Source organism: Camellia sinensis, chromosome 3 (genome assembly GCF_055761805.1).
Source record: "Camellia sinensis isolate YWXY chromosome 3, ASM5576180v1, whole genome shotgun sequence".
NCBI classification, from domain to species: Eukaryota; Viridiplantae; Streptophyta; class Magnoliopsida; order Ericales; family Theaceae; genus Camellia; species Camellia sinensis.
Genome location: NC_138963.1, coordinates 210,200,831 through 210,272,919, shown reverse-complemented (window position 1 = coordinate 210,272,919; position 72,089 = coordinate 210,200,831). Strand labels below are relative to the sequence as shown.

At 41.0% G+C, this 72,089-nt stretch overlaps 2 protein-coding genes across 3 annotated transcripts; both read right to left on the bottom strand.

Annotated features, from left to right (window-relative positions):
* Positions 1-14,673: 14,673 nt before the first annotated feature.
* LOC145823080 (uncharacterized) lies at positions 14,674-18,079 on the bottom strand. Of its 2 annotated transcripts, XR_014365184.1 has the most exons (4): positions 17,655-18,079; positions 17,383-17,499; positions 15,862-16,005; positions 14,674-14,819 (listed from the first exon to the last, which is right to left on the bottom strand). XR_014365184.1 is itself a non-coding variant. In XM_082922120.1 (3 exons), exons 1-3 carry the CDS (start codon positions 17,802-17,804, stop codon positions 17,244-17,246), a joined length of 294 nt encoding a protein of 97 aa, XP_082778246.1. In that variant the 5' UTR covers positions 17,805-18,079; the 3' UTR covers positions 16,766-17,243. The 2 variants fall into 2 exon arrangements, 1 of the variants encoding a protein (XP_082778246.1); XM_082922120.1 differs by lacking the exons at positions 14,674-14,819; positions 15,862-16,005 and adding an exon at positions 16,766-17,270.
* Positions 18,080-19,079: 1,000 nt separating this feature from the next.
* Positions 19,080-26,779, bottom strand: LOC114310633 (putative 2-carboxy-D-arabinitol-1-phosphatase). The gene is made up of 6 exons (XM_082918802.1): positions 24,874-26,779; positions 21,799-21,904; positions 21,444-21,660; positions 21,221-21,339; positions 20,744-20,842; positions 19,080-19,157 (listed from the first exon to the last, which is right to left on the bottom strand). The coding sequence occupies exons 1-6, from the start codon at positions 24,999-25,001 to the stop codon at positions 19,080-19,082; spliced, it is 747 nt and encodes a 248-aa protein (XP_082774928.1). The 5' UTR covers positions 25,002-26,779.
* Positions 26,780-72,089: the final 45,310 nt, after the last annotated feature.

Below are 72,089 nucleotides of genomic sequence, written 5' to 3'. Positions count from 1 at the left end.
ACAATATCTTACCGGGGCGCGAGAAGCCAGACACGTCAGTTTATCGTGTTCCTGATGGAACGGGTCAGACTGATCCACGCTTTCCAGACCAATGCCCGCTATACCAAGCCCACCAGAAGACCTGCACAAGAGTCCAACGGGGAACGGGGAGTCCCCCAGCGAACCCTCCGACGAGCAAGTTAGAAAGAGAGGTAGAATGTAGAGATAGATTAGAGATAGAAAGCTTAACATTTTTCTTGTCTTCGACGTCTGCTTATATCCTCTGGTAATCATTTCGTTGTCGTTTCCGACCTGTCGCCATGGCCGAAAGTCTATGCTCTAACTTGCCTTGTTCATGGTGAGGTCGTTCTGTCTCGACGGGGAGGGCTTATCGCAGTAAATGCTGTAAGGGCCTTTATTAATGGCTGATGTGCAGTGCAATAACTTTGCAGGATCTTTGTCTGCTCATGTAGCTTGTCTTTCTCTTGCCACGTGTTTAGGTGTTATTGGTTCTTAATGCCACGTTGAGCTCCAGCTACGTTTGGCCTTAATATTTGAGTTATGTATTAGGCCTTAAACGGTGGGCTATATCCTCTATGGGCTTACCCGTGTCAGTAGTCCCCCATTCCCAAGTGCAACTTTAGTCCAACGTAGGGAATAATGAAGAAAATGATGGTTGTGAGAGATTGTCGAGGCAAAGGCCGACCGAGAGATGGGGCCGACCGTGAGGAAGGCCGAGCATGAAGGGTGACCGAGTGGAGGGATCGACCATGAGGGGGGCCGACCACGAAGGGTGACCGAGTGGTGGAACCGACCATGAGGAGGGCCGACCGGGAAGGGTGACCGAGTGGTGGAACCGACCATGAGGAGGGTCGACCGCGAAGGGTGATCGAGTGGTGGAATCAACCATGAAGAGGGCCGACCGCAAAGGGTGACCGAGTGGTGGAACCGACCATGAGGAGGGCCGACTGTAAAGGGTGACCGAGTGGTGGAACCGGCCATGAAGAGGGCCGACCGCGAAGGGTGACCGAGTGGTGGAACCGACCATGAGGAGGGCCGACCGCAAAGGGTGACTGAGGAGTGGGGCCGACCATGAGGGGGAGTGGTTGTGCGCGGGGCTTGAGGGGCGGTGGGGTACGTGGTGAAGTGAAGTGGAATAGACAGGGAGGGGAAAGGGACAGTGGATCGTGGTCGTACACTTGGCGGAATCCCGTGATGGGAAAGGTTAGGCGTTGAGCAAAAAATGAAGCGATAGGTCAATATAGGGTGTTGAAAATTTTGCCAGTTTGAAAATTTTCAAAAATCCGCCAAAACTGTCTTTTCACAAAAGATGATTTTTATGACTCCTACAAATGTATTGATCATTAATATATTTGAATTTTTTTTGGAGTTATGTCTGATAGTGACATGAATGGTTCAGATCCTTTTAGGAGTTGTGGGGGTTGTATTTTCTGGGGCTCTCTATCGTTGTTGAAAATTTATTAATGGAATTCAAAATTTAAAAAATTATTTTTCATTCTTTTATATTTTGTATGATTAGTTTCTGTATTTAGGAGGAGTCAAGTCAGGCCCATTTAAATCAATTAGGTCTAATAAAAAAGTTCAAGATTGATGGGCCCGAATTTATCGCCATCAAATGGGCCAGATCACTCTAAGCCTCAAAAGAGTTCAGATCCACGAACTTAAAGACTTACTCGAGCCGGAACTCGAAAGGATATTGAGCAAGCCTAGAGATCCGAGACACTCGGGCTTCGAATAGATTCGATCACAATCTAGAAGCTGCTCCATTGGAGAGTCCCATAACATTTGTGGACTTGGAGCATTTCGGGATCAGCCCACCAGAATCATGAGTGAGGTTGGAGCCCGAACAAAGGGCTTGAGTTTTGAGGACGAGGAGTAAAGATGAATTCACTCATCGGTTAATTTAGCCTATATCCAGGTCGAGGTAGCACGACCCTGGGGGGTCCATGAGACTCAACAATATTTAGTGGCGGGGGTCCTCTAGTACTACCTCATCCTTTTGGGATGATTGGGGTTGATTGGTAAGGTGTGACTAAAAAGAAGGGTTCGCCGAGAGGTTGATCTCCTCTTCGGGGTTTTCCTTATCCTATGAGAGGTCACATCCTCGAACAAGATAGTCATCCTACATCATGAAGTGCCTATAAATAACACCTACCCATAGCTTCACAAGGGATGAATTTTGGAGAGACATTGTTTAGCCATGGTATTCACCACCCAAAAGCTCAGGCATTACTTCTTAGCACATCAGATTCAGGTTGTTACCAGAAGTGATCTAATTCGATACCTCCTCGGCAAGCCTGCTCTATCCGGGAAGGTGGCAAGAAGGTAGTTAGCACTGGGTGAATTTGAGATCACATGTGTAGTTCCCAAGGCAATCAAAAGCCAAGCCTTAGCCGATCTCCTTGCCCAATTTCCAAGTGGCGACTATGAACTAGTGAATGAAGAATTAAGAGAAGAAGTGCATGCAGCTATGGTTTCCGAGGAAAGCTTTTGGACATTGAGCTTTGACGGAGCAACAGCTTGAGGGAAAGATGGAACCGGGATAGTCTTTACAAGCAAAAGTGAGGAAAAGTTGTATTTGTCTTATAAACTGGACTTCCATTGTTCGAATAATGAAGCTGAGTATGAGGCTCTTATTTTAGGCTTGATAGCAGCTAAGAAACATAGTATCAAGAAGATTTGGATTCAGGGGGACTCGAAGTTGATAATGAAGCGAGTTTTAGGATAGTTCGTCTTAAAAGAGCTTGTCTTGGCTATATATTGGACGACGGTCTAAAGGCTTCTTGACAAATTTCAAAAGGTCGAAATGGAACATATGCCTTGCTCCGACAAGTTTTCAGATGCACTCATAACACTAGGGACAAGAGTTGACATTCTAGAGAAGGAGGCGACAATTGTTATCAAGCAAAGAGCAGAGCTTTCAATAATACCCGAGAACAAAGACCTTCCGAAGGATTAGAGAGGAGAAGTCGTTGAACAACTCAAAAGCAAAGTCGGAAAATTGACTATGGCCAAGCTTGCTTAATTCCTAATCATCCAAGGTGAACTTTACTTTAAAGGAAATACTGGATTTCTAGCCTAGTGTGTTGGCCAACAAGAAGTAAGCTCCTGACTACAACAAATTCATGAAAAGTCTTACGGGGACGGGGATATTAGTCTGTATAGAAGGATTCAAAGACAGGGCTACTATTGGCCCGAGATGGAGAAGGCTTCGAACCAACTGCAGAAAGAATGCCCCAAATGTTAGTCATACATTCGAGGGAATGAGAGTTGCTTCGAAATTGATACCCCCGACTGGAGACAAGTTTACATTGACTAACTTAAGGAAAGGACATTACCTGAGAACTCGAGGGACATTGCACATCTCAAGAGGAGAGTGAGGCGGTACTTTCTTGATCATAACAAGCTTTACAGAAGAAGCATTGAGGGGACTCCCCTGAGATGTCTTCCCAAGGAGGAGTCGAATCTAGTCCTCGGAAGAGCCCATGAAATTGAACATCAATAAGGGGCTCGACTGTTCGAGCAACTGATACACCTCGGGTATTATTGGCCGACCATAGAGTTAGATGCCTCTCATTACATGAAGAGGTGCCAAACTTGTCAAAAACACGGAAACTTGATCCACGTGCCAGCCATAGATTTGCACAGCATCTGAACACCATGGCCATTTCATACATGGGCTTTCGACCTTAGAGGGTTTATCACTTCACTATCTAGAGGGTTTAAATAGATCCTTGCAGCTACGGAGATACGCACAAAATGGGTCGAGACAATCTTGTTGAAGAATGCTACTGGGCCTGCAGTCGCAAACTTTATCAAGGAAAATATCATCTGCAGGTTCGGAGTGCCAAACATCATCCTTTCAGACAATGGCACACCTTTCATAAACAAACATGTGAAGAGCCTCCTAGAGACTTACCAAGTGAAGCATCACAAATCCACGCCCTATTACCCAAAAGGGAATGGACAAGCGGAGGCCATGAATAAGACCTTGATAAGGATTTTGAGTAAGGTGATGGATGAATTCGGTGGGACTTGGTCAGAACAGTTGATAGTAGCCCTATGGGAATATCGCACCTTAAAGAGAAAGCCAACTCAAGTAACTCCTTACTCCCTTGTGTATAGATCCAAGACAGTGTTACTTATAGAGTTTGAGACACCATCTGCTCGGATAGCTCTTACCTTGGGAATGGTACTTGAGTCTCGAACCACCAGACTGGAGGCATTAGAAGAAAAGCAAGACAGAACTGCAAAAGTCATGGAAATGTATCATGAGTCCATCGCCCAAGCCTATAATCAGACTGTGGTACCGAGAAAGTTCGAATAAGGTGATCTAGTATGGAAGATCATAGACTCAATCATGCGAGGACGACCTTTGCCCAAGTTTTCGCCGAAATGGGAAGGGCCTTACAGGGTGATCCAAGCAAGTTCAAGTGGGTACTACAAGCTCGTAAGAGTTGAAGATGGCTTCTGAATAGGCCCACTCAATGCAAAGTTTATCAAGCGTTACTACCCATAGATTTACTCATCTATGTTGAAACTCATTTTCATTTTCTTACTTTATTTAAAAGTTGTATTTCCCTTATGTTATGAAAAAACTGATTTCATTTATAATGTATATGTCTATTTCGTTACTTGTGATGAAAATTTTATACTTTTGTCAAGAAGGTTAAAGAAGTAATGAGAATATTTCAGTTTTTATGAACATGTGCATGTGATTGTTCTTTCCATTGTATCATTCTAGATAAATATTTTAACAAATAAAATGAGAAAACAATGAGAAAATCTCCACACACAAACAAGCCTTTGTCATTTCATTGCATTGTCCTAGATAAAACATTTTTGTTGAAAAGGGCAAGAAAGTAATGCAAAAACAACAACTCAATCTCTTCTGAAAACACCCTCAAAGAAGTTGCCTGTCATATATATATCTTGAGGACAAGCAGCAAATGTGCCTCTAAAGCCTCTAAGGCCCGAGCATAGCTCGACTCAAGTTCACGAAGAGTTGCCTTTGTCTCATTTATAGAGGTCCGATAAGAGGCAAACACATATAAAACTTCTACCTTTCGACTGGTGTTCGAGGCTATATCCAAGTGCTTCCAAAGCCAAGATAGATCCACTTGGTGACGTTCCATGTCAGAGATCCCTGATATGCTGTCTCAACTACTTTCCGTTAAGGTCACACAGCCGTTGCCTATCCAAACTATATAGGATATTGGCAAAAGACTCGAGAAGAGCAGTCGGAATGAGTGGACATTGGCAAGCAAATGAAGTAAAGGTCTTAGGATAACTTGAATAATGGTACTTTGCCAGAAGCCGAAGGGGGAACTGAGGCTGGAAAGGTATTAGTTTCAGGGACCTCTCCAATTTGTATTGAGTTAAATAAACCACCCGGAGGGGTAACTTCCGAGAGAAGTCTTGAGCTTGAGAATACAGTCTGATGAGGGGAAAGACCAAAAACATGACTATCAAAGTGGAAATCATTGAGATTTAGATCCAAAACATTAGAAGGCACTTGCAATGAAGAGCCCTTGGCAATCGTCTCAAAGCAGGTGTGTCCCCTTGAGAAGGAAAGCCATGAGGAGTCACAAAGAGAGTCGGAGCAGTGTCCGAGGCAGATGAAAGCAAGACTCTGATAGCAGCTAACACTGAAGAAAAGAGAAAGAGGTCTTATTAGGTGCAGGGAGCATTAAAGTCGTTTGAGCAAAACGTTCACACAAATAGAAGTACATGACAAACTTTAGAAAGCAAGATTACGTGAAGGAGAATCATTACGCAAGGTTAGGGCAATTAAATGGCTTCTAGCATCAACAAAGTCACTTTGCTGTATGGGGGGCACCTGATCGATCTCAACATCTAATGAAGCCAGAACAGTAACATTCATTCCCGAGGAAGGAAGGAATGCCGAAGGATGTGAATCACTATAAGTGCCAGAGCGAGTCTCAAAGACTTCTAACATATCCACCTCCACACTACTCCGAGAGGCGTACCTCATTTCTACGCTGCCTTTGGACGTGTGTCCCTTGGCACTACTAAAAGCATACATTATCTCTAGATGGCCTCCAGAAGCATGCCCTTCAGAAGCACACCTCATCTCTGCATCACCTCCAGAAGTATGTCTCGCGGCATTAGTCCCTTCAACATTCTCAACACCAGAGATGTGTTTCTCAATAATCTCAATATCAGAGTAGTGATCCCCGATAACCTCATAGCCAAGATAACGCTCCTTCCCTACAACTGAGCAAGTAAGGGAATATCTAACAGATGGGGAGGCATCGTCAATCACAATAGGCCGGTGATGACGCATATGCGAGACAAGGTCATTAAAGTGATCGAAAAGCTCAACCTCATAATCATCTTTGAATCTTCACAAGCCATGCAGACAAAGGAAGAGTGTCATCCAGGTTTGAGTTTGGCTTGGTAGAGGCAACATGGCCAATGTCTGCAGTATCGAGAACATCAGCAACCGCGGGATCAAAAGATAGAGTAAGGTCCTATACAATAAGGAAAGTAAAGAGTGTTCATTTAAAAAGATATGGTCGCGAGAGGAAAAATATCTACGAATTAGAGGAAGAACTAAGATGTCTATCTAGTACTTGATGGAGCCTTTTAGAAAGGCAAGGAGTAGAAGGACTGGCATCGGAAGCCTGCTTACGGGCCATCTTCTTGAGGCGAGTCATCCGAGAACCATAAGCCTTATTTAGAGGGACTGGCTCTGGGATAGCAATTGCCAAGCTAGAAGTAAATGTCTGAGCTGGAGGGTCAGTCGAAGCGAATGAAACGAAGAAACTCTCATACATATAATCAAATTTTCAACTCTTAGGCAGCCGAAGAGAGGAGTTTTTCGTATAAATCAACAGAGGCAGATATATAGTCGGTTTACTCTAGACAAACATAATAAATGCATCAATGTTCTTCCGTCAATATCTCCTAAAAAAAGGGGTGAAACCCCCTACCCAGCTCAAACCCAGCATTGTCAAAGAGCCAGATACAGGAAGCAGGGCATATACAAGTCCACGAGTAAAGCACCCATAGCTTTCTGAAAAGGACAACAAAGGAGGTGTCGACCCCAGGGCGCACTAGTCAAATTCGAATTGGCATGCTACTCTGCCAGGTCTATAGACGGTGCTATCAAGGCCTTCCTCATGCCATACTGATAATGAATTGGGACAAACGATTATTAACATATCAACAAGATGTACAGAAATGCCCTTTAGCAAGAGAAAGAAAATTGGTCGGAAGGAACCATGATAGATAAGTGGCGTTGCTACACCCACTAGTGGGTATACATAGGGGCATGCCACAAAGCGCCAAGGATCATCCACCAAAGTATTGAAGGATAGTATGGAAATAGCACGTGACCAGTGTGTCATCAATGGCTGGCAAGTCTTCGCATTCTCAAATGTGTGAGACTCGTCATTACCAAGTGTAGACACCCCATTTTTGACCGACCTTAAGACTCAGACGTCACCGATGGAGCGCTCGGTGATGTTGCATAATGTGCTCATTCAGAAGTTTCAGAGTCGCGGCCGTGAGCCCTACCTCCGGACTTCCGAACCCTTTTCTGTGCCTTGTCTCGGTTTGCGAGCTAGACTCGGTTTTCTCTGTTTCTTTTCCTGAGGGGAGGGAGAGGTCCCGTAGACCATCTCTCAATGTTCGCAGGCTACATTTGGTGGCCGTAGGCCATTTTTCCCATTTCGGAGTCCGGTTCCCGATTTTCGGAGCCGTCAGGCCGTGTGCCTCGGTTCGGGACCGCTTAACCATCTCCTGTTGCTCTGATTTTTGGCATACATCTTATTTCATCCCTTTTGAGGGACACTGGGGTCTGAGAAACCCACTTCGAGGCCGAATGCCACTTTCGGTGCTTAACAGCCCATTTTCGGGACCCCGAACTGCGTGTTTTGGCCCCGGAACGTTCGTTTTGCAACGGTTTTCGTTCATTTTTGGCAGGCACCTCTGTTTTATCACGAGGAAGGTCACTGAAGGGTGGGAGGCCAGCAATTGTTGCAGCAGCCAGTTATCTCTCCTCCAGAGCCTCCCGGCGCCCGTTTTTCCAACTTCCGGGCTAATGTTGAACACCCTAGGGGTAGTGTTGCCAACTTTCAACCACATATCTGTGATCTACACATCTGGGAGGCCCCTAAAAGTTGGTGGCCAGCCATTAAGGTCACCTGACCCTTTTGACCCCCTCTTTCCGGGCTAATGTTGAACCCCTTTGACCTTTTTTCTTGAACTTTCAACCACATATCTGTGATGTACACACCTGAGAGGCCCCTAAAAGTTCATGGCCGGCCAGTAATTCAACTTGACCCTTTTGACCCCCCTCTTTCCGAGCCAATGTTGAACCCCTTGGACCCACTTTCTTGGACTTTTAACCACATGGTTGTGTTGTACACACATAGGGGTACCTCTCCAGTAGTTGGCCAGCCAGAAAATCACATTGACCCTTTTGACCCCTAGCCGGCCGGCTAGGGGGTGTGGCCGGCCGGCCACCTCCAGCAAAAGTAATGGGTCGGCCTGCTTTCTTGCACTGTGCACTTTACAGCTGTGGGGCAATATCCCCTAGATATTATCTGTATCCGGGGGATATTTTGTGGGGGAGTTTTACTCTCCTTTTCCCCCACCTTTACACCCCCTTTTGGACCCTTATAACCAGCTGGTGGCCTTCTTTGTTAGAGTTAGAAAAACTCTCCTTCAAGCTTCCATAGCCAACTCCATCTTCTTCCTTCTCAATTCTTGAAAAAACCCTAAGTCCCTAACCATCATTCATTCTACACCACCAAGCTCTACCACCACCATCTCATTTCCAGCAACAAGGAAGGATTCTTGAAGTCTAAAGAAGCTGCAAATCCATCCAAGAAGCAACAAAAGTTTGAATCTTCAAGGGTAAGTAACACTTTTACCCTTTTGACCCTTTTTCTTGATCTATTTCTAAGCCTCACTTCCTTTTGGTTTCAAGCTCCGGCACTAACTGAAAAGGGCCATCTTTTGAGCTCATCTTCACTTTTCATTAAGGGCTCAACCCTGTTTGAGCCCTCCATAATATACTTGCTTCATTGATCATCTTGTATGTCATGATTTTGCATGCTATTTTTGGCCCATGAGAAATCTTTTTTTGAGCATGTTATAAACTGATATAAGGCTTATTTTGATCCCCTCTTCAACATTGGAGAAGGGCTCAACATTGTTTGGTGCTTCCATGTGTCACATGTAGTTATATCCCCTATCTGGCCCCATTTTTGCATAAATTGGCAGCCCCCTTTGCTTCTGTTTTTGGCCCTTGGTCCGAACTAAAAGTGGCCTTATTTTGGCCTATACTTCATGTTTCATTCACACGTTTTTTCTGTTTGGTGATTATTTTATATACTTCATGTTATAGCACCTTTTGAGCCTTGTCTTGCATCACATTTTTGGCATATTTGTATACTGATTTGAGGTCTGCCATATACTGTAAATGTTCATATTTTTGGTCCATCTTCAGTGTTGTAGAAGGAAATTTTTCAGTTTGGGTTTTTCTTATACCACTTGCTTCATTACCCCTCTTTTGGCCCCTATTCTTGCATGCTATTTTTCCCCTACCTATACTTGCTGTTTGGCCATGTTTATAACTGTGAAAGTGCATCTTTTGGGACTGTCTAGCTTCTTTCTTTGCATTGCATGTCCATATTGTGCATGTTTGGCATAGCTATAGGTCATTTCGGGTGCCTAATGTTGCATTTCGGGACATTTCCTTGCATTTCATGTCATTTCGCTTCATTTCGGGACTGTTTTCCCCCATATTTTAGTGCTGAAATTCCATTAGTATGCTTGCATATCATTTTTGCCATATTTCATCACATTTTGTCATTGCCTTGGTTTGCGTGCCCGTGTGCACGCATTTCGAGGCACCTCATTTTTATCCGCCGGCATCCTATGTGAGTGTGGCTGAGGCTCATTCATGTTGGTATAAGCCCATTTGTCATTTCCATGTCATTTGCATTGCGTACGCATCGCCTCGGTTTGCGTGCCCGTGTGCACGCATTTCGAGGCACCTCATTTTCTGCCATCGACATCTTATGTGAGTGTGGCTGAGGCTCACTCATGTTGGTATAAATCCATATTGCATTCTGTATGTCATTTGCATCACATTCCTCTACCGCCTCGGTTTGCGTGCCCGTGTACACGCATTTCGAGGCACCTCATTTTCATCACATTCTGTCATTGCCTCGGTTTGCGTGCCCGTGTGCACGCGTTTCGAGGCACCTCATTTTCATCTCATTCTGTCATTGCCTCGGTTTGCGTGCCCGTGTGCACGCATTTCGAAGCACTTCATTTTCATTGTGTATGCCATCGCCTCGGTTTGCGTGCCCGTGTGTACGCATTTCGAGGCACCTCATTTTCATTGCATTCATGCATTTTCTCGGTTTGCGTGCCCGTGTGCACGCACTTTGAGGCATCTCATTTTCATAGCATTGAGTGTGTTAGGATTGCGTCTTAGTTGCATTTCATGCATATCATGCATATTGCATCGTGTCCGGAATAGGAGTTAGTCCGGGCACGGGAAACGAGGTACATTTCGTACTCCGAGTAACGGAATGTGTCTCAATTCCCCAGTCACCGACACTCCGGATTATCCATGATGGAGTTAGGTTTTAGCTGTAGTTTCATGTGCATTCATCCTATATTGAGTTGTGCATTTCGACTCCTCTGCCATCATGCCTCGGTATGCGTGATTGGTGGTACGAGGATCGAGACATGCATATATCTGTGCAAATACATTGCTATGCCTATTTCCTGCTCTCTGTTGCAGCAAAACGAAGAATCAGCAACCTTTTGGGGCTTGGCACGCATTTCAAGACAGGTGTAAACAGAGGCTAATTGGGGCATTCCGGTGGATTTCCGCGCAAGACGACCCGGACATGCATCATCCATCAGAAGCAAGGCAGTCCCTGGCTTGCATGCCAGTTTTACAGTTTTCTTAGTTAATTCGTTAATTAATTAGGATCTTGTAATATTTTGGACTGTAATATTCTTTTATTTGGGACTGTAATATTTGGACTGTATTATTTATTCGGACCCTCTGCGCGAGGGCATAACTGTAATAAGTATGCGTGCGTGTGTTGTATGTCTTCCAACCCCACGTCTTTCTCCCTTTTATTTATCCGCTTTTGATGGTTAGATTAGGGCATGTTTAAATTAGCATACAGTATGACAGCATGTTTGCATTCATTCATCTGTATCGCATGCACCGGGCTCGGCGCATCATACTAACTGCATTGTACTTTCGATTCTAAATTGAATACATGATAGTTGTAGCATTTCATATACCATCTTAGGACAGCCGAGCCTGCTATAGTTGCATTTTGCATGTGTTGCATTAGGCATTTCTGTATACTTAGGATCATGCACGATTTCTAATATAGTTTCTATTTTGGCTTGGAGTACTCGGTAAGTTTTATGCTTTAGCATCCTTGCATGCGTGTGAGTGACTGCCATGATAGCATGCTTACCATGAGGCTATGTGCTTATCTGATATAACTGCCTGAATGCCTGTGGGTGAAGGTTGGGTTACTTAAATTGGAATAAATCATCAAATGTTTTAAAGCTTACCTGCGGGTAGCAAACCATTCTAAAAAACAAACATGAAATGTTTCGTTCCAATTCAGGCGACCCGGTCTATATTTGTATGATGTGAGCATCACCTAGTAACCTAGGCTAATAACCGGAATAAGAACATACAATGTTTTCAAAAATTGATATCATGGTTAGTAGAGGCCGGTCTATGACCGGGCGAGCGGGGGTGCTCACGAAGTGACCTTCCCCAATCGTACCCAAGTTCCCGAGCCGAGGCAACTTTGGTGATGACGGACACGTGGCCTTTTGGCACCGAGTCAGGGTTTCCTAAATTTCCCAAAATAAAATATTTAGGTGGCGACTCTGTATCTGGCAAAGCAGTCCATATTTGGCACTACTTTTTCAAAAAAATCAGTTTCTCAAAACGATTTGCCAGATTTGGACTCTTTGGTTCAGATTAGGAACCGTGACATTTAAAGAGTCCGAGCTGTAGTGACCCCAAATGAACAGAACGGGAGCTAACCCTCCCGGGGCGTTCGGGGGACGTCTACACCAAGCACAGTGATACCCTCTTTATCCACTATCTCCTGAAGAACTTCTGCCTCGAATATAGTTGGAGTAGGAGCAAACTTTGGGAATCTCTAAAAAAAGAAGTAGAGCAGGAACTGACTGTCGACGAAAGAGATAAGCGCATACGGACCCATAGAACGTAACCTGTCTTGATGTAGCAAATCCAATCGATAATACAAGTTCCCAAGAAATAGTGGGGCTAAGGGGATTCGATCCCTTTTGAAGAATCTAACTGCCAGTGGGAAGACAAAATGATTGAGAGAATCTGGAGGTGTGCTCGAAAGAATGAAGAATGAGAGGAAGTAAGCCAGAAATCCCAGAAAATATAGTCTGGAACTATGCATCGGGCCGACCTCGTACTCCTGAGAACTAGGGTCTATATCTCTAGCCAGGGGCTATAGATCTCTAAAGAAGTGGAGGATCCATACGGTGTAGAAGACACGGTCCATCCTCACGGGTTTGGTCCTCCTCGCTGAACCATTAAATACAGAGCTCCACTGACCACAAGCTTAAAGATTTTGTTTTAGAGATTGGATTAGAGAATCATCCTCAGGGCGTATCTGCTCAGGGAAAAAGGCCTCAAGGCTAGTCATTTCTAGGTGCAGCAACATGAACACATCCTTGAGAGTGGGCCCCATCTCATGCTGGCCAAGTGTGAAAGTGTGTGTCTCGGTGCTTTATTGGAGAGCCATGGCTTCAAGGCTAGCATTGTTGCGGTGAATGGATAAAGATTGAGATATCTTCACTGGAATCAATAGTCGGGCCTTCTGAAGCCTCTGACAGAAACCTCTGTTCGAGAGGACACGATCGACCCATTTCTGCCAACCAAAGAGACAGTTGGAGAAAGCCTTCAACTAGGGATAGCAAAAAGGAAAATCCTCTTGCTCAACCCTAAAGTGTAGCACCAAAGAAGGGGAAATGAGGGCCCCATGTCTCAAATCAGTATCCTTAGAAAGACACAATGGAGTCCCCATCGGGGATGGAAGAGAAGCGATAGAGGTAGCCGCTCGCTAGAACGGGTCTTTTTGGCCAAAATAAGGAGATTTCCTCTACTCAGACGCTGGAGACACATCCCTCCCTTTCATAAGAGGCAGCTCTGATGACCCCGGGACGACAGATTTCTTGCGAGAAGACATATAGCTAAAATAATAGGCATAACAAAGAGGAGTCGACTGTATCAAATTCAGAATATCGAAATTGAAGCGCAACACAAATTAATAAGAATTCAAATAGAATTTCGGCATCAACATTTTATTTCCTCGAGTGTCCACAAGGTCAACACGCGGCAATATATGGAATTATTCCTTATTACATCAGTTTATTCTTCTAAGTGAAGTATTCACTAAATTTGAATATTGGGAATTCATATAAAGCTCAATATCGGGTTTCATTATCCTCGGAGCCACAACAATCAATTGTTCAGTAGCAAGGTTTATATACAATATGAGGGACTCATTTCCTCAAACTTCATTAGCACACTACAAGAATTAACACTTTTGGCAACAAAAAAATTGGTCGCTAAAAGTCAATTTTTGGTCGGCAAAAGTTATCCGCGACCAATTTTTTTGGTCGCTACTTTGGTCGCCAATTGAGGGTCGGCAAAAGTAATTCGCGACCAAAATTGTGGTTGGTCGGCAAAAGTTGAATTTCGCGACTAAATTTTTAGTCGCTAAATGTTTAATTACCACGACTAATTTATTTTGTCGCCAAAACACTTTGGTCGCAAAAAGTGATATTTTCGCGACCAAAAAGTTTGGTCGCCAATTATCACATTCAACGACCAAAAAGTTTGGTCGCCAATTGTGACATTCCGCGACCAAAAAGTTTAGTCGCCAATCGTGACATTCCGCGACCAAAAAATTTGGTCGCCAATCGTGACATTCCGCGACCAAAAAATTTGGTTGCCAATTGTAACATTCTGCAACCAAAATTTGTTTGGTCGCCAATTGTGACATTTCGCGACCAAAAAATTTGGTCGCCAATTGTGACATTCTGCGACCAATATTTTTTTGGTCGCCAATTGTGACATTTCGCGACTAATCAATTGGTCGCCAATTGTGACATTCTGCGACCAAAATTTGTTTTGGTCGCCAATTGGGACATTTCGCGACCAAAAATTATGGTCGCCAATTGTGACATTCTGCGACCAAAATTTTTTTGGTCGTCAATTGTGACATTTCGCGACTAATCAATTGGTCGCCAAAACTATAAAAACCAAACCAAATTTTGGTCGTCAATACCCAACAAAATAAACCTGTAATTTATAATAATTCATCCAATTTATTCAATATAATTTGTAAAAAGAAGAAATCATTCAAACCAACAAATAAATTGAATCATCAACATTCAACAAAATACATATATCAACCATTTCTGAACCTGTTTAATTAAAGTCAGCAACTATTATAAGTTTACATCCGCAAATAATTCGAAACTACATATTTCATTTAGCATAAAAATTAAACACATAACAAGTACTTATTATTATGTTTTAAATTTCTATCCATGTACATCAACCCAAAAATATAACTAGTAGTCTACCAAATATTTTCTATGCACACACATCCAAAAATATAACTACTAGTCTACCCTAATATTTTCCATATACATCTATACAAAAATATATAATCCTTCCAAAAATACAAAAAGTGCCAATTTGTCCTGTACAATTTAGCTTTGTACACGAGTTCATCCATCTGTACCAAAGAAAAAGAGAAATAATGTCAGTTAAAATTGGACAAATAATGAAAAATGTCCATGAAAAGCAAAGGTCACATTAGCAAATTAAAATGACTACCATTATCAAATTGTAAATAAAACAATAACATTCTTATGTCTATAGAATAAATTGGATGAGCCACAATTCCCCGTTTAACCAATTTGTGACTATTGGATAGTTTTATTTCTAATCGTTTTTATTTAGAGATAAGTATTAGAAAAAGCAAATACTAATATATTACTTTATATTTATCATGCATGTATTGATCAGTGATATAAAAAAATGTTTAAATCAAAAAATAACATATAGCAGCTCTCTAATAAATTTGATATATCGATGATTAATAGTTTGTATTTATAGTTGACTGTCACCTATAAATACAAACTATGAATTGGTGTTGATAGTCACCACCATATATAGCACACCACCGAAAGCATCCAGACAGATCTGATGCAGACCACCAAAATTGCTCCAGATCAGTCCACCTTCATGACTGATGCAATACTTCACCATGCAGACCACCAAAGGAAGAGAAAAGAAGGAAAAAAAAGAAATAGAGGAGCTAATTCAGAGCAGTTTTGGACCCCAAACGCCCCGGTTTTGCCTACTTTGTCACACTTTTATGTCCTACATAACTAATAATGCGTCCTATCGAAGCGTTGCTTGCTTTCACAAGTTTGTTTGATCTAGGCCGAGGTGACCGCTACGATCTCGGGTTGTTTCCAGGCTGTTTCCAACTTTTTGCCCCAACCGGCTCGTTTTTGCCTTATCTATCACATTTTGGTTTCCATGGAACAGTCACAAATTCTTATTTAACTAGTCATACTTGGATCAGTGGAACATTACAATGTTTAAAGTTTCTATACTGGTCAACATAAACTAAACTGTAAATTCCATCTTTTATATAGTTAAACAAAAATTAGTTTAAAGACAATAATTTCTCTATGATATTCTCATCAAACGTTTATTTGCCTTTACTTTGAACATAAATATAATCAAATATGGTTTAACACACTTACCAATTACCATGACTATCTATTGTCAAGAATTTGGTAGATTGCGATTTTCCAAAACTTGCGCCAACATGCTCTGAAGTCCAAAAAGCTGCCGCTGCATCTCCTCACGTTGTCTTGTATTCTCTGCCTCTTTCATTTGTAAAAAAGCTATAAAAAAAATTAAATTAAAATTAAAAAAAAAAGATACTAAATATCACTACTGAATGGATAGCAGAGAGAGAGTGGTTGAGAGATGACTATCAGTTTCACTACTTGCCTACAAAATTAACATACTAAATATGCACTAGTTCATTTTGATGATAGGAAAAGATTATAAAAAATAAATAATTAAAAAAAAAGAAAAAGAAGAAGAAGAGGAAGAAAGAAGAAAATGCATTAGTTACGTAGCTTTGCATACACTATGCATTTAATCATAGATGTATATATGCACATAGGTACACATAATACATGCTCGGTATATTGTTTTCTCTTGATCTGTTGTTCATGTTATAACAGGCTGGAAGACATTCTTGATCATAATTTTCTCAAACATGAATGTCTAATTTTCTCAAAAAAATGTGCCCACCTGAACATAATAACCCACTCACGAATAGGTTAGTCAAAAAGTCAACCTGGTTTACTCCTTCCAATAGCCTCAACTCCATCTCATTATGTACAGGAAACAGAACTACTCACTTATGTCCCAAACTATCTTGGCAAAAACTAATGTGTAGTCTAGATTTTTTTTCTGTATTTTGGTATATAACTAGTCAATAGTCTTTCTTCACCAAGAGTGATCGATGGGGCCCTACCACCTTGCAACCAAGTTTCTATTTTGTCTTGGGTACTTGATGTTCTTGCTATTTTAAGGCAATTAGGTACGTTTATCATCGACTAGAGAAACAATTTCTTTACACATGACTGCAAATTTGGTACAACTGAGTTATGGTTGATGGGGAGGCCCCTACCAGAGTGTAATGCTGTTCGAGCTAAGTCTGCCAAATGAAAATGGAGTCAGATTTTGTACTAGACAGTTCATCCTCAGAGAGTATGTCTTGGTTTGATGACTAAGAAAATGATACATGAATATTTACCCCCCTTTCTTTTTACCTCTTACATACGAACCATATGTATAAATATAGGACCTATCATATCTATAAAATAATAAGATCCACCATTATTTTTCAACAGATCATGCTAATGACAAATTAATGTGTAGTCTAGATTTTTGCAGTGTTTGTGGCGGGCTTCATCCCGTTCTTTTGAAGATCCTTCTCAATGTCAATCATATCACGTGGTAGTTCAATTCCCCGGAATAGCAGTTTCAGGTCGTCATCAACCTTGATTGGCACTCGAGGGTCATTTGGATAGGCTATGTCCTCTTGCGAGTCGAAGTTCGACAACAGCTAGATTTGACCAGTAGCTTTCAAAGCCTATGAAGAAAATACAAATTTTGCTCTAAAACTCCAAGAAAAACGAAAATTAAAGGTTATAATGCAAAGTCCATGCAAGTATTTGGCTATTATTTTAGGCGGTAACACAAACCTGTAGATCCTCCATGACAGTTGGGTATGCATCCTTGAGATCAATAACAGCAATGCCCTCTGGAAATTTACGTATTAGGATGAGTAGTTGATTCTTGTCCTTCAGAGCATGTTTGGACTGTAATCAAATAAAGACCAAGTAAATTCTCAGCACAAAGACAACTTTTTTTCGAAGCTTTTTGGGCAGGCACCTGTAACAATCTATGAACTCTTGGGGAAGACAGAGAAGTTCAATTGTCTGCCAGGGTTCCAGGTGAAAAGATTAGGATTTACCTTGTAAGCGAAGCACCTCCCATCATAGTTCACTTTTGGGTTATTCCTCAAACTGTCAAAGACAGCCTTGTTGGAATTAATGTCAACATAACATGCTTCATTTATTTGCTCTGGTGTAAAGGCTTGCCTTGTCTGCAGAACAAGAAACATAAATAATTAAGGTGTAATTAATCCCTTTCAAGTGAGCCTACAAAAAATGAGAGGACAAATCAACCAATGACTTCCCACATGCCCCTGCCTCGCGCACTGGCATCCTGCAGGGGTAGGTGGGTTGTGCAGCAAGTATCAGCAGCAGGAATAAGTTCAAGGCTCACAGCATAAGAAGTATTGGAGGAACTATAAAACTTCTACAACCTCTATATTTTTTTGCTAAGTCTATAACATAACCTCTATATTTGAACACTGTAGATCTACCCAAAGAAATCTCACATTACCCAACCCCCAGCTGGATGAAAAATCTCGAGAGATAAATAATGCTAAAACAAAACACTTCACCACTGTATAAAACATAACACTTCAAGAATAGATCCAAAAGCTTATAGAAGTTAGTTATAAATATCATTATCATACCCCTCTCCTTTGCTTGGGAGAACACAACCATCTAGAAAAATGATATTGCCTGATGAACTTCCCCTCCTCTGATGACCTTGCACAGCCGTGCTGTCAACGTTTCTTCCACTGACATCTGAGCCAGGTTTTCCAGACAAATTATTTTAACATTATCTTCAAAACAAGAGGCAGAATTTTGTGAAACTTGGTGTTCATGGTTTGAACCAGCAATGCTTGCATCATCATCGGATTTCTCAAATTTAGTTCTGGAAAATAAAAACAAAATTGTAGTTTCGTTTATACAGACTGACGACCTTGCCCATGCAAAGGTCATAAGAAACAAATATATTAAATGAACATTAAAATTTGTCTTAGCACCAGCACCACTCTTTCATATCATAGAACTCCTAATAAGCAAATTATGTGTAAATAGATCGCAAAACATATAACAGCAGGACAATATGAGAGGAAAAGATATGATTGAACGATCTACAACAAGAAAACATACAACGCATTAGTCAGAGTTACGTCGGCTGATAGAGAAGATGGTTTATTCTGCATCAGATCATTATCTTCCTGTGAAGTACCATATCGTTAGGAACCGCAGAAAGACTCAGGTTTCACTAAAGAAAACCATGCAAAGAGTATTAACATACTATATCTGAAACTTGTGAACAGTAGCTCACTGAAGACAACTGATGCTGTAATTCCTTTTCATGGTCAAGCCTAGAAGAACTAACTGAGCTTCCACCCAGATCTTTTTCGGATATAATGTCCTCATCCTGGATCTAGCAAAATAAATGTTGATTAGTAAACCTAAATTTACAATAGCTCAATGGATTCAGAAAGGAAAAGCTGCACAGAAGAAATAGCTAGTTACTTTACCAAGGAAGCTTGAGCCTTCACGTCTTCAAGATTGAAGTTCCAACCACTAATCCCTCGTTTGTATTCATTCTACACATGATTCACAAAAATTAATATAAGAAACGGCAAGGTATAACATAGAAAGATCCTACCCTTAAACTTAAACAATCCTGCATACAGAATATTCTGTGAACAAAAACTAGAACAGTATTGACAGGAATCCCACCACAGGCAGAAACAATATAACAGAAAGAGAGATCTATCAAATCAGCAAGCTGTTAACAACCTGCCATGTTTGGGAAGTGTTATGTTGGCCACGCTTTATTTTACTAATCAAAAGTTCTTGACAATAGCATTGCGGGTTCAAATTCCATAACCACGCATTTTGGAATCAAGGCTTCAAATTAATTCTAACCCCAATCAATAATTACTGTATTTAATGTCCTACTCACTGCCTGAGTCAGAGCATGCTCGCACAATCATGATAGAATCCTGCAAGAGGACATCTTATGACAAATTGTCCTTAACAAAGAGAAATAGTCATGCCAACCAGGGCATGACCACTGACCCATTTAAAAAATGACGCATGAGAGAAAGAAAAAAAGGGTAAAACAAAAAATGCAGAGTTGACAAGTGGCATATTTTCTATCATGTCTCTAAATGTTACTCACTTTTTGCATCATTGAGATTTTGTGATACCCCCTGACACAATGAAGTGAAAGAGTGGGGATCATGTAATCCAGGAATGTTAAATATACAAATAAGTAGTGACAGTTACAAATCGAAAGCCCACGTGTTTTAGAAGAACACATCAGCCGAACATATGGTGATTTTCACAGTAGAAGAAAGAAACACAACATGAATTGGATATCCAAAAATTTGTTAGATGTTAAAGGAATCACTAGACTGCATAATTATCATAACAGCCAGTGCCATTTAACAAATGTAAAACGATTATGACAGACAGTTCACATTCACCTATTAGACTAAAATAATAGTAAGGTGCACATGTACTAATTAGCTCTGAGAGGAAATGGAAAACAAAAGAATCTAAACATACTATCAACCACCAAAGACCAAAAATTTTATACCAAACAACCAATGTTGAACACAATCTACCCAAAACTGTTAAGTTCACCTCCATCTAGAATTGCAAGGATATTGCACACACTATTATTCAATTTAAAGGTAAAATCATTCCCTACAGGCAAATTAAAAACCTATAACTATTAACAGAGGATCACTGAAAAAATATGAGGTTAGCACTTCAATCATAGTTCAAGAGGTCACTAAACCGAAAATTCAATAGAGACAAACCCAAATACAGAGTTTGAGCATAAAGTATGAAAGGAGCGTATTCCCATGCCAGACAACTCCTTTGAACGGTTGAAGAACACTTCAACATGTTTTGCAGGGAAATTTTTTTATATTTTGACTTGGTGTTAATTTCAAAAGATGACCACAAGACTTCCATAGACAAATCTAACATATATTTGACAAGGCACTCAAGATCTATGAATGCCAGAATCAAGAAAACTACAGACCACAAATTCCACCATGTGCAAACGAAAAAGAAAGAAACTCACATTCATAATTTTGCTTACACAACCACAAAATAAATTAATATGAATGTCATACACAAAACCACCTGGCTCTCATTAAACATCATTTCATACCTCTGAGCCACTCTGTGAGGATCCATGACAAACAAGAATTATCCGATTACTGGTTTTTCTTCCCCCAGAACTTCCAGCTGCAATAGGTGAATTTGGGGTCTGCATCAATTACAACAAAAATTATGTTCTGCGCTCCAAGGCAACCTACACTACAGGGAAACTAAAGCCTATGCTAAGTGCTCACAGTAAATGGGTTCTTTACCCTAAAAATTTAGGCATTCAACATATACTAGACCACGACTCTGATGGACAAAATGCTTAATGATCAATACCAACCATTTTGTAGGTTAGAAAAAAAAAAAAAAAAATTCAATGTCATAATGTCATTACAGATATTGTTGATTGATTTAAGCAAATTGGATACAGAATTTGCCGGTTCATGAAGGGAATAGACAACTCAATGTCATGACTGCATTGAAATTATAAAGATAATGTTGGATCACCCTTTAAGTAATATTGAAGAATGAATAGGGATACCTGATTTAAGCGATTAAGACATATATATGGAGACCCACCCTCTAGTCGTGGGGTGAAATCCAGCACAGTCACACCACAATTGCTCTGCAGTAAAATCCTGAAATACTCGGTGCCTAAGCCTGATAAATGGGAAGAAGCAACGAAGGAAAAGAGAAGAAACTGCATTCAAAATGACATATTAAAATTTCTGTTGGCAAGTTATAACAGAGAAAGTAGAGAGTACCAATCGCTGTTGCAACGAGGGCCTGATTAACAGCATTGTGAGCAACCACAAGAACAAACATGCTTTCGTGAGTTAAGATTTTGGTCCAGCAGCTTCTAGCACGATCCCACAACTCCCTCACTGGATAATGACCATCAATATTAAAATTTGCCGCATCAGTTTGCCACTGCTGGAAAGTCTCACCAAACTTTGCTTTTCCCTTTTGCTTTAGGTGACCCTAAAGTCAATAATGGAAGCAGCAACCATTACTATACCATTTCTTTGGCATGTTACGTCTTAATATCATTAAAAAATCATTGAAGCATATAATATAACTGCACATCTGATGGAAGAGATGTTGAGAAATTAAGCTAACTTGAAAGGAGTACAGGTCAATTTCCCTTAGATCAGAATCAGTAATAATCTCCTCCTTGCGAGCACTCCAAATGATTTCAGCTGTTCTCTTCGACCTATTCAGTGGACTGAAACAAACAAACCCATATGGTCAACTGACTGTGAAGAATATGAAAGAATAAATTCTTGATCATCACTCAAGAATCAACTCAATATAAATTTGGGTGTCATATAAAGAATGGATTGAACCATTCTGTTGTATAGTATCAAAATTCAAAAAAAAAAAAAAAAGTACGTAAAAAGTTAATGCATTACATATTTTATGGTCTTATATCTAAATGGGTAATGCTATACAAACTGACTTTTTATACAAAAAATTTATACAGAATGATATGTCTCAGGAAGCTTCTATTTCCACACACCACATTATCTCAATTCACACACTTAATTTTTGAATTTTTAGTTCAGAAGTCCGAACCAAAGATAGAGCTGAATCAAATAGTTTTCCACGTAAGTTGATTTCCAAACCAAAAAAAAATAAAAAAATGAGTGCACTAAGAGGAAACCATGTGTGGAAATATAAGCTGAGTGCTGCTAATACCAAAATTATCCTTAAGAAAATTTCACTCACTCAAATGCACACCCCCACACCCCTAAAAACCAAAGGCACCTTGTCTCTACCTTTCCCTTTCTTCAAACTCTGAATTGTACATAGAATAATCTCTTATCGAGGTTGATGAGCTGATGGAGCAATTTTTAAATTATTATTACAGCAATTCATATCTATTAAGCGAAAGCACTAAAATAGAATACACTAAAATAAAATAAAATACCATAATTTCTGCCTTATGTCCCCTCAACAAAACCATCAAAGTTCTCAAATAGAGCTTCCTTGCCCCCTATGGGACCATTAATTCCATATCAAAGCCAGGCCTATTCTCCTACAACTTAAAAGGGATATCTCTCTCTTGTCTTGTGGGTTTTCGAAAGACTATTGATTAATTGTCCCTCTTTTGTCTCTTGTTCTGGTTCATGGTTTCTCAAGCCAACCCCCAAAAATCTAAACACAAATATCAATATCAACTAACAATTAGCACATACAAGTATCAATAGTACTTTATTACTTTCGCTACCAAGTCATCTTGGTGTATAATAATTAAGATCCAATCAATTAACATAACATGAAAGTACCAAATATCAGCAATCATTTCTTATCCGTAGCCTACACCAAAAACTCACAAAGATAATTTCCCTAACAATGCAAGCTTGCGTATTCAAAGATTAGAAATTACCCTCACAAAGAGCAAGCTTAACCTTCCTTCCCTTGCAATGTTTGAAAGCAAAAAGCTCGTACATATCAATCTCTGCTATGTGATTCATGGAACCTATATGTGACTGTGAATCTTAAATGCATCCCCATTATCACATTAAAATGCTAATAATATTAAAGAACAAATCATGAATGTTCATGGAAATTTTTTTTTTCTTTTTTAATTGGTAGAAAAATATGAAAAGAATTACATTCGGAATTATAGTCCAATAGTTGTAAAAACTCTAAAAACCAATCTAATAACTAACCAAGTTAAGAAAGAACACCATAATGGGGATATAATAAACAATACAACAAAGACTATCATAATTATTAAATTTAACATTAAATATTGCATAATTAATTGTTTGTGTATTGGTTGAATGGTTTAAATTGATGCATGTTATGTTTTCAAAGTATGACTTTTAACCCTAAAAAATTTTACTTGCAGGCCCATTGGCGTGGTCATAGAGCTTTTTTGTCCTACAAGAAACTAAAAAGGGCATCCATTGTTACACAATGCAGATGGCGGGGAAGAGTCGGCAGAAAAGAGCTTCGAAAACTAAAGATGGTAGGTATCGGTATTCTCGTGCTAGTGACGTTGTAAGAAGTTATGTATGCCCCTTATCCTTACCTTAACTTGCGGGTATTGTTTGCAAGCTATTTAGTCGTAAGAATTGGATGTAATCAGAGATGGTTTAGGCTTAAATGCTGCTTATAGCATGAGGGCATGTTTAATTGCTTTGGGACATTTGAAGTGGCAATGATGAGCATTTAATGCACTGGAAAAGCATCCATGTGATAAATGTGGAATTTAGATGGAAAACATGATATTTTTTGTTGATGACATTTTCACGTAATAATACATGTGAATGTGCGCATATACACACCCCTGATTATAGAGCATAAAAGTCTGTACATGGTATTTTTTGCTACACCAATTTAGAAGCTTGTATTTTCCCTAGCAATACTCTTATACTTGAACATACCTTGTGTGCATATGCAATATTTTTTAGGCTGCAAGAGAAACAGGTGCACTGAAAGAAGCAAAGGCTAAGCTTGAGAAACAGGTGGAAGAACTCACATGGCGTATGCAGTTGGAAAAACGTTGAGGCTAATTTCTATACATATCTATATATGTTGTGCAAAGTACTTTACATTTTCTGCAGGATATATAAAATTTGGTCTGTGGATTTTCTATGATGAGGATTTAACCTGACTTCCAAAGCCTCCTATCAGAAAAATGAGTTGAAATCCAAATCTATGTAATCTATGGCAGTAAGCACTAAAGTTTTCTTCCACTGCTTATTGCTTAATGACTTTCATTGGCAATAGCTAATCCTCTGATGATTATTTTATTTCCTATTTGATAGAAGCATAATTAATTTGCATAATTAATTGACAATAAATATTGCATAATTAATGTAATTATTAAACATAACATTAAATATTCAACCATAACTACATGGCTCCAATAGAAAAGCAGTGGCCTAACCACAAGGAAAATTCAAGCATACCAATAGAAACAAATAACAGAGCAAAAAAGGAAAAAAGAAGAGCATTGAAACTCCCTTTATGCAAAGATTAATAATTAACATTTTGTCATAACTCAATTTGAACACATGTAGCCTTCCTTCTGATCACGTAGCAGATATATATATGCAGTTTGTGACAAAATTGAAGGAGAGAGAGAATGATGCAGTTCAGTGAATCAATTTCCTCCAAACCATTGTTCGATCAAATATGAAATTGCTATCTCATTTCTCTCTAGAAGTACGAATTAGTTACCTGGTGAATGAGAGAGGAGAGATCGGAATGGACGAGAAGGAGGCAATCGATGTCGTCATTTTCGATTGATCTTCGTTCACAGGAAGAAAATTGATGCCGATTGAGAGAAAGGAAAGAGAGAGAGACATCCAATCTGGGTTCCTTCTCAACAAAGGAAATTGTTTACTAGAGATCCAATATTAGGAGAAACTTATTACATATCATCATATTAAACCAAATTACCCCAATCTGGGTTCGATTGATGCATCAACAGTGTGAAGTAGAAAATTATTGGCGATGGCGATTTGCAGCAGTGGCGACGTGCGACCGACGTGAGCAATGTTGGTGAGGGACTTCGGTGAGCTAGAGAGAGTGGGCACCAATTGAGAGAGAGAACACAGAAAGAGGGAGGGGCGGGCCAATAGAGAGACACAGATTAGGGCTTTTTTTAGATAGAGACAAGGGAGATCAGGGCATTAATTTTTTTTCTTTTCATCCAATTCCCGCCCAACGTTTCAAATTTCCACCCAAACTTTTGGCGACCAAAAATCAAATTAGTCGCAAAAACAAGTTCTTTCGCCGACAAATTTTTTTAGTCGCCAAATATCAATCAACGGCGACTAAAATATTAGTCGCTAAAAGTATTAATTTGGCGACTAATTTTTTTTGGTTGTTGAAAATAAGTTTTTCCCGACCAAATTTTTGGTCGCCAAAAAATATGTGACCTTTCGCGACCAAATTTGTAGTTGGTCAGCAAAAGTATACCACTTTTTGCGACCAACTCATTTTTTGGTCGCCAAAATATAACCTTTTGCGACCAATAATATTTGGTCGCCAAAAATAATGATCATTCGCGACTAATTAATATTTGGTCGCCAAATGTCATTTTTTTGCGACCAAAATTTTTTTGGTCGGCAAAAGTGGTCGGCAAATGTGTGAATTCTTGTAGTGGCAACAACATCTATTTTAGTTGCTCTACAAATTTCAAAACAAGCAAAGCTAGTAGCAAAACTTATTTGTATTACATAATTCTCTCTATACATCAAATAGCTCAATTCAAGTTGCAAGTATTCTATTAAATCATAGTGGTCTCGCAAGTGCAGAATTCAACAACAGTGGTTCAATTTATATAAGCAATGCCTAGAAAATGAAGCTCAATATTGAACAGGGTCTCATTGGGCCTTTTCTTAGTTATAAAGGTTAACAAGTTATATTCAAGTCAAGCCCCTCGATAAAGTTTCAAGTGCCGCAGCATATTTCAATATTGCAAAGATCACAATTCTTAAGCTAAAAAAAAAATTCATTGGAAATTTAGATTCTGAAAGGGGCTTTTCACAAAAGGCTTCTAAATATATATACATATATATATACAAGAGAAGGAGGGAGCTGAATTCATACTCACAATTTTGGGCAATTGAAAGGTTAAAGTCGGCTAATATAAGCTAAAATATAAGCCAGCTAATATACTTACAAATCTAGACGCACAGATGAAGCTCAAGGCTGATGTGGTAATATAAGCTGAAATTAGTGAGGCTTTACAGATCATAATCAACAAGAATGGTGGCACGAATAATCAACAAGATGGTGGCACGAATATATATAGCAGAGAATGGTGGCACAAAGTTGCAGCAGAGAAAGGCCGACGACAGCTTGGATCACGACGTTTGTAGCAGGTGGAGCTGCTACATGACATTAGCAGCACGAGCAAGCAGCAATTGTGACGAACTGGTGCCGACATTGGCCAACCGCGGCAGTGGTGTGGATCTTCGGTGACGTTGATGGCGCCTGGAGCTGCAACGACGGCCAATGTGCAAACATCGATGGTCTTCAATAATTGCACAACCATTTGGTAATGATGGTCTCTAGTTTGTTGAAGAAGATGCAAGCTTAGAGAGAGAGAGAGAGTGTGTGCCACTGGGTTTCGGAAAAAAAAAAAAAAAAAAGCTGGGTGGTCTCGGTAAAGAGAGAAAGAGCCAAAATGGCTGTGGGCAAAAAAGTGAGCTATGGATTAGGTTTTTGTCCTCTTTCTTAAATAGAAAAAAAGAGAGGTGTGATTGCTTGAATATTCCCTCAAATATTCTGGATATATGTATGTGTATATATATAATGGGCTTGCTGTATTTCAAAAAAAAAAAAATGTGGGCCTTATCTTTTTCAAGAATAAAAAAGTGGGTGCTTTTTTTTTCTTTGACTTGGAGTAAAGAAGTGGACCTTCATATGTTCTAGAACAATAAGAAGGTTTGGAATAATGCATGCTGTTAAATGAATTGAAAAATTAAGGTTGGCTTTCAAATGAAAAAAAAAAAAAAACGTGGCACATATATAAAGTGTGTTTGCCAAACATGGCATAATGATAAAAGATTTCTTTTATTAATTGTCAATCTTTTTCATAGGATATGATGAATTATCAATTTTATCCATAGGTCATGTCAAGACAAGATATGCCTGAGAGAATGAAGCAAAGCATGGCCACATAAATGACAATATGTAAGTGCGAGAAATTCAAAATTTTCCATACACACATGGGACAAATGTAAGAGGAGTCAAGTCGGGCCCATTTAAATTAATTAGGCCCAATCAAAAAGTCTAAGATTGGTGGGCTCAGATTTATTGCCATCAAACGAGCCAAATCGCTCTAAGCTTCGAAAATGTTCGGAACCACGAACTTAGAGATTTACTCGGGCCCGAACTCAAAAGGGTATTAAGCAAGCCTAAAGATTTGAGGCACTAGAGCTTCAAACAGATTCGATCGTAATCTAGAAGTTGCTCCATTGGAGAGTTCCAGAACATTTGCAGACTTGGAGCATTCTAGGATCAGCCCACCAGAATCATGAGTGAGGTTAGAGCCTGAACAAATTGGTTAATTTAGCCTATATCAGAGTCGATGTGGCATGACCCCGGGGGCTCCATGAGACTCGGTGATATTTAGGAACAGGGGTTCCTCTAGGGCTACCTCAGCCCTTTGGGATGATTGGGGAACATTGGTTATGTGTGGCTAAGAAGACGGGTTCGCCTAGAGATTGATCTCCTCTTCGGGGTCACTACAACAAACTGCACATTTGGCGACCAAAAAAATTTTAGTCACCAAAAATAGTACTTTGGGCGACTAAAAGTTAATTTAATCGGTGTTTATTTCATGTTTCAGCTACTATATTTTTTTAGTTGACATATAATGCTTATTGGCGACCAAAAAAAAAATTTAGTCACTAAATAGAACGTAATTGGTGACTAAAATATTTTTAGTCGATCTAAGTTGGCATTTTACACTACTAATTCTTCATTTAGTCGTTGTATAATATTATTTTGCCGACAAAACAAAGTTAGTCGCCAAATAACGGGCACATTTAGATGAACTTTTGATGACAAAAATTAATTTAGTCGTTGTATATTAAACATTTGTTGACGAAAATAAAATTAGTAGCCAAAATGTTAGGTTTGGCGACCAATTTTTAGTCGCTGTTAATGAGAATTGGCCGACAAATAAGCATTTGGTCGCTAAATATTCGAAAAATATTTTAGAGGGAAAGGAATTAATATTGGCGCCTAGTTACACAAAAACACTTTTGGGTTCTATTATGTCTTACACACCAACATAGAGAGTAGTCAATACCAAACCTCACCGCCGCTCACCACTGACGATCATCACCATCGCCGGCCACCGGCGCTCGCCACCATGACCATTGCAAATCAGCACCACCACTGATCATAGGTATTTGTCTCTGGGTCTCTCTCCATCTCTGTCGATCTGGGTCTCTCTCTATCTCTCTCTTTCTCGCTGTCTCCCCCTTCCCCATTTCGCACACTTTTTGTAGGGTTTTGATATGATTATTTTTGTTTCATTTTGTGTTGATTTCGTAAATGGTTTTTTAGGGCTTTAATCTAATTTCGTAAATGGGTTTGGTTGAAGTGGTTTTATTTCGAATTGTAGATTTTGGATTGTTGAAATTTCAATTTTGAGTGTTAGGTTTTTTAGAGTCAATTGAGAAGAACAAGTTTCTCATATTACAAATGCTAGGTCCCCAAATAAAAAAAATATATTGCAATATAAAAAATTTGGGATCTTGCTAGACTTTGACTTCTTGCTCTGTCTCTCCACACTCATTGGTCTGTTTTGGGTGCAAAGTTATAGCAACCATGGACTCTTCTAACTTGGGGGTGTTTATCTTGAATGAGGTGTTGTTTAGCACCACCTGCACAATAACCCATCACCACTGTAATTGTTAAAGTGTGTTGGGCATTGGGGGTGGCCCCCCATCCATCCTAAAACACACTTAGATTCAAAAGTGAAACTGAAAGCCCACTATATGACCATATGTGTCTTTGTTTCAGCTAAATCAGTTGATTAATTATTTAATTAACTATTGATTAATCAATTGTTAATTAATCAATTGTGTTTAAACACAACATTACTATGTTTCTGCCTTTCATTTGGTTAGTTTCTTGGACAAGTACCTTCTTGTCTTGCCAAAAAGGAAAGGTGAAAAAAAAAACAAAAAAGAAAGATGGGTATATGACCTTCCCAAGATAGTTGCTCATTAGTGTAGCAAATTACAGGTTCAAAAATGTTGGTTTTGATAATTTAGTTTTTAGTTTTTAGTTTTCTTTGAAAATTTGGTAGTAGAAACACCATCCTCAGCCCCGCTAAAGTTGCCAGAAAGGGAAAAAAAAATTGTTACATTTATGTTAATTCGACCTCTCAACGAAGCAAGAAAGAGGATGCCTGTTTTTGTTGTTAATTCATGTTAAAGTAGATATCAAATTTCATATACATCAATTTTCATTACATGATGTACATAGACATATTTCATCTTGCATTTTCTCTAACCTCTAGGGAAATCCTCTTTCCTAATCCCCTAATTTTTCCCACACTAGCACAATTTGGAAGACATGAGGAGAAAGCTTGCAAAGTGTTAGGGGGTTGTAGACACCCCATTTTTGATAGTCCTTACGACTCAGATGTCCTTGCAGGTTCATCCAATGATGAGTCTATTTGTTCGCCAAATGCTCGAAGTCCTCAGCGAAACGCCACAACTTTGAGCCTTTCAAACCATGCATCATTTTTGTCTTATTTTTGGACCATGCCTTGGTCTTTCCAGCTTGCAACCTTTGGTGCCCTGCCAAACATCCCTAGAGGCTTCCGGCCATCACTTTTGATTTTCTGGCCACTGATGTAGCTTGCTGACCACCAATGATGGCTGGTTGGCCATCCACCAGTGTTTTTTGCAGATATTTTATGCCATTTGTGCCAGCTGTTGCACAAATGCTTGCATTTGTCCACACGTGGAGGGCTGGATCTTCTTGTAGAAATTTCATGTTTTCTATATATGGGGACCCCCTCTCTCATGTTTTAAGGTTAGAAAATTTTAGACTAAAAATTTTTCCTCTCTTTACGATTCTCTCTCCCTCTACAAATTCTCTATACTTTTGCCTACTTACACTACACTCTTGCCTATACTTCCTTAACCAAATCCTCTCACCTTTGAGCTGAGATTCCTTGAGGCCTTTTTGAAGCTCTTGAAGTTGGTTTTGGCTTGAATTGTGGCCTAAAGTTACTATTCTCTTCAAAATGTATAATATTTGCTTTATTAGCTTGCTTTACATACTTGCTTTCCTATCTTTTTCCTACTGTCTTGGGCTATTTTTGAACTATAAAAAACTCTATTTTTGTGAGCTGAAATTGGCATTTTTGGCCATTTAAGGTTAGGAGGTGGTTCACCCCTCTTCATTCCTTGTTTGTAAGGCCATTTCACATTTGTTTTCCATTTTCAAACCATCTTTTTTTGGGTCTTTAAACATTGATTTTCAAAGTATTCAGTGGTAAAAATTAGGTTTTGAAGTTCAAATTTGAAGGGGGTAGCCTCCCCTCTTTGTGTCTTGTTTGTTAGCCTAGTTGATGCCATACTTTAGCTTATTTTTCTAGCTTGTTGTAGCTTTATTCTAGCATGCTTTAGGCTCCATTTTGGACTGTTTTAACTCTGTTTTGGGTTGGTTATTACATTTGAGTCTTATATTGCATAGTTGTAGTGTAATAGTCCTTACAAGCTTGGTGTTTGAGGCCTTTAGACACTGCTTGTTTGAGTTGATTACATGTTTTTAGTGTTTTTCACACTTAATTTCAGCACTAATCATCTCTGCAACCTCCCTCCTTTCTTGGCTTTTAATTTTGCTTTGAAAGTGGTTTCAAGTCACTTGTTTGCCAAAGTGTGGAATTAAGGTTTCATACTTAATGGTTTAATCCCTTAGGGGGTTCATTACCAACGGTATGATACTTGTTTCATACCCAAAGCAACTTGTGTTTTGATCCCTCTTTCCATTAGAGGACTCACCTATGGACTTAATTGGATTAAAGAATGATTGGTAAAGTAAAATGAGTAATTAAAACTTGGGACTAAAAGATGAGCAAGATAATAATTTGGTGTGTTCAATCGGACGTTAATTGAGCACAATATAAAATGGCCCAAGTCTCCAAGGTCAGCTTTTTTCCTTGATCTTTCATGAAAGGGAGGAGGGTTTGTGTCTTGTTTTGAATTTATTGAACTTGCATATCTTGAGTCACAAGACATCATGCAATGAAATTGCTTAAGTTGGTGGTTTGTGGCTTAAGTTCACAACTCCTTGGATTTGTTTATGAAAAGGAGGGGTGAGTTGTGCAAACAATCCTCGAAAATACCTTACATATGCACTATTTGTCATTTGTTGCAGCCATATGAACCAGTACATCAGTGGACGGCAGGCCACTTTCTATGGCTAGCAAGTGGTTGGCAGACCACCACCCATGGCCGGTAGGTGGCCGGCAATATTCACCAGTGGCCGGCTAGCCACTGATGCAAATCTCAGCACAGTGTTGGTAAGGTGGAGCAAAGTTGTTATGGAAGTGTTCAATTGTGAAAACAGAGGCTTTTGGGAGCCAAATGGTGGTCTTTTCAAGTGGAGATCGAACATGAACATACACATCCTTTGTTTCCCGAGGCAAAGTAGCTAATTAGCTTAGTTTAGTTACTTAGTTTAATTATTAGTTGTAATTGTTTTGTAATTATTTAATTAGCTTAATTAGTTGTAGCTAATTAGTATGTGATGTAATATTTAATTAGCTTAGATAGTTAGTTAATTATTCATTCAAGTTTTGTAATAATTAGCTTAATTAGCTAGTTAGCTTAATTCATTTGGACTCTCCTTCGTGAGAGCAAAATGTAATAATGTGTATGTCTTCCAACTCCACGTCTTTCTCCTTTTTATTTAGCTACTTTTGATGGTTAGATTAGGAGTATCACGTTTCGATTAGCATACCTTATGCTTGCATTCATTCATTTTGTATTGCATGCACTAAGGCTCGGCGCATCATTCTAACCACATTGTCATTTCAATAATTCTTTGAATACGTGCTTAAATGCATGCTATTTAAATTGAATCACATGCCATATTAGTAGCTGAGCCTATTAGTTGCATTATTGCATGCGTTGCATTAGCCATCTTGTATAATTAGGAATCATGCACTTTTCTAACTCATATCTTTTTGGCTTGGAGTACTAGGTGAGTTTTTAATGCTTTAGTATACTTGCATGAGTGTGAGTGATTGCCATGTCTAGCATGTTTGCTAAACCATTTGAGTGCCTGTGGATGACGGCTTGTTGTTTGAATTAGAACGATTGAACATTTTTTAAGCCCACTATGTTTAGTGGCAAATTCGTAAACTTTAAGCCCACTTGATGTGGCAAAATCAAACCATTTTCATAAAACAAACATGAAATTGAGTTGTTCCAATTTGAGCAAACTAGTCTATACTTGTATGCGCGCATCACCTAGCAATGCTAGCCTAATAACTGGAACAAGAGCACATAATGATGATAAAAATTATATCATGATTAGTAGAGGCCAATCTTTGATCGGGCGAGCCGGGATACTCAATTCATGACCTTCCCCTCTCGTACCCAAGTTCCCGAGCCGAGGGAACTTTGGTGATGATAGACACGTGGCCTTTGGCATAAGTCATGAGTTTCCTAAATTTCTTTAAAAATAAAATATTTTGGTGGTGACTCTATATCTGGCAAAGCAGTCCAATTTTGGCATTTTTTATTCAAAAATTGATTTTCCAAATGATTTGCCGGATTTGGACTCTTTGGTGATTATCAATTTTATATTGTACTTGTGAGATTAGATTCAGAACCGCAGGAGTCCGAACTGTAGGGCTTATTTCGAACTTTCGAAAGGGGCGGCGAAAGAGGCGAGCTACAGTTTTTGGTGACTCTGTTGGGGATTTAGAGAACTTGACTTGAACTCATGATATGACATTTTATCTATGCTTATGTGTTTTTTTGCATTTGCATTTGCATTGGTGTGCCTAAGTCACTGTGTTTGCCATTTATTATTCCTGGACGATTTTTCGGAGGCTTGCTTGGAAAAGCTTGCCAAAAGGCTGACCAGTCATGAGTTCTGCCACGATGGGAACACAACCCTTGGATAGAGACTATCACTGTACCGTTTGATCCTCCTTTCACTTCTCAATGTTAGGTGTGAGAGTATATTAGGTAGTCTTGTTAAGGTACCTCTTTCGACCCATCGGCCTAGTTGCATATCGAAAACTGTAGAGACTATTCCAAACTAGGACAGGTTGCTATAGACTCAACTTTCTCCGTGCGTCCCCCCCTTCGGAGAGGGCTCGAATTGGTCTCACTACAGTTTGGACTCCTGTCACTGTTCTGAATCTAATCTCACAAAGTGCAATGTAAGACTGATAAACACCAAAGAGTTCAAATCTAGTAAATCATTTTGAAAAACCGATTTTGAATCAAAAAGTGCCAAACATGGACTACTTTGCCAGATTATAGAGTCGCCACCTAAATATTTTGTTTTGAGAAATTTAGGAAACCCTGACTCATGCCAAAGGCTACGTGTCCGTCATCACCAAAGTTGCCTCGGCTTAGGAACTTGGGTACAAGAGGGGAAGGTCATAACATGAGCACCCTCTCTCGCCCGATCAAAGGATCGACCTCTACTAACATGATATGTTGTTTGATAAACACATGTGTTCTTATTCTAGTTTTTTAGCTAACTTTACTGTGTGATACGTATAGTATACAAGCATAGGCTCGATCACGAGAATTGGAACAAAACAATTTATGTTTGTTTTCGAAAATGGTTTGAAAGTGCTACTTGCAAGTAGGCTAAAACGCAAATTTGCCACCCTCAAGTGGGCTTTTAAGACATAATTTTGCCACTTCACAAAGTGGGCTTAAAACTCACAATCATCAAGTTGTCCCAATTCAAGCAATCAAGCCTTCACCCACAGGCACTCATACAGTTTATTACTTAAGCAAATAGCCTCATGGCAAGCATGCGATCATGGCAACACTCACACTCATGCAAGGATGCTAAAGCATAAACACTTACAGTGTACTCCGAGCCAAAATAGGAAACTAGTTAGAAATCATGCATGATCCTAACTATGTTAAGATGCCTGATGCCACATATGCAAAAATGCAACTAATAGGCTCGGCTATCTAAGATGGCATATGAATGCAACACTTGATAACATGCTTTGAAACACGTATTTAAGAAAATGTATTGAAATTGCAATGCAGTTTGAAAGATGCGCCGAGCCCAGTGCATGCAATACAAATGAATGATGCAAACATGTAAAGCATAAGGATGCTAATCAAAACATGCCCTAATCTAACCATTGAAAGAAGTTAAATAAAAGGGAGAAAAACGTGGGGTTGGAAGACATGCACACACACATGCACACTTATTACAACATTGAGCCCCCTCAAAGGAGGGTCCAAATAAATAAGCTAAGCTATTCTAAGCTAAGCTAAGCTAACTAACTAATCTAATTAAACTAATTTGACTAATTATTACAAACCAAGAAAGAAATAGCTAAACTAAGCCACTTAATTATTACAGCACTTTAACTAATTAATAAATAAATTAAATTAGAAATTCAAATGCTAACTAACAAGTAAAGTATCAAGCTACAAACTACACTGCCTCTGCTCTGTTTGAAGAAGTTGAACATGCATGCCTCGGTTGTTGCCTCGGAACACCTTCCGGTTTGCTCTTGAGAGGCTCTGTTTGCAAGGTGTCTCCAAGAACTCTCTGCTGAACCTTACTAAATCATTGCTGGGGAATGCATTAGTGGCCTGCCGGCCATGAGGAGCTGTTGCCGGCTATCTGCCAGCAAAAGATATGCACTGCCGGCCAATAATGAAGCAGTGCCGGCCATCAGTGGGGCACTGCCGGCCACTGGTGTGCTGCATCACCATTCTACAACAGAGCTCAAACCAGAGGAGAATGGAGGGTCTCCCAAGGGTATGTGTGTACTGTACCACTCCTTATCATCTCAGAACATCAAAGGAGAGGTACCATTAGATCCAAAACCATCAATCAAGCATGCAAAGCATGATGGTCAAGGATCCAACTTGCACAAATTCAATAAATGTAACACAAACAAGACTCTAGAACCACAACCTTATCATGGATGATCAAAGGCAATGGAGACAGAGGGAATTGGCTCATTTTTATCACTTTGAGTGTTAAATGGACCAATTCACCTTGTGTTCAATATAACGTCCGATCGAACACAATGCAATGCAAATGCAACATGTTTATTTTGGCATGTTTTACTTGTCCAATTCTTGTTTGCACATTTACATTACCAAGCCATTCATTAGTTGTTTTGTCCAATGTGAAAGTCCTCTAATGAGAGGAAGGCCAATCAAAAGATGACTTAAGACATGAGAGAAGTCATGCTTTTGACTAGGAGGAACCCTTGAGAGAGGGTTAAAGCCATTTAAGCATAAGCCTCAATCTCATAGCTGAAGCACAACTTCAAGACTAACCAAGCCTCAAAATAAATCAAAAGGTGAAGAAGTGAGGGAGATGGCAGAATTTCAGTGCTAAAATGGCATGAAAAACAAGACTCCAACATGCAAACAACTCATATACAACATGTTAGGAGACTTAAGCATTAAAACTAGTGAAGGGTACAACACTAGGACCATGCAATACAATGCTTAAATGGACAAACCAATCATGGAAAGACCTCAAACATGCCAAAACAGTGGCCAAAATGTGCTGAGATGGTAGCATGAAAGGCAAGAAAATCATGTTCATGCATTGGCTCACAAATAAGGCATAAGGCATAACTCTCAAACATCATGAAAGAGTGATATATGTGAGCATGTGATGGAGTAATATGCTCTGAAAACACATGCTAAATGATGCCAAAACATGCAAACATCACAAGCACAGCATGCTAACGGCCTTAAAACTCAAAGCTAGTAAGGGCCAACAACACTATAGCTATACAAAGCAAGGCATACATGACCAAAGCTATTCAAAATAGGGCTAGAGCATGCTAAATAAAGAGCAAAAAAACATGCTGGAGTGGAGCCAACACATGCTACAACAATGAGCTAAAACATCAAACATGCAAGGCTAGTGAGCAAGATTAAACTACAAGTGTAAGAAGCATGCAAGAAGTGGCCAAGCTAGCCACAAACAGAGCTAAAAACATGTTAAAAAAGTCACAAAAACATGGTTAGATCAAGTCAAGAGACGGTAGAAAAACATGCTCAACTACCAAGCCATCAACACATGCAAAGGAGAAACAAGGAGAGGAGGCCACCCCCTACCATTTTGGTCCTCAAAACCAAGTTTTTGCCACTGAAAATCTCTTGGATTTCAGTGGTTAAAAGGCCAAAAAGAGATTGCTTTAAAGGCTTTTAAACATGGCACAAAGCTTAGCCAATAAGCCACAAAAGAGAGAGGAACACCCCTAACCCCAAAAGGGCCTCAAACTACCATTTTCAACACTCAAAAATAGAGGTTTTTGTAGTTGACAACTAGGCCAAAAACAGTATGCAAGGTGGGCCAAACCAATGTACAAAAACAAAGCTCAAGAGAGTAAAGTGATTACCTTTGAAGCACAACAATAAATCAGCAACTTTCTTGAGCTAAAACCAACTTTGAAACCTCAAACCAAGCCTCAAGAGACCTCAGCTCCAATATGAGAGTGTTTGGCTAAGAGTGCTAGTGCAAATATGTAGAGAAAGATCACTTTCAAGCCTAAAATATAGAGAGAGAGGATTCTAGAGAAAGAAAGAGAGAAATTTTGCTCAGCTCAATTCTTGTAACCCTTTGCATGCAAGAAGATGAGCTCTATATATAGGAGATACAATAGCCCCTTGAAGAGATCCAGCCATCCGCGTGGGTACAGATGGTTTATCCTGCAAACAGCTGGCTTAAAAATATCAGAAAAATATCTGTTGAAACATTAGTGGCTGGCTGGCCATCAGTGATGGCCGACAGTGCCCCATTGATGGCCGGCAGGCATAAATTGATGGCCAGCATTGGCATTTCATGGCTGGCAGTGCACCAAAACAAGCACTATTGAGGGACCAAAGCATGGTTCAAAAATGGGGTAGAAATGATACAGGGTTTGGAAAGCTCACACCTGTGACGTTCCGCTGCGAAATTCGAGCGCTCGGCGAGCAACCAAACTTGTCACCGGATGTACTTGCAAGCACATCCAAGTCTTGAGGACGGTCAAAAATGGGGTGTTTACAGTTGCTCACTTGAATATAGGATTATGTGAAACACTTTGCTTAAATAGTAAACCCTAGTCCCTGACGAAACTAGGACAGGGTAACCCTGCCCCATCATAGGGGTGTTTTGCCTCTCACTTAACTGGTATGTGCTTTTAGAGTGAAACTCTATAGGAATGTACATATCAGTTGCAAGTTTGGGTATCAGATTTGGGAACAAAAATCAGTGTTGAGTGTAGTTCTACAACTTATGATTACAACTATGTCTTGTTCACATCTGAGTTGAGGTGTTGTGCAGTTTCAAATTTTCGCTTTCTTTTTTGCTTTATTTCTTTTTGCAAGGTAGTTTATCACAATTGCTTCGGATAGTTCCGTTACCCCCCAAGCACTCTGGACCCTTGTAAAGAGACATTATAGATCTGGGGATCTTATCAGGTGTAGCTCGGCTTTTCACGCCCCCTTTCGAAAGAATGAATAGCCCTTACAGTTCAGACTCCACTTATGTTGGTTCTGATTCTGATTTCACAAGTGCAATGTGAAACAGTGAATACACAAAAAGAGTCCAAATCTAGTAATTTCTTTTGGAAAATTGATGTTTAAATCAAATGCCAAAAATGGACTGCTTTGCTAGATATCAGAGTCGCCACCTAAATATTTATTGTGGAAAATTTAGGACACCCATGACTCATGCCAAAGGCCATTAGTCCGTTGTTACCAAAGTGTCTTGGTTCGGAAACTTGGGTATGAGGGGAAGGTCAATAATTGAACACCTCACTCACCCGATCAAAGATTGACCTCTACTAATCATGATATGGTTTTATGTATAGTATATGCTCTTGTTCAATATGTAACATACAAGTATAGACTAATTTCACGAAAAGTTGGAACGTTTGATTTCATGTTTGTTTTGAAACAAAAGTGTTTTGAATATGTATCACTTAAAATGGTGATCTCATATATACATGAATCAAAGTATCCCAATTCAAGTGATTAGCTTTCATCCACAGGCATTCAAATAAGTATATCAAATAAGTAGTTAGCCTCATGGTAGTATGTTTGATATGATAGCATTTACACTTATGCAATATGTTAAAGCAAAAATGCTTACCATAATGTCAGAAGGCGAGTCCAAAAAGAAAGCCAATATTTAGAAAAAAAAATACATGATCCTAATTTAATGACTAATGCAACACATGTAATATGCAATTAAGGTTCGGCTACTAGCATGGCATGTGAGACAATTCAAGGCCTGTGATAGCGCATGCATGCAAGTAAGGAGTTTGAATTTGACATTTGAATAATATGATGGGCCGAAATTTTATGCATGTAAACGAATGGATGTAAATCATGGGAAATGCTAATTAAACATGATATCCCTAATCTAACCATCATAAGTAGTGAAATAAAAGGGAGAAAGAATGGGGGTTGGAAGACATACAACTTATTACATATTTGTCCTCGCGAATGAGGGTCCGAATGTCCAAATGTCCAAAAAAATAATTATTACAAAGCCGAATGACTAATAAATGAAAGGGGCTATCTAATTTATTACAATAATAATATGGAATGATTGCTAGATGCTTCTCGGGAATTATTCTGTCTGCCTTGCTGAGATTTGTCCTGTTTCACCCCTAGTTACTGCTTTCGACCAAATGTGTATTGTTTTGTAATTTATTGGAGCCTTGCCGACCCCAAAACGCGACTCAGTCGAGCCCCAAATAAATCCAATACTTTGTTTTCTTGTAGAAATCTGTTTTTTATTCCTGGGGTGAAACAGTGCAGACAGGGTATTCCCAGCCATGTTTTTTTTTTTTTTTTTTTTAACCCTTCTTTATCATAAAAATACTCAAGAGAGGGTTGGAATCATCTCCAAAACCATCAATTAGCAAGTTGATTACTTGATGATCTCGGATACAATTTGAACAATGATCAATAAATGCAATGAATAAACAATCACCCCTCCCTCCTATCATGAAGTGAATTCAAGAAGGGAAGTAGAGACGCTTCAAGGTTCATCAAATTATCATGAATTGATGTAAGACAAGCCTTGACACAATAAGCTCAGTAGAACGTCCGACCGAATTCAATTAATCATATTGGTTTTTTATGTCGGTTGTAATCCAATTTTATTACCCTTTTTTATTACCTTTCCATTTCTTTATCTTTTCTCCTATTTGTGCAAAAGTGATATTTACGTCCACTAAGTCCAAAATGCAATAAAGAGAAACAAACATCAACTTAACCCGAGAAACAAATCTTATTTTCTTTAGGGAAAATTACAAAGGAAGAGCCAAACTTATTTACAAGCGATAAGGGATTCCAAGTCAAACTCAAGATGTGCAACAAGGACTAGTCAAACTCAAAAGAGTGATAATGACTTAGGAAAACCCAAACTTGAGTGATAATGACTTGAAATCCAAACTTGATAATAAGAAATAATGACACTTTCCTTGGTGATTTTCAAGGGTCAATTAGTCCTTTAAAAGTAAACACACTGATGAATAAAGAGAATTGAAAAATAAAAGATTGTACTTTAGTATAAAAACATGTATACATTTGGGGTAGTGAACCTCCAAAGAATTTAAACCATTAAGTATAGAACATTTTATGCATTTGGTAAGAAATCCCCTAAGAGATTAAATCAGTAAGCATAGAACGTTGTATACTTTTTGTAATGAACCTCCTAAGCATGAAACGTTTTATGCCTTTGGTAGTGAATCTCCAAAGAGATTAAACCATTAAGCATAAAATGTTTTATACCTTTGGTATTGAATCTCCTAAGTATAAAACGTTTTATGCCTTTGGTAGTGAATCTCCAAAGAGATTAAACCATTAAGCATATAGCATTTTATACATTTGATAATGAACCCCCGAAGAGATTAAACCATTAAGCATGGAAGAGTTCCTTTCTTATACTTGAACCACAATCTTAATTTTTCACAACTTTTTAATCGAAATAAGCAAAGAATGGAGGGAGGTTGCAGAGATGATTATGCAAAGTTGATTAATTGGTTAGTACAAACAAACTTGATATTTAAAACATAAATCATTGAAATAAATTAAACAGCCCCCTAAATAGCATACAATAGTACTGAAATTAAGCTATAGAAAGCGAGCAAAATTAAATAGGATCAAGTTAGTATACAAGTAGAAGGAATAGTGGCTAACCCCTCCACTTTTACAACTTCAAATCACATAGTTTAGATGTTGAAAAACAGCCCCAAAACAGTCCGAAATCAGCCCCAAAACAGTGGGAAAAATTAGCAAAAACAAGTGGGAAACACAAGGATTCACGCATGGAATAAGGTTCAAAGAAGGGTCATTAACCCCTCCACCTTTGGGTAGCTTTTAATCACAAGTTTCAGCTCTCAAAACAGTACCAAAATAATATGAAAACACAAGAAAAAGATGAACAAAGATTGAAATGAAAGTAATGAAGCTTTACCTCTTGTAGAGAAGTGTTCTTGTTGTAAATCAAACTTGATTCCAAAGCACCCTCAAGTTTGAGTATGATTTTCAATTCTCAAATCAAGATCCAAGTTCAAGCTCTTGTATGGTATGCATGGATGGAAGAACAAGGAAGAACAAAGATGGTTTCAACTCTTGGATATTGCCTAACACCTTGATATTTCTCTTTGTTGATATTTCTAACTTGATATTTCTCTTTGATATATGATATTTCTAACTTGATATTGTTTTCTTAACTCTTGATAATGTTTTTTTTGTCTCCCCTAAAACATCACTTTGAGCCTTGTATTTATAGGCCTTGAGCTGCTGCTCCTCAAAATATCAGCACATTTGGACAGCTTTGAAAAGTCAAAAGGGGTGGCATGACCTCGGTGAGGTCTGATCGGACTTCAGAATCTGTATTCAGGCCCAACTTCAAACAGGCATATCTCCATCATCTGGACTCTGTTTCAAGTGATTCTTGAGTCTAAAATGATGCCCCGGAAGTATTCTTTCCAATGGAAGTTGCCTTACATCTAAATTCTAAGTGTGCTAAGAGATATTCCTATTTTAGTGAAGGTTTTTCAGTTTTGACCTTATCTGATTTATGCCTAACTTCAAACAGCCATATCTCCCTCACCCGGACTCGGTTTTAGGTGATTCTTGAGTCTAAAATGAAGCCCCAAAAGTCGTATTTCCAATGGAGATGGACTTACATCTAAATTCTAAGTGTGCTAAGAGATATACTTATTTTAGTGAAGGATGCTTAGTTTTCTCTTAACGGTTTTATACCCAACTTCTTGCCAACTAGTTTTCTTCCCTTTCCTCCAATTTTCTTCAACTCCAAACCTTTAACCAAGATGTTTTAAAGATTTTTTTTGTTTTCAAAGAGTTCATCTCCCTTTCATTTATTTTCACTTCATCCTTACTCGGTTTACCGAAAAGTGCAATTTTAAATAAAATGCGAGCCTCGGAATATCATAGAAGCATTTGGACAAATATTTTGAAAGAGGGTTTTGATTTAAAATAGTTTGGCCAAAATGGGGTGCAAGATTTGGAATTAGAGCTCGAATCTAAATTTCTTCGCTAAGAATTCAAAAGATTGCACAGTGTAACTTTCATCATCGAGTATTCGGAATAAAGCGCCTATGTCTTACGAGCGGTCAAAATTGGGGTGTCTACAGTTGCCTCTCTTTGACAGAAATCAAAGTCATTTCGTGACGTGAGTGAATATCACAGCCCAAAGATGACCCATTTGACAAGATCGTAAGACTTTGGCAAAACAAACAGATGCAAATAATTGGTTGAACCCGAGGGTTGCCTACGTATCCCGTTTGCAAGGAATCAAACCTGCGTAGTTCAGGGGCAAGATGCAGAATGATATGTAAAACATAACTTATGATCATGCAATGAAATGCAAAATGTAACTTATGATCATGCAATGAAATGCAATCAAGACAATGATGTGACACTGAATGAAAACATAAATGTTGAATGTAGTGAATGTGAGATCTAAATGCTTCGTTCGCGAGAGAAGGAAAGTGAACTTGAGATCCAAACGCGTTTTGTCATACGTGAGAGGAGGAATAGTGAACTTGAGATCCAAACGCGTCTTACGCAAGAGGAGTATGTGAACTTAAGATCCAAACGCGTCTTAGGTGAGAGGAGTATGTGAACTTGAGATCCAAACGCGTCTTACGCGAGAGGAGTATGTGAACTTGAGATCCAAACGCGTCTTATGCGAGAGGAGTATGTGAACTTGAGATCCAAATGCGTCTTACGCGAAAGGAGTATGTGAACTTGAGATCCAAACACGTCTTACGCGAGAGCAATATGTGAACTTGAGATCTAATTACGTCTTACGCGAAAGGAGTATCTGAACTTGAGATCCAAACGCGTCTTACGTGAGAGGAGCATGTGAACTTGAAATGATAAACATCAAATCTTAACACGTTTCACGTGAAAAGAGGGAAGGTAAAGTCAAAATCTAAACGCGTTTCGCGCGAACGAAAAAAGGTATAGTAGAATGATTAGGGGTAACCTCTATACATAGAAGCCACAGATGCTGTTTTTTTTTTTTTTTCATATTCATAACTTTCCCTATTCTCCAACGGGGTGACAGATTAGGTTGCTTCAATATCCAGAATTGAGGCGCATACAAGCTACCTCAACCTATGGGGCTACCATATAGATTTCAAGCCGGGGATACGTCCCTGGGTATTTAAACCAGACTTTAGTCTCGAAAATCCCAAACCTTTGTGTTCTAGGCCTCGGCTATTCGAACTCTAGTTTTCACCGTCGTAGTTGATCTCCTAGGAACTCATTACAAACACAGTTGGGTGGTTATACCAGACCGATTGAAGTTGTTTGGGCACAACAAACACCAAAGGAATTACGTCTTTAAAGGATGTAAGGTCTCCTAGACCACGATAAGTGCACAAGATAGTGCGATGCGCAAGATAGCGCGATGGATTGAGATTGTGCGGTAGACACTTGATTGTGTGATAGATGCACAATATGGTTATGATCGTGCGATAGATACATGGTGCGCATGCGATCATGTGTAGACACCCCATTTTTTACCGACCTTAAGACTCATACGTCATCGATTGAGCGCTCGGTGATAGTGCATGTTGTGCTCGTTTCGAGTTTCCGGAGTTTTGGCCGATTGCCTTGCCCCCAGGCCTCTTAACTCTTTGTGCTTCAGCTCGGTTTACAGACCAGGCCTTGTTTCTCTTCCCTGAGGGAGGGAGAGGTCTTGTAGACCATGTCTTTGTGGTCATAGACCACTTTTCCCATTTCGAGACTACTTTCCGATTTTCGGAGCCTTCGGCCGCGTGCCTTATTTCGAGACCACTTAACGTTCTCCGTTTGGCGTGGTTTTTGAACCACACCTTGTTTCCTTGGCCTAGAGGGCCACTGTGGTTTGGGAGACCACTTTTGTGGTCGTAAACTACTTTTGGTGCTTGTCAGCTAGTTTTCGAGGTTCCCAATTGCGTGCTTTGCCTCCCGAACTTTCGTCTTGAATCCGTTTTGGTTTATTTTTGGTACAAACCTTATTTTCCTTGTTTGGAAGGTGGTACAAGGGTGGGAGGCCACTTTTATTCCCGCCAGCCAGTTTTCTGATCTGACAACTGGTCTCCTAGGTCTTTGAGCCATCTTTTCTGGTCGACCACCCCACCCCTGGCTTGTTTTCAGTGTGCTGATAATCTCCCACCATGGCCGACCACTTGTTGTCTTGGAAGATCACTTGTGGTGGTCGGCTGCTTTTTGCCACTTTTTTGGAGATAGTTTCCTCTAGCTGTAGCTAGAGGGAACTAAAGCTATCCTCCATACACGTGTATGGAGGGATTGCCTAGAACCTTAGCTTCTCCAAGAAGCTTTACTTTTGGTTCTCTATAAGAGAGATTCATCTCCTCCCTTCTCTAGGTTCAGAAAAAAGTTCCTTGAGTGATACATATAATCTATGTCTATACTTCTTCATTTTGCTCTTGTTTTGTGTTCAAAAGTGTCATTTTGTCTTACTTTAACACACAAACACACACTCAAACACCATCCTTTTGCTATTGAGGTGCTTAGGAGCTGGTTTTGGTGTTCTCGGGTTGGTTTGAGCTTGAAAAACCTGCTGGAGTTGCAGCCTTGAAGAAGTTCATCAAGGGTGAGTCTTTAACCCTTAAAACCCCCATTTTTGCTTAAGATTTTGAGCCCTTTTGCATACTGTTTTGAGCTTAACTTCCTACTACAAAAAGTTCTGTATTTTGGTGCTTAAGAAGTTTGTTTAAGGTCACTTTTGTGTTTGGGGTTGTCTATCCCCTTTTAGACCTTGTTTGGAGCCATCCCTTTAGGCTCATGTTGTAGCCTTTGCATGACCTTTCTACCACTAAAATCCAGAGGATTTTCAGTGGTGGAAAGGTGGTTTTGGGGTCTTAAATAGGAGAGGGTCTTCCCCTCTCCTTGTATTTTGAATACTTGCCATATATGCCTCATGTTTGAGCATGTGTTTTAAGCTTGTGTTGGCTTGTTCTTAGCATGTATTTGTGGTTATTTTGCTGAGGCTTACCACTGTTTTTGCTTGGTCTGGTCATCCCTTGCATGCCTTGCTTTGTATAGCTTTGGTTCATTCTAGCTTGTTAGCTTTGTGTATCAAGTCCACTAGCACGCGTTACTTGGACTATTCGAATGATTTGGCATCATTTATTATATGATTTCAGTCCATGTTTCATGGTCATGCACTTGCATTTATCACTCATTCAATGCGTTGGAGGGTTTCCCCCTTTATGTCTTAACATGAGCCATTGTGTATGCCTTCATGCCTAAGCTTGCGAGCCATTATTTCAATGTGTTTTGGGGGTTATTATGCCATGATATAACTCAGATTTTTGTTGGTTAAGTCATCCCATGCTTGGTTTTAATAGGTGTAGTGTAATCCACCTTATTTGCCTTGTATGCATCATGCCTTATGCCCTTCATGCTAGCTTATTTTGGCATCCTTTCATGCATGTTTTAGACTTATTACAAGTGCTTTTGCTTGCTTCAAGCTTTGAGCGCCAGTGCATGCTTCATTTGTGTTGTGTACATGATTTGGCATCATCTAACATGACATTTCAGAGCTTTTAGCATTGCCATGTTCCCACTTCATTCACTCTTTAAGTGTCTTTGAGTGTTGTGCATTGTTGCCTAGTTTATGGCTTAGCTTGTATGCTTGCATGACTAGGCCTTTGAGTCCTCATCTCAACATGTTTAGGTCTTTGTTTTGACCTACTTGAGCTCTGTCCATGCTTAGTTCATGCTTATTTTCCATGTATTGCATGCCTCCTTTGTAGTCCTCTTTATTAACTTTCATGCTTTAGGACCCTAGCATGCTTTACTTGCATTGTTTAAGTGATTTGGCATAATTTCTTATCTAATTTCAGTGCACTTGGTGTTATCACACTTGCACATTTGTCACTCTCGAGCCTTCTTACGGGTTGTGCTCTTGGGCCTAGTTGAATGGCCAATGCATTGTGCATGCATACCTTGCCTTTTGTGCCTTAATTCCATCACCAATGGCCACAAATTCGGGCATAGTGTAGACCCATCCATTTTGGTTTAAGTCCATTGTGCATTGTGTATGCCATGTTGTTCGCATGATTAATTTAGCATTGTGTATGCCGTGTTCATTGCATTGTGTATACTAGTTACCATTAGCATTGCGTATGCTAGTTGTCATGAGCATTGTGTATGCCATGTAGTTCATAGCATTGTGTATGCTAGTATGCTAATTGCATGTTTGCACATTTGTCCCTTGTATGTTTGCATGCTTAAGTTACGTTGCATTGAGTTGCATGGTTGAGTCGCATTGTGCATGCCATGTTTATGTTGCATTGTGTTTGGAATAGGTGTTAGTCCAAACAAGGAAAAAGAGGGACGTTGCATACTTTAAGTGATGAAACGTGCCTTAATTCCCGGTCGCCGGCGCTCTTGATCATACATGATAGAGTTTTAGGTTTTATGTGTTTACTTGTGCATTCATTTTTTACATTGAATTGTGTAACTTTGCCTCTCAGCCATCATGCATTGAAATGCGCGATTGATGGCCCGAGGGTCGAGAACTACATTCCCTTGAGCTCATGACATGATAGGGAGGGTGGTTGTGCACCCATATCTTGCAAATACATTGCCATGCCCTTTCTTACTCTCTGTTGCAGCAAATTGCAGTTTAGCAGCAACAACTGGTCAACCAGCCAGAAAAACTAGCTGGCTAGCCACTTTTTCTAGCTTTCAACAAAGATAGGTGGTCGACCATGGCTGCAAATACCAGCAACTGGTTGGCCACCCTCCCACAGGTCCCCATGGTGGAGTTTCAGCTTTTTGGAGATTTGTGCAAGGTTCTGAGGACAATTGCAAACAGAGGCAAATCGGGGCATCGCATTAGATTTCCGAACGAAGCGATCAAGCATGCATCCAGTCTTCTCCCTCTGAGGACCTCCTGCTTTTATTGCTTTCCTTAGCTGTCATGCTTAGATAGCTAGCTTTTGCTTTGTTTTGTACTTTAATAGTTAATGCGTTTAGCTATTTCAATTTGTTTTGTAATAATTAGTTAACTAGGATTAGTTAATTAATTGTATTGTAATAATTAGTTTAATTAGCTTAGATTAGCTAGTTAGCTTCTTATTCGGTCCCTATGTTGAGAGGGCCAATTACTGTAATAAGCGTGCGTGTGTGTGATGCATGTCTTGCAACCCCCATTTCTTTCTCTCTTTTACTTAACTGTTTACGATGGTTAGTTTTAGGGCATATTTCATTTAGCATACCTTATGCTTGCATGTGTGTATCCATTCATCTGTATTGCATGCACCAGGATCGGCGCATCATACTAACTGCATTGTATTTTCAATACATTTATTTGAATACATGTACCAAGTTGCATTTCACATGACATTCTAGATAGCCGAGCCTATTTTAGTTGCATTGTTGCATGTGTTGCATTAGCCATTTTAACATGAACTAGGATCATGTATGATTTCTAACTAGTTCCATGTTTTCGCTCGGAGTACACTGTGAGTTTTTACGCTTTAGCATACTGCATGTGTGTTATCGATTACCATGAAAGCATGCTTGCCATGAGGCTAATTGTTTATTTGCTATAACTGCCTGAATGCCTATGGGTGAAGGTAGGATTGCTTGAATTGGAATAATTCATTGAAATCCTCACTTTAGCCTACTTGTGAGTAGCAAACTTCAAACCATTTCCAAACAAACGGATATGCAATGTTTTGTTCCAAATTAGGCTATATAGTCAATACTTGTATGCTGTGCGCATCACATAGTAATTCTAGCTAATTAACCGGAATAAGAACGCATGTGTTTTCAAAAATAAAATATCATGCTTAGTACAGGCCGATCTTTGATCGAGCGAGCGGGGGTGCTCATTACATGACCTTCCCCTCTTGTACCCAAGTTCCCGAGCCGAGGTAACTTTGGTGATGACGGACACGTGGCCTTAGGCACGAGTCAGGGTTTCCTAAATTCTCCAAAAATAAAATATTTAGGTGGCGACTCTGTATCTGGCAAAGCAGTCCATGTTTGGCACTTCTTTATAAAAATCTGTTTTCCAAAATGATTTGTCGGATTTGGACTCTTTGGTGAATTATCGGTCTTACATCGCACATTGTAAGTTTAGATTCAGAACCGTGACATTTGAGTCCAAACTGTAGTAGCTCAGAACAAAGCGAGATTCGCGCCTCCTCGTCGTGCGCGCAGATGTCGGGGAGTTCCCGGGATCGCGTCTACAGTTTCTGGCGACTATGCTGGGGATTTAGAGAACTTGACTCGAGCTCATGATATCTTGTTTTGTTTACACTTATGTGTCTCTTTGCATTGCATTTGCATTGGTGTGCCTAGGACACTGTGTTTGCTGTATGCTATTCCTGAACGGTTTGCCGGAGGCTCGCTTGGAAAAGCATGCCATGAGGCTAACCGGTTGCGGGCTCTGCCACGACGGGAACACAAACCCTGATTTTTACTGGGGCACCCTTTTTGACCATTTGACCTAGTGCATATCGGAATCCATATTGACTATTACAAACTAGCATAGGTTACTTACCCGGTTGTAGGTTGTTTGAAACCACTGTGTGCGTAGTGGAACCCTAGCTCCTGAAAAAATAGGACAGGGAAACCCTATCCCTCCATAGGAGTGTTTTGGCTCTCACTTGCTTGCTATGTGCTTTTAGAGTGCGCCTCTACAGGAATGCATATATCAGTTTAGAAGTCTGGGCATCAGGCCTGAGGGCATCAATATTTGGGAGAATCAGTTTTACCTGTGGGTATCAATTTACAGGCATAATTTTGGGCAAAATTCAGTAGAGAGCACAGTCATTCAGCTATGCTCATATCTGTTCTAGTAAAATCAAGCTGAGATGCTGTCTATTTTCTCTTTTGCAAGATAGTCTTGGAACCGTAGCTTCAGAAGGCTCCAATATCCCCCCAGTACACCGGACTTGTGTTAATAGACTTTATTAGGTCAGAAATTCAATTCAAGGGCAACCAGTGTTTCCTTTGCCAGTGGTAAGGCAAAGAAAGGCCAGTCAGGCACAGATCACCAGTTCAACAGTCCTCAGATCAGCGATCATTATCCATTTCACCTGTGCCCAGTTGGGTTGAGATATCTGCTTTTACCTTAGGGAGATATGCCGGTTGTTCAGTTAGATTAGCACAATATGGCATCTATAGAGGATATGATGCGTCAGCTCCAAGAGAGTATGCAAGCCATGCAGCAGGATACTGCCTGTCAAGTAGAGTTTGCCGCACGCCAGGCCGAGGTTATGGCCCAACAGGCAGAAATGATTCATAGACTTCAGCAACAGCAACAACCACAACAAGCTGGAGCATCTGCCTCACACCCACCTCCTTCCCCACCTAGAGTTCCAATACTCGAGGAGACTGCAAATGTCCAGGAAAATATAGACATTCCAACGGGGCCAGCTCCGCCCCCAATCCTACCCCAGCTATCCAAAGTGCCCACCAATCTAGTGGATTCATCGTTTGAGTTCGCGGTGGATCCAACAGCGCTAAAAGTGAGCAAGCTAGAAAAGCTTTTCAAGAAGGCTCAAGGCGTAAGATCCATTCTGGACATAAAGGATGGATACACTAATTTAGCCGTGACTCTGTCGGACCGGTTCAAGATGCCACATATCGACTGCTTCGATGGTTCTGGAGACCCAATGGTGCACCTCCACCTATTTTCTGATATCCTGAGGCCAATGGGCTTGACCACAGCCCAGAAGCTGTCACTATTCAGCCAAACCATGTCTGGGATAGCCGCAATCTGGTATGCGAAATTGGAGAACTCTGTGAAATAGAACTAGGAAAAGATGGCTAAGGCTTCCATTACTCAATACGCCGATAACACACAGATCGAGGCCATAACTCGTGATCTTGAAGTCACCCGCCAAGAGCCAAATGAGGGTTTTTCTGAGTTTGTGACAAGATGGAGAGCAAAGGCCTCGATGGTGACTACAAGGCCTTCCGACAAAGACCAAATAAGGATGGTTGTGCGCAACCTCCAACCCAGGCTGATGCAAAAAATGATAGTCTTACCCCTTCCCACCTTTTTCGACTTGCACGAGATTAGGGTACAGATTAAAGACGCAATGAAACAAGGTTTGATTGACCATGAAAGGGAGTCACCCAAGAAGGGTTATGCATGAAGTTCTAATGTGACCACTAGTGGTGATGCAGCTGTAAGGACTTCTGAAGTTGGAATGGTCACCACCACTCCGAAAATAGCCACCCCCTTTGTTGGTACATCTAATCCAAACCCCCGAACTTCGGACTATCTACCTGAGGCAAGAGGGTTTTCACCCCACTTTACATGCCTTTTTCCAAAGCTTTAGGGGTTTTGATCAAGAAAGGGCACTTGAAGCCCCTAGAGCCGCGGCCCTTACCAGCAAAGCTTCTTCCCTCCCATAACCCAGCCGACTTCTGTGTCTTCCATCAGTGAGCTGGCCATGACACTGATCTGTGCTTTCGTCTTCGCCACGAAATACAAGATCTGATCGACAACAAGGTCATCGCCTCACCAGTCTTGCAAAGTCTATCGGCACTTGATCAGTGAACTTGTGGGGGATAATATGACCAAGTGATCGGGGAATGAACCACCTACGGATGGTGCTTGATTTACTCCAGATGTGGTGGATAGCACGCACTGTTTTGAACATTTGCGAATGCTGCTTATTTTACTTCTTGACTTGGGTATTGGGTCAGTCTTGTTGTGTTGTGTAGAGTCGTTCTTTTTGTACTAAGTCAGTTGGGTCTGTCTTGTTATATCGAGTCAGTCCTATTGTATAGGAGTCGAGTGATTCCGGGGGTGTCACCTCGGATATCACTATTTTGTTTTGTTTTGTGTTTGTCTTTTCGCTTTCTTTTGAGTCTGTTTCTGCCGTGGAGCCGGTTACACCAGAAGATCTGAATGAAACAACAGTGGTTTTCATGTTTTTGTGTTTATTTCTACTTTGAGCCTGTTGTGCCAGCAAGTTTAGATTGAAACGGCAGTGCATTCCACCTACTCTTCTGTGCCTTGAAATTATTGCATTGACTTAAGTTTTTCAAAACCTTTTTTTGAACACTGCGGTGAAAACAAAGATGGAGGAATTCCTTGGGTTTTGCAAAATTTGATCAACTGAGAGAAAGAGAGGTGTGCTAAGCACTTAATGAATGAGATCATGCGTGTTAATGTGAGTACTGAGAAGGATCCTGGCTTGATCCAGATTGGTACAGTGTCTTCAGCGCGAGCGACTAGTCGCTTTCTTAAAAGATTTCAAAAAATGTTTAGCGCCGTCCTGCGAAAACCTGTGTGGAATCGCTCTTGAGATTGTGCAACCTAAGATTGCTCTCAGCCTCGAGACTCAACCCCTTTTCCTTTCAAACCTTGAACTTGGATTCAGAATGTTCAACAGTCAACCACAATGTGAGGCCTATGTGGCCAGATTTGAAACAGCCCATGAACTAGGGGCAAGAAAAGCCAGATCAAGAAGGTCAAATGTGATCAAAGGAAGTTCGCAAAGCTAGATCAGAAGCACCCCAAGGACTAGAGGCAAAAAATATCAAACGTGCTCGAAAAGCCAAAGATGGATCATTCTGCAAATCAATGAAGACTGGCAAGAATGCCAAATTCCAGAAGGGAGGAAAGAAGAAAGTATTGCTAAAAAACAATCGTGTTCCTATCTGCAACACTAGGGGCAATTCAGCGCCCCATTGGATGGACTTCTACATCATCAACAAACAACAACCATTCCTCTAGATTCAGACGGCTTCAAGATCTCAAAACCATTTGACATGGACAAAGCTATACTTTTACCCTTGAGAGGCTTGCTGGGCCGAAAACCTGAAAAGGCGACCCAGGCAAAAGTTAGAGCAAGAAAAAAATTTTGAAAAAAAAAGAAGAAGAAGAAAAAAAAACAAAGAATGAGGAAAAGATGAAAAAGAAATGAAAAGAATTGAAAAGAAAAGAAAAGCAAAGCTCGCAAGGTTGAAAACCTGGAAGGGCAGCCTTGGCAAAAGTTAGAGCGCAAAAGGAAAGGTTAATACCCGAGTGTACCTTAAACCCGAACTACGTAAGGCTTGATTCCCATGTTTGGGATACGTAGGCAACTTCACTCTGAAGTCCAACCATAAACACTTCCAATTCAACTGTCCTGTCCATAAGATTGAATGGGTCATCTTTGTCATTTTTGTATCCAAGAGTTCGGTTGTGATCTTCCCTATGAGAACTGGTTACAGTGTGCAGCGGTACTATTCAAACAAGGGGCAACTTTCCATTGCCATACAGTGCGCTGTGGTGCCATTAAACAAAGGGGCAACTTTCCGTTGCCATGCAGTGCCATTTAGACAGGAGGCAATTTTCCATTGTTTTGGATCTGAGATTGTGCATCTCGAGAGTACATTTTGCGTTGGTCGAGCAGTGGCCATTTGCAAAAAAAAAAAAAGTTTTACATGATTTCAAATCAGAAAATCGAACAAGTGTGTTAATCTAACTCTCATATTGATTAAAATTGTTTTAGCAGAAGTCCAAAACAAAAAAATGGTTAAAATGATGAACTAGGGGCACAGTTGAGTCAGGTGTTCTGTCTTTTCCCCATTGTCAACACACTTTCCAAAAAGGGCACTTTGCTTGCTAGAAAAGGCACTGCACCGGCCAGAAAAGGGGCACAACTGAAGCAAACAGAGAAGGGCCGAAAGCTCTCTTATTCTCCGAGCAGGGAGGTATCAAGTCAAGTGCGAAACACAAACTGGAAAAGGAGTACGATATTCCACTCCCTCGTTCGAAAAGGTCTGGTCACATCCGAACTGGCCGAAGGCGTCATCAACTGATGTTAGCTGCAGATTTGCTACATACCCAGTTGTAGCGCAACCCCTCTGTGGGAAAGTTCACTGCTGTGAGCAGAAGAAGAAGAATCTAGTAGAATGCTAGGGGTAAGAGTCCACAACTTCCTGTTTTTCCATCAACCACCCTGGGGAGGGATTAAAAAATATGAGAGATTGAAGAATAGAGAGATGTGCGTTGAGAGAAAAAGTGAGAAAATGGTTTTTTTCAGAAAAATCAAGCCCGAGGGCCGAGTGATGTGAGAATCACAAATGAGAAAGGGTAGGAAACAATACCCCGAGAAACTGGCTCCTCGTGGATTAAGAGGTCTCTCGCCATTGGAACACGTCTGAGTGTCGTGTCTGTTGTTTTGTTTATCTCGATTCTTGTTTTGAGTCGTTTCGAGTGTTTCTCGATGTGTTTAGGTTGTTCACCTTTTGTTTTCCTTTGTTGAGTCATGGTGCACTGTGTTCAGTCGTAGGCTCAAATACCCAGTCAAAAACTTTTTCTCATTTCTCAAAATTCAAAAAAATGAATCGTTTTGTGCTCGGAGTGCTGTGTCATTCTCCACATTTGTGCAAAACAAGATTTGTTCTTTCATAAAATCGCAGGGTTCAACCCAGGTCATGTTAGCACAGTAAAACCAAGACCTATCTGAAACTATATGGGTTACGGGCTGCGAAGCAAAAGAAAAGAGGGAAAATTTGGAGCATCTGAGTTTGTTTCAACTTTTGTAAGTTTCGGCACTACATCCCCTATGTTCAGAATGAGCTGTGTGTTCCCATATGTTCAGAATGGGCCGTGTGTTTAGAATGAGCTGTGTGCCAAATAAATCAGGTAATGTGTTTTGAGCTGTGTGTTTAGAATGAGCAGTGTGCTGTATGAGCTGTGTGCCAAATAAACTAGAATGTTGTGTTATGAGCTGTGTGTTCAGAATGAGCAGTGTGTTGTACGAGCTGTGTTTAAAGTGAACAGAATACTGTGTTGACTGTTTCGATGCCAGAAACATTGATCAGAAGTGCTCTCCCTGAGCACCGTCCCTGCCAGAGGCATCTTGGCTGTGTTTGCAATGAGTTCCTAGGAGATCAATTGCGATGGTGGAAACTAGAGTTCGAATGGCTGATGCCTAGAACACAAAGGTTAGGAATTTCTGAGACTAAAGTCTGGTTTTAATACCCAGGGGTGTATCCCCAGCTTGAAATCTGTATGGAAGCCCCACAGGTTGAGGTAGTGTGTGCATCTCAATTCTGGATACTAAACCAACCTAGTCTGTCACCCCGTTGAAGAATAGGGAAAGTTGTAAATATGATCAGGAAGGAAAATGGCATCCGTGGTTTCCCCAGCAGATGTTGCTCCTTGTCAGCATTTCAGGACCTTTGTACTGCGAGTTGAAGGTAAGAGTTCAAAGAACACAAAGGGGAGATCCCCGTCGGAGCAGAGCGGTTTACCGCCACTCACCTCATGAGGTGCTTTCTAAAGCGCCGCTTTGTCTGTTTATTGCATTCCTTAAACATCATGCATTGTATTGCATTGTACCTATCTAGTTTCTTTCTCATTCGTGAACGGTATTGTATGTACTGTTCATTCAGAGAAGTTTCGGTTCAGTTTGACTGATACCTTTCTTCTCTCGCGTTTGGTGCGCGTTTGGATACCCTTCTCCTCTCGCGTTTAACACGCGTTTAGATGACTGTGCTTTCTTGCACAGCCCTTTCCTCTCTCGCGTGTGATATGCTGAGAGGTTTTCCCTTTCCTCTCTCGCGTGTGATATACTGAGAGATTTTCCCTTTCCTCTCTCGCGTTTGCTACGCTGAGAGATTTTCTTTTTCCTCTCTTGCGTGTGCTACGCTGAGAAATTTTCCCTTTTCCTCTCTCGTGTGTGCTACGCTGAAAGGTTTTCCCTTTCCTTTCTCGTGTGTGATATGCTGAGAGGTTTTTCTTTTCCTCTCTCGCGTGTGCTACGCTAAGAGATTTTCCCTTTTCCTCTCTCGCGTGTGCTACGTTGAGAGATTTTCTCTTTCCTCTCTCGCGTGTGATATACTGAGAGATTTTCCCTTTTCCTCTCTTGCATGTGCTACGCTGAGAGGTTTTCCCTTTCCTCTCTCGCATGTGATATGCTGAGAGGTTTTCCTTTTCCTCTCTCGCGTGTGCTACGCTAAGAGATTTTTCCTTTTCCTCTCTCACGTGTACTACGCTGAGAGATTTTCCCTTTCCCCTCTCGCGTGTGCTACGCTGAGAGATTTTTCCCTTTCCTCTCTTGCGTGTGCTACGCGGAGAGATTTTTCCCCTTTCCTCTCTTGCGTGTGCTACAATGAGAGATTTTTCCCTTTCCTCTCTCGCGTGTGCTACACGGAGAGATTTCTTCCCTTCCCTCTCTCGCGTGTGCTACGCTGAGAGGTTTACCTTTCCTCTCTCGTGTGTGCTATGCTGAGAGATTTTCCCTTTTCCTCTCTCGCGTGTGCTACGCTGAGAGATTTTTCCCTTTCCTCTCTCGCGTGTGCTATGCGGAGAGATTTTTTCCCGTTCCTCTCTCGCGTGTGCTACGCTGAGAGATTTTTCCCTTTCCCCTCTCGCGTGTGCTACGCTGAGAGGTTTTTCCTTTTCTCTCTCGCGTGTGCTATGTTGAGAGGTATACCTTTCCTCTCTCACGTGTGATACGCTGAGAGATGTTGCTTTCTCCTCTCCTGCGTGTGATACGTTGAGAGACGTTGTTCGTTTGAGGCTTTGGGTGTTCCCGGTAGTCGCCTTTGGCCTTACTCCGCGTGAGACGTAACGAGAATTGTATAATTCTCTTACATCCTTTCTGCATGTAATGTAGTTTGATTTGTATTCGCTTGTTTAAAACTGTTGCATTTATTTTGCATAATTGCCTCGTTACAACTTTCTCGGCATGATCATAAATTATATTCGGCATCTTGCATGTCCTTTGCATTTTGCTCCTGCCTGCGGGCACATCTCTTTGTTATCTTGTCTGTTTGTCTAACACTTCGGCCTTGTCAAAAATGGGTCATCTCTGGGCTTTGACATTCACTTCCGTCACTTATTACTTTCAAGTTCTGTCAGAGAGGGGCAACTGTAGACACCTTATTTTTGACCGACCTTATGACTCAGATGTTATCGATTGAGCACTTGGTGATAGTGCATGTTGTGCTTGTTTTGAGTTTCCAGAGTTTTGGCTGAGTGCCTTTCCCTCGGGCCTCTTAACTCTTTGTTCTTCGGCTCAGTTTGCAGACCAGGCCTTGTTTCTCTTCCCTGAGGGAGGGAGAGGTCTTGTAGACCATCTCTTTGTGGTCGTAGACCACTTTTCCCGTTTCGAGACTAGTTTTCGATTTTCAAAGCCTTCGGACGCGTGCCTTGTTTGGGGACCGCTTAACATTCTCCGTTTGGCGTGGTTTTTGAACCACACCTTGTTTCCTTGGCATAGAGGGCCATTATGGTTTGGGAGACCACTTTTGTGGTCGTAAACCACTTTTGGTGCTTGTCAACTAGTTTTCAAGGCTCCCGGCTGCGCGCTTTGCCTCCCGAACTTTCATCTTGCATCCGTTTTGGTTTGTTTTTGGTAGAAACCTTGTTTTCCTTGTTTGGAAGGTGGTACAAGGATGGGAGACCAATTTTTTTCCTTGGAGACCACTTTTCTTCCCGCCAGCCAGTTTTCTGATTTGACAACTGGTCTCCTAGGTCTTTGAGCCATCTTTTTTGGTCGACCACCCCACCCCTGGCTTGTTTTCAGTGTACTGATAATCTCCCACCATGGCCGACCACTTGTTGTCTTGGGAGACCACTTGTGGTGGTCGGCCGACCACTTGAAGTAGCTGGCCGACCACTTCAAGTGGTCGGCTGCTTTTTGCCACCTTTTTGGCGATATTTTCCTCTAGCTGGCACAGCTGGAGGGAACTGAAGCTATCCTCTATACACGTGTATGGAGGGATTGCCTTGAACCTTAGCTTCTTTAAGAAGCTTTACTTTTGGTTCTCTATAAGAGAGAACCATCTCCTCCCTCCTCTAGGTTCAGAAAAAAGTTCCCTGAGTGATACATATAATCTATATCTATACTTCTTCATTTTGCTCTTGTTTTGTGTTCAAAAGTGTCATTTTGTCTTACTTTAACACACAAACACACACTCAAACACCATCCTTTTGCTACTGAGGTGCTTAGGAGCTGGTTTTGGTGTTCTTGGGTTAGTTTGAGCTTGAAAAATCTGCTGGAGTTGCAGCCTTGAAGAAGTTCATCAAGGGTGAGTCTTTAACCCTTAAAACCCCCATTTTTGCTTAAGCTTTTGAGCCCTTTTGCATGCTGTTTTGAGCTTAACTTCCTATTGCAAAAAAGTTCTATATTTTGGTGCTGAAGAAGTTTGTTTAAGGTCACTTTTGTGTTCGGGGTTGTCTACCCCCTTTTAGGCCTTGTTAGGCCTTGTTTGGAGCCATCCCTTTAGGCTCTTGTTGTAGTCTTTGCATGACCTTTCTACCACTAAAATCCAGAGGATTTTCAGTGGTGGAAAGGTGGTTTTGGGGTCTTAAATAGGAGAGGGTCATCCCCTCTCCTTGTATTTTGAATACTTGCCATATATGCCTCATGTTTGAGCATGTGTTTTAAGCTTGTGTTGGCTTGTTCTTCGCATGTATTTGTGGTTATTTTGCTGAGGCTTACCACTGTTTTTGCTTGGTCTGGTCATCTCTTGCATGCCTTGCTTTCTATAGCTTTGGTTCATTCTAGCTTGTTAGCTTTGTGCATCAAGTCCACTAGCATGCGTTACTTGGACTATTCAAATGATTTGGCATCATTTATTATGTGATTTCAGTCCATGTTTCATGGTCATGCACTTGCATTTATCACTCATTCAATGCGTTGGAGGGTTTCCCCCTCTATGTCTTAACATGAGCCATTGTGTATTCCCTCATGCCTAAGCTTGCGAGCCATCATTTCAATGTGTTTTTGGGGTTATTATGCCATGATATAACTCTAATTTTCATTGATTAAGTCATCTCATGCTTAGCTTAATAGGTGTAGTGTAATCCACCTTATTTGCCTTGTATGCATCATGCCTTATGCCCTTCATGCTAGTTTATTTTGGCTTCCTTCCATGCATGTTTTAGACTTATTTTAACATGTTCTAGGACTGTTTTGGGTTGCCTTGATCACATGCTTCGTGTTTTGCATACTTGTAGTACAAGCGCCCTTGCTTGCTTGCTTCAAGCTTTGAGCACCATTGCATGCTTCATTTGTGTTGTGTACATGATTTGGCATCATCTAACATGACATTTCAGAGCTTTTAGCATTGCCATGTTCCCACTTCATCCACTCTTTAAGTGTCTTTCAGTGTTGTGCATTGTTGTCTAGTTTATGGCTTAGCTTGTATGCTTGCATGCCTAGGTCTATAAGTCCTCATCTCAACATGTTTAGGTCTTTGTTTTGACCTACTTGAGCTCTGTCCATGCTTAGTTCATGCTTATTTGCCTTGTATTGCATGCCTCCTTTGTAGTCCACTTTATTAGCTTTCATGCTTTAGGACCCTGGCATGCTTTACTTGCATTGTTTAAGTGATTTGGCATCATTTCTTGTCTAATTTCAGTGCACTTAGTGTTGTCACACTTGCACATTTGTCACTCTTCGATCCTTCTTGAGGGTTGTGCTCTTGGGCCTAGTTGAATGGCCAATGCATTGTGCATGCATACCTTGCCTTTTGTGCCTTAATTCCATCACCAATGCCCACAAATTTGGGCATAGTTGAGGCCCATCCATTTTGGTTTAAGTCCATTGTGCATTGTGTATGCCATGTTGTTCGCATGATTAATTTAGCATTGTGTATGCCATGTTCATTGCATTGTGCATACTAGTTACCATTTGCATTGCGTATGCTAGTTGTCATGAGCATTGTGTATGCCATGTAGTTCATAGCATTGTGTATGCTAGTATGCTAATTGCATGTTTGCACATTTGTCCCTTGCATGTTTGCATGCTAAAGTTGCATTGCATTGAGTTGCATGGTTGAGTTGCATTGTGCATGCCATGTTTATGTTGCATTGTGTTTGGAATAGGTGTTAGTCCAAACAGGGGAAAAGAGGGACGTTTCATACTTGAAGTGATGAAACGTGCCTTAATTCCCGGTCGCCGACGCTCTTGATCATACATGATAGAGTTTTAGGCTTTATGTTTTACTTGTGCATTCATTTTTTACATTGAACTATGCAACTTTGCCAATCGGCCATCATACATTGAAATGCGCGATTGATGGCCCGAGGGTTGAGAACTACACTCCCTTGAGCTCATGACATGATAGGGAGGGTGGTTGTGCACCCATATCTTGCAAATACATTGCCATGCCCTTTCTTGCTCTCTGTTGCAGCAAATTGCAGTTCAGCAGCAACAACTGGTCAGCTAGCCAGAAAAACTAGCTGGCCGACCACTTTTTCTAGCTTTCAACAAAGATAGGTGGTCGGCCATGGCTGCAGACACCAACAACTGGTCGGCCACCCTCCCACAGGTCCCCAAGGTGGAGTTTCAGCTTTCTGGAGGTTTGTGCAAGGTTTTGAGGACAATTGCAAACAGAGGCAAATCGGGGCATCGCATTGGATTTCCGAACGCAGCGATCGAGCATGCATCCAGTCTTCTCCCTCTAAGGACCTCCTGCTTTTATTGCTTTCCTTAGCTGCCATGCTTAGATAGCTAGCTTTTGCTTTGTTTTGTACTTCAATAGTTAATGCGTTTAGCTATTTCAATTTGTTTTGTAATAATTAGTTAACTAGGATTAGTTAATTAATTGTATTGTAATAATTAGTTTAATTAGCTTAGATTAGCTAGTTAGCTTCTTATTCGGTCCCTACGTCGAGAGGGCCAATTGCTGTAATAAGCGTGCGTATGTGTGATGCATGTCTTCCAACCCCATTTCTTTCTCCATTTTACTTAACCGCTTACGATGGTTAGTTTTAGGGCATATTTCATTTAGCATACCTTATGCTTGCATGCGTGCATCCATTTAGCTGTATTGTATTTTCAATACATTTATTTGAATACATGTACCAAGTTGCATTTCACATGACATTCTAGATAGCCGAGCCTATTTTAGTTGCATTGTTGCATGTGTTGCATTAGCCATTTTAACATGAACTAGGATCATGCATGATTTCTAACTAATTCCTTGTTTTGGCTCGGAGTACACTGTGAGTGTTTACGCTTTAGCATACTGCATGTGTGTTATCGATTACCATGAAAGCATGCTTGCCATGAGGCTAATTGCTTATTTGCTATAACTGCCTGAATGTCTGTGGGTGAATGTTGGATTGCTTGAATTGGAATAATTCATTGAAATCCTCACTTTAGCCTACTTGTGAGTAGGAAACTTTAAACCATTTCCAAACAAACGGATATGTAATGTTTTGTTCCAAATTAGGCGATCTAGTAAATACTTGTATGCTGTGTGCATCACATAGTAATTCTAGCTAATTAACCAGAATAAGAACGCATGTGTTTTCAAAAATAAAATATCATGTTTAGTACAGGCCGATCTTTGATCGGGCGAGCGGGGGTGCTCATTACATGACCTTCTCCTCTCGTACCCAAGATCCCGAGCCGAGGCAACTTTGGTGATGATGGACACGTGGCCTTAGGCACGAGTCAGGGTTTCCTAAATTCTCCCAAAATAAAATATTTAGGTGGTGACTCTGTATCTGGCAAAGCAGTCCATGTTTGACACTTCTTTATAAAAATCAGTTTTCCAAAACGATTTGTCGGATTAGGACTCTTTGGTGATTTATCGGTCTTAAATCGCACATTGTAAGATTAGATTCAGAACCGTGACATTTGAGTCTGAACCGTAGTAGCTCAGAACAAAGCGAGATTCGCGCCGCCTCGTTACGTGTGCGAATGTCGGGGAGTTCCCGAGAGCGCATCTACATCGTACGATAGATGTACAGTGTGGATGTGATCGTGTGATAAATGCACGGTGCGGGTGTGACCGTGTTTATAAACAAAAGATACACAGATATGTACATACGGTATACATATATTCATGTACGGACATATACATAGACAGAGGCAGATATATACACAGATATATACGGTATATATATACATAGACAGATACGGATATATGCACAGATATATACATACAGATATAAACACCGATATATATGGTATATCTACACAAATATATACGGTATATATGCACAGATATATATAGTATATATATACACGGATATATACAGATATATACAGGTATATATGACACAGACATATACGGACCTATATATAGACATATATGGAGATATACACAGGTGGGGAATATTCTGTTTGCAACCATTAGCGGGAAAATGCCGTTACTGAAAAGGCATATTCTGTTTGCTAACGTTGGCACACGTACCCTAAACATGCAAAAGAGAAAGGAAAAACTTAAAATGCATGGATGCGGGGATATGGGGTTTCGAACCCCTGACCTCATGCTTAGTCTCTTGGTCCTTCAACCATTGAGCCAAACCACTGAACCAAGCCCGTCTCGTGACAAGATATGCAAACAAATATATACAGATAGATATGAGACATATATATATATATATATAACCAAAACAAAACAAAAGAAACATTTGTTATGGGGTTCGAACCCCTGACCTCGGGCTCAACCTTCCATCCTTCAACCACTGAGCCCAACCACTGAACCCAAGCCACTCTTGTAACCAAATGTTCAAACAAATATATATAATGCATAGATATACAATATATATGCATATATGTATACAACTCTCCCGCCTCCCTTATTTTTGTCTCACTCTCTCTTCCTTCATCTTCTTCGAGCGTCGTGTCTGTCACGTGATTTCAACAATCGCAGCGCCTGACCGACAGGCTATCCAATCCTGCCCCGATTGTCAACGATCGTCTCGGCCTTCCTCCCTCTTGGTCTTCTTCTTTGGTTTGATCCTCTTCTTAAGTTGAGGCCTGCGAGAGAGGGCAGAGCAAAAGCCTACAAACTTTCTCTACCACCATTCTGCAATCTCTTTCTTTTGCATTACTCTCCTCTGTCATGGCCTCTTCACATGGTTCTCTCACACTTTTTCCAGACCTGAACGAGTCCAAGATAGAGATGACCGATTTTGACTCCCTTGAACCTCAACCACGAGCTCCTCATCTTTCCCCTATTTTTAGCTTTCCAACGATGTCAGTTGAACAAATCATGGCGGCACAGTCTGACATCGAAGCAAACTCGTATACGCTAAGGTTATGTATGGAGACCGTGACTGCAGTCTCCAACTTATCCCATCAACTGCAAAACAGGACGTCTGAAGTACATCAGTTAAAGGCACAACTCTCCCTCCTTCAACGTATGTAGAAAGATGCTCGAGTAGAAATTAGTGCGCTAAAATAGCAGAACAAAGAGCTGAAACGACAGGCCACCTCCGTGGCTCGATTTGGAGTTTCTTCGCATAACCAATTTGATGGCCGACGAGGAATAATCTCCATCGAAAGCTCTGCCAATACCGAGGCAGAGTCTTCAAGAGCTTCGAAGGAGTAAAGATGAAGCTGTAGACACCCCATTTTTGACCGACCTTAAGACTCAGACGTCACCAATTGGGCGCTTGGTGATGTTGCATAATGTGCTCGTTCAGAAGTCTCAGAGTCGCGGCCGTGAGCTCTGCCTCCGAATTTCTGAACCCTCTTCTGTGCCTTGCCTCGATTTGCGAACCAGACTCGATTTTCTCTGTTTCTTTTCCTGAGGGGAGGGAGAGGTCCCGTAGACCATCTCTCAGTGGCCGTGGGCTACATTTTGTGGCTATAGGCCATTTCGGGTGCCAAAATTCATGTTTCGGGGCTATTCCATGCATCGGGTGTACTTTCGCCTCATTTCGAGGCTGTTTTCCCCCACATTTCAGTGTTGAAATTCCATTAGCATGTTTGCATATCATTTTAGCCATATTGCATTGCATATGCCATTGTCTCGGTTTGCGTGCCCGTGTGCACGCATTTCGAGGCACTTCATTTTTATCCATCGGCCTCTTATGTGAGTGTGGCTGAGGCTCTCTCATGTTAGTATAAGTCCATGTTGCATTCTATATGCCATTTTAACCATATTGCATTGCATATGCCATTGCCTCAATTTGCGTGCCCGTGTGCACGCATTTCGAGGCACTTTATTTTTATCTATCGACCTCTTATGTGAGTGTGGCTGAGGCTCTCTCATGTTAGTATAAATCCATGTTGCATTCTATATGCCATTTTAGCCATATTGCATTGTGTATGCCATTGCCTCGATTTGCGTGCCCGTGTGCACGTGTTTCGAGGCACTTCATTTTCATCCATCGGCCTCTTATGTGAGCGTGGTTGAGGCTCTCTCATGTTAGTGTAAGCCCATATCATGTTTCCATGTCATTTAGATCGCATTCTGCCATTGCCTCGGTTTGCGTGCCCGTGTGCACGCATTTCGAGGTATCTCTTTTTTACAGCATAGTGCATACTAGGTTGTATCTTAGATCGCATTCAGCTATTGCCTCGGTTTGCATGCCCGTGTGCACGTATTTCGAGGCATCTCATTTTCATAGCATTGTGCATACTAGGCTGTATCTTAGTTGCATTCATGCATATCATGCATATTGCATCGTGTTCGGGATAGGAGTTAGCCCGGGCACGGGAAACGAGGTGCGTTTCGTACTCCGAGTGACGGAACGTGTCTCAATTCCCAGTCACCGACACTCCGGATTACCCATGATGGAGTTAGGTTCTTGTTGTGTTTACACATGCATTCATTCTATATTAAGTTGCACATTTCGACTCCTCTGCCATCATGCATCGATATGCATGATTGGTGGCACGAGGATCGAGGCATGCATATATCTGTGAAAATACATTGCTATGCCCCTTTCCTGCTATCTGTTGCAGCAAATGAAGAATCAGCAAACTTCCGGAGTTTGGCGCGCTTCCCAAGAAAAATCACAAAACAGAGGCTAATTGGGGCATCTCAGTGGATTTCCGCGCAAGGCAACCCAGACATGCATCATCCATCAGAAGCAAGGCAGTCCCTGGCTTGCACGCCAGTTTTACAGTTTTTCTTAGTTAATTTGTTAATTAATTAGGAATTTGTATATTATTCGGACTGTAACATTTGGACTGTAATATTCTTTTATTCAGGACTGTATATTTATTCGGACCCTCTGCGCGAGGGCATAACTGTAATAAGTGTGCGTGAGTGTGATGTATGTCTTCCATCCCCACGTCTTTCTTCCCTTTTATTTACCTGCTTATGATGGTTAGATTAGGGCATATTTCAATTAGCATACAGTATGACAGCATGTTTGCATCATTCATCTGTTTTGCATGCACCGGGCTCGGCGCATCATACTAACTGCATTTGTATTTCAATTCCAAGTTTAATACATGTCAGCTGTAGCATTCCATATGCCATGTTTAGAATAGCCGAGCCTGCTATAGTTTGCATTCTTGCATGTGTCGCATTAGGCATTTCTGTATACTTAGGATTCATGCATGATTTCTAATGAGGTTTTGTTTTGGCTTGGAGTACTCGGTGAGTTTTATGCTTTAGCATCCTTGCATGCGTGTGAGTGACTACCATGAATAGCATGCTTACCATGAGGCTATATGCTTATGTGATATAACTGCCTGAATGCCTGTGGGTGAAGGTTGGGTTACTTGGATTGGAATAAATCATCAACTGTTTGTTTTAAGCCCACTAGATAGTGGCAAAACCATCTTTTCTAAGCCCACCTGCGGGTGGCAAAATCTGCATTTTAAGCCTACTTGCGAGTAGCAAACCATCTTTCAAATAAACAAGCATGAAATGTTTTATTCCAATTCAGGCGACCCAGTCTATACTTATATGTTGTGTGCATCACATAGTAACCTAGGCTAATAACCGGAATAAGGATACACAAAGTTTTCAAAAATAGATATCATGGTTAGTAGAGGCCGATCTTTGATCGGGCGAGCGGGGGTGCTCACGAAGTGACCTTCCCCAATCGTACCCAAGTTCCCGAGCCGATGCAACTTTGGTGATGACGGACACGTGGCCTTTGGCACCGAGTCAGGGTTTCCTAAATTTCCCATTTAAAAACATTTAGGTGGCGACTCTGTATCTGGCAAAGCAGTCCATGTTTGGCACTTTTTTCAAAATCTGTTTTCTCAAAACGATTTGCCGGATTTGGACTCTTTGGTTCAGACTTAGAACCGTGACAAATTTGAGAGTCCTGAGCTGTAGTGACCCCAAATGAACAGAACGGGAGCTCATTCCTCCCGGGGCGTTCGGGGACGTCTACAGTTTCTGGCGACTCCGCTGGGGACTTAGAGAACTTGACTCGAACTCATGATATCTGTTTTTGACTACACTTGTGTGTTTCTTTGCATTGCATTTGCATTGGTGCGCCTAGGACACCGTGTTTGCCATCTGCTATTCCTGAACGGTTTGCCGGAGGCTTGTCTTGTCAAGGCATGACCATAAGGCTGACCGGTTGTGGGCTCTGCCAATATGGGAACACAAACCCCGGTTTTACCGGGGCACCCATTTTGACCATTCGACCTAGTGCATATTCGGATCCATAGTGACCATTCCAAACTAGGACAGGTTGCTTACCCGTTTATAGGTTGTTTGAAAACCGCTGCGTGCGTAATGAAACCCTAGCTCCTGACAAAATAGGACAGGGAAACCCTACCCCAACATAGGGGTGTTTTTGGCTCTCACTTATCTGTTATGTGCTTTAGAGTGCGTCTCTACAGGAATGCATGTATCAGTGTATGAGTTTGGGCATCAGGCCTGCGGGCATTCCAACCAGTATTTGGGAGTCAGCTTTACCTGTGGGTATCAGACTTAGATTTTGAGGCCAGATTTTGGGCAGAATTCAGTAGAGAGCACACTCATTCAACTATTCTCATATCTGTTCAGGTGAAATCAGGCTGAGATGCTGCCTGTTCTCTCTTTTGCTAGGGTAGTCTTGGAACCATAGCTTCAAAAGGCTCCGATATCCCCCGAGGTTCATCGGACTTGTGCTGATAGACTTTGTCAGGTCAGAGATTCAGTTCAAGGGCAATCAGTGTTCCTTCGCCAGAGGCAAGGTAAAAAGGGCTAGTCGGGCACAAATCACCGGTTCAGCAGTTACCAGGTCAGCGGCCCTTATCCACCCCACCAGTGAACAGTCAGGCTGAGGTCTCAGTTTCTACTGCAGGGATAGATACCAACCAGTCAGATGGATCAGCAGAACACGTCAGGGATGGAGGCAATGATGCGCCAGATGCAAGAAAGTATGAAACTCATGCAGCAGGATGCTGCTCGTCAGGAGGAATTTGCCAAACAGCAAGCTGTGATCATGGCTCAGCAGGCCGAGCTCATCACCAAGCTACAACAGCAAAGCGGCGCGTCCGCTTCACAACAAGTTCCTCTCCCAGCAGGAGCTCCAGCACCTGGGGAGATGCCAAACGTCTGGGATGATACGGACATTCCAGGCAGGCCAGCTCCGCCCCCAATTTTACCTCAACTATTCAAAACACCTACCAATCTACCGGACTCTCCCTTCGAGTTCGAGGTCGACCCCACAGCGTTGAAGTTGAGCAAGCTTGAAAAGTTGTTCAAGAAATCTCAGGGGGTAAAGTCCATCCCGGGCATCGAGGACGGGTACACCGACGCAGCTGTAACTCTGCCGGACAGGTTCAAGATGCCTCACATCGACCGTTTTGATGGGTCAGGAGATCCCATGGTCCACCTGAGTTTGTTTTCAGATGTTTTGCGCCCGATGGGCTTGGCAAGATTACAAAAGCTCTCCCTTTTTGGCAGGACCCTGTCAGGTATTGCGGTCACCTGGTATGCCAAATTGGAGGATTCAGTAAAACGAAGCTGGGAGGAGATGGCCGAGGCCTTCGTCGCGCAATATTCATACAATACCCAAATTGAGATTACGACCCGTGATCTTGAGACGACGAGACAGGAGCCTAAGGAGAACTTCTCAGAATTCGTGGCCCGCTGGAGAGCCAAAGCCTCAATGATGACCATTAGGCCAACGGATAAGGATCAAATACGGATGGTTGTGCACAACCTCCAGCCCAAACTAATGCAGAAAATGATCGTGCTTCCCTTCCCTACCTTTTCAGATTTGCATGAGATGGGAGTACAGATCGAGGACGCTATGAAGCAGGGCCTTTTTGACCAGGAGAAGGAGCAGCCCAGGAGGGCGTTTTCCCGCAGTTCGAATGCGACCACCAGTGGTGATGCAGCTGCAAGATCTTCTGATGTGGGCATTTACTACCACCGTATCAAAAACAGCTACCCCATTCACCGGTGCATCCGGAAGTAGCCCACAAGGAACCAAGTACCCACCTCGAGTCAAGAGGGTTTTCACCCCACTTCATATGCCTTTGTCAAAGGCCCTAGAGGTCTTAATCCGGAAAAGACATCTGAAACCATTGGAACAACGGCCCTTACCCGATCCTATCCCTGCAAAGCATGATCATACCAAATACTGCGCCTACCATCAACAAACCGGTCATGACACCGACAGTTGCTTTCGTCTGCGCCATGATGTACAAGATCTATTTGACAACGGGGTCATTCCCGCGCCAGTCCAGCAAAGTCTATCGGCACTCGATCAGTGAATTTGTGAGGGGATAATGTGATCTGATCAGAGATTGAACCGGCTGCGGGTGGCACCCGATTTACTCCAGATGGGGGAAGGACAGGCACTGTTTTGAGCATTTGCGAATGCCAGTTTCTGACTTGGGTATTGGGTCAGTCTTGTTGTTTTATTTTGAGTCTGTCTTTTTGCTCTGAGTCAGTCTCTTTTTGTTTTGGGTCTATCTTGTTGTATCGAGTCAGTCCTGTTGTATTGGAGTCGGGTGATTCCGGGGGGTGTTACCTCGGGCATCACCATTTTGTTTTGTGTCTGTCTTTTTCGTTTTGTTTTGAGTCTGTTTCTGCCAAGGAGCCAGTAACACCAGAAGATTTGAATGAAACAGCAGTAATTTTTACACTTCTGTGTTCGCTTCTGCCATGTGCTAGTTGTGACGGAATCTGAATGAAATGGCAGTGCATTCCACCTGCTCTCTTGTGCCCCAGAATCATTGCATCGACCTAAGTTTTACAAAACTTTTTGAACACTGCAGTGAAAACGAAAAGGAAGAAATTCCTCGGGATTTGCAAAACTTTGATCATTTGACAGAAAGAGAGGCGTGCTAAGCCCTTAATGAATGAAATCATGCTTGTTAGCGTGAGTACTGAGAAGGACCCTGGCTTGATCCAGACTGGTTTCACACTATCTTCAGCACGAGTGATTTGTCGCTTTCTTAAAAACTTTCAAAAACAAAATGTTTTGCGCGGTCCTGCGAAGACCTGTGTGGAATCACTCTTGAGATTGTGCAGCCTATGATCGCTCTCAGCCTCGAGACTCAACCCCTTCGCTTCCAAACCTTGAAACTTGAATTCAGAAGGTTCAACAGTCAACTATGATGTGAGGCCTGTGTGGCCGGATTTGAAGCAGCCCTCGAGCAAGAGGCCAGGAAAGTCAGGTCAAGAAGATCAGATCTCATCAGAAGAAGCTTACAAAGCAAAACAGCAGCCATTCTCCTGGATTCAGATGACTTCAGGATCTCAAAACCATTTGACATGGACAAAGCTACACTTTTACCCTTGAGAGGCTCGCTGGGCCAAAAACCCGGAAGGGCGACCCAGGCAAAAGTTAGAGCAAGAGAAAAATACAAAAAAATAGAAGCAAAAAAATGCAAAGAAAAGAACAAAAAAAAAAATCAAAAAAGAAAAGAAATGAAAAGAATTGAAAAGAAAAGAAAAACAAAGCTCGCAAGGTCGAAAACCCGCAGTAAGCGCCTTGGCAAAAGTTAGAGCATAAAAAGGAGAGGTTAATACCCGAGTGTACCTTAACCCCGAACTACGTGAGGCTTGATTCCCATCTTTGGGATACGTAGGTAACTTCATTCTGAAGTCCAGCCGTAAAACAATTCGATTATGTCCATGCGATGGTTCTGGTCATCTTTGTCTTTTCTGTATCCGGGAGTTCGGTTGCAATCATCGCTTTGAGGGCTGATTACAATACACTACGGTGCCATTCAGACAAGGGGCAACTTTCCGTTGCCATTCAATGCACCGCGGTGTCATTCAAACAAGGGGCAACTTTCCGTTGCCATTCAATGCGCTGCAGTGCTATTCAAACAAGGGGCAACTTTCCGTTGCCATTCAATGCGCCGCGGTGCCGTTCAAACAAGGGGCAACTTTCCGTTGCCATGCAGTTCCCCTCAAGCAAGGGGCAATCTTCCTTCGAATCCGAAGTTGTGCATCTCAAGAGTAGGTTCCGTGCTCGTTGAGCAGTGGTCGTTTGCAAAAATAGTTTTTGAGAATTTTTACTGAGGTTGACTAACCTTTTCGAAAAGTATTCAATTTTCAAAACTGGACCATTTCTTGGACCCAAAAAAGGAAAATTTTCAGTGCTCACAGCCTAACTTGCATGATTTTAAATCAGAAAATTGAACAAGCATGTTAATCTAACTCTCATGTTGGTCAAAACTGTTTTAGTAGAAAGCAAAAACAAAAAATGGTCAAAATGATGAACTAGGGGCACAGTTGAATCAGGTGTTCTGTCTTTTCCTCTTTGTCAAAATACTTGCCAGAAAGGGCACTCTATTTGTCAGAAAGGACACCGTATTCGCCAGAAAAGGGCACAACAAAGGGCAAAAAGCTCTCACATCCTCCAAGCAACGAGGCATCAAGCAAAGTGCGAAGCACGAACTAGAATGGGGCAAGATATTCCACTCCATCATCTGGACAGATCTTATCACGTCCAAACTCCCCAGCAAAGCATCATCAACTGATGTTAGCTGCAGACTTGCTACACACCCAGTTGTAGCACAACCTTTCCGTGAGAGGAATTCACTAGCTGTGAGTGGAAGAAAGAGAATCTAGCAGAATGCTAGGGGCACGAGCCCACAATTTGCTGTTTATCCATCAACCACCCTGGGGAGGGATGAAAAATGAGAGATTGAAGAATAGAGAGACGTGCGATGAGAGAAAAAGTGAGAAGATGGCTTTTTCAGAAAAACAGAGCTTGAGGGCCGAGTGATGTGAGAACCACAAATGAGAAAGGGTGGGAAACACTACCCGGTGAAACAGGCTCCCTGTGCACGTCTGAGTGTCGTGTCTTTTGTTTTGTTTTATCTCGATTCTTGTTTCAAGTCGTTTCGAGTGTTACTCGATGTGTCTAGGTTGTGTGCCTTTTATTTCCTTGTTGGGTCGTTTTGCTGTGTTCAGTCGTAGGCTCAATACTTGGTCGAAAACTCATCTCCCAATTTCAAAAATAAAATCATTTTGCGCTCCGAGTGCTGTGTCGTTCTCCACATCTATGCAAAACAAGATTCGTTCTTTCATAAAACCGCAGGGTTCAACCCAGGTCATGTCAGAACAGCAAAACTAGGACCTATTTGAAACTATATGGGTTCCAGACTACAAAGCAAAAGAAAAGAGGAAATGTCGGGTATCTGAGTTTGTTCCAACTTCAGTAAGTTCCGAGACTACATTCCGTGTGTACCTCTTCAAGTCTTGCCAAAGCTCCGAAGTATGAGTGCGCCTCTACCTTAAGCTCAAGATCAAGGCTGCTTCAAGCCAAAATGGAAATCAAAAGTGCTCTCCCTGAGTACCATTCCCCGCCAGAGGCATCTTGGCTGTGTTCGCAATGAGTTCCAAGGAGACCAACTGCGATGGTGGAAACTAGAGTTCGAATGGCTGATGCCTAGAACGTAAAGGTTCGGGATTTCCGGGACTAAAGTCTGGTTTAAATACCCAGAGGCGCGTCCTCGGCTTGAAATCTGTATGGAAGCCCCATAGGTTGAGATAGCGTGTATGCACCTCAATTCTGGATACTGAACCAACCTAGTCTGTCACCCCGTTGGAGAATAAGGAAAGTTGTGAATATGATCAGGAAGAAAGGCAACATCCAAAGTGTTCTATGTGAAGAATCCTTGTCAATATTTCAGAGCCTTTATACTGTAAGATTGAAGGTAAGTGTTCGAAGAGCACAAGGGGAGATCCCCATCGGAGAAGAGCGGTTCACCGCCACTCACCTCATGAGGTGCTTTCTAACGCGCCGCTACGCTTGTTTATTGTGTTCATTAAACATCGTGCGTTGTATTGCATTGTACCTATCAAGTTTCTTTCTCATTCATGCACGATATTGTATGTACGGTTCGTTCAAAGAAGTTTGGTTTAAGATCATTTCTTTAGTGTATCTATCACGCTTTTCTTCATTCACTTTTGTTTATCTATCACATACATTCTCATTTTGTGTATCAATCACACTTCTTTCATTTTGTGTATCCATCACATACATTCGCATTTAGTATATCAATCATACTCTGTTCACATAGTGCATCTATCACACTTTGTGTTCACTTTCGGTATGTCAATCATACTTTGCTCACATTGTGCATCTATCACACTTTGTGTTCACTTTTAGTATATCAATCATACTTTGCTCACATTGTGCATCTATCACACTTTGTGTTCACTTTCGGTATATCAATCATACTTTGCTCACATTGTGCATCTATCACACTTTGTGTTCACTTTCAGTATATCAATCATACTCTGTTCACATAGTGCATCTATCACACTTTGTGTTCACTTTCAGTATATCAATCACATTCTGTTCACATAGTGCATCTATCACACTTTGTGTTCGCTTTTAGTGTATCAATCACACTTTGATTCACTAAGTGCATCTATCACACTTTGTGTTCACCTTTTGTGTATCCGTCACACTTGTTCACATAGTGCATCTATCACACTTTGTGTTCGTTTCTAGTGTATCAATCACACTTTGTTCACTAAGTGCATCTATCACACTTTGTGTTCACCTTTTGTGTATCCATCACACTTGTTCACATAGTGCATCTATCACACTTTGTGTTCATTTTCAGTATATCAATCATACTTGTTCACTTAGTGCATCTATCACACTTTGTGCTCACCTTTTTGTGTATCAATCACACACTCTCGCTTTGTGTATCTATCATACTTGTTCACTTAGTGCATCTATCACACTTTGTGTTCACCTTTTGTGTATCCATCACACTTGTTCACATAGTGCATCTATCACACTTTGTGTTCATTTTCAGTATATCAATCATACTCTGTTCACATAGTGCATCTATCACACTTTGTTCACTAAGTGCATCTATCACACTTTGTGTTTACCTTTTGTGTATCCATCACACTTGTTCACATAGTGCATCTATCACACTTTGTTTTCATTTTCAGTATATCAATCATACTCTGTTCACTAAGTGCATCTATCACACTTCGTGTTCACATTTAGTATATCAATCATACTCTGCTCACATAGTGCATCTATCACACTTTGTGTTCACTTTTAGTGTATCAATCACACTCTGTTCACATAGTGCATCTATCACACTTTGTGTTCGCTTT

Excerpts from the sequence above, each read along its gene's own strand:
- LOC145823080 (XM_082922120.1), bottom strand. The coding sequence starts at position 17,804 with ATGTTTCTTGTTCTGCAGACAAGGCAAGCCTTTACACCAGAGCAAATA. Across the intron at positions 17,500-17,654 it reads GGAGGTGCTTCGCTTACAAG|TCCAAACATGCTCTGAAGGA; the intron begins GTAAATCCTAAT and ends ATTTGATTACAG. Across the intron at positions 17,271-17,382 it reads CTGTCATGGAGGATCTACAG|GCTTTGAAAGCTACTGGTCA; the intron begins GTTTGTGTTACC and ends TTTTCTTCATAG.
- LOC114310633 (XM_082918802.1), bottom strand. The coding sequence starts at position 25,001 with ATGTCTCTCTCTCTTTCCTTTCTCTCAATCGGCATCAATTTTCTTCCT. Across the intron at positions 21,661-21,798 it reads TTGACCTGTACTCCTTTCAA|GGTCACCTAAAGCAAAAGGG; the intron begins GTTAGCTTAATT and ends TATTGACTTTAG. Across the intron at positions 21,340-21,443 it reads CCTCGTTGCAACAGCGATTG|GCTTAGGCACCGAGTATTTC; the intron begins GTACTCTCTACT and ends CCCATTTATCAG.